We start from the raw sequence: 72089 nt of genomic DNA on the forward strand, positions 1-72089 counted from the left end.
GACACTATTCTACTTATGCATATTTCACAATTTCAAATTCTTATCATTATCTAAGATGTAGTGGGATTTCATCTTTACATGTAGTGTCTTTCTGTGATGTCAAGTATCTTAAGTCACTGAGCCCTCGACAATTACAAAATGTTCCATTGGAACTTGTTACTAAAACAGTTGCATGGTTATGAAGTCTCAAATTCAAGATACACTCCTTGAACACTTATCTTGCATTAAAGGTTCCAACTCACATGTAGATTCTATAAGCATCTCCCATAATGGAAATATTCCCATATTTCCATATGACCATCTTTTCTGACCAAGAATCATCTCAATCCAAAATGTGTCACTATAGTCCTTTCTAAAGAATATAATACTTCCAACTGTTCACAAGCAACCAATCTTTGGTAACCTCAAAATGTTCTTGGCAGATTGTTTAACAACTTTAGTCACATGAAATTCTAATCCTTATCACACAATCCTAAAAACATTTGAAAAATAGAATAATCAAACATTATAGCATATGTGATCGATCCTATATTCGAAGCATATGGGACTCGACTCATTCTGTCCTATACAAGGATTTAATATATGTTCAATTCCTTGCAATAATTTTTCTATATATGGAATCTCCTATGTTGAAACATTTCAACATGATATCCATATATGTATTTGACTAAGTTATATCAAACCATAAGATCTAAACATTTATACTTGAAATGAAGTATGGGTGCCATCTCCCTTAAGTACACTATAGCAAAACAATTTCCACACTTTGCAACTTGTAAAAACAGAGACATTGTTTCTTGCGAGCAATATTGTCAACATGCAATATCAACTTAACAATTATGCTCCCACTAACTTTCACATGTACCCAGAAATCAATTGGACTTCTACAAATCAATATCCTTTGACTTTCTTAAGGAAGTGTAGATTTCTGTTATGCGATGCTTCGATAAGTCTCCAACTACACTTCTTAAGCTTATACACCTTAGTTGGATAATGTGTGTGTGTGTGTGTTTAAACCCTTAAGACATACAAATATATCCCTCTAAAGTTCAAACAATTCCTTACCATTCCTCACAATTCAAAATATTAAGAGGGGTATTGTAATCATATCGTAAATTTGAGAATGCAATTTACACAACCAATATCCATATACATCAGATCTTCAAAATCTATTAGAGAAGTGATTTCTCATAACCATTTTCATGAATTAAAACGAAACATTTGCCACTTAAATTTTAACGGGCATATGTTTCCATACATGTGAATTTTACAGTCATAAGACTAGATTTAGGACAAAACCAAATTCAAATTTAGCTTTTCTTCATGGAATGAACTTCGCTATTCTAAATTTCTTGCCCTCTGGTAGCACAAGGGCATACCAATGCTTCCATGTTGTTACTAACTCACCCATATCGATCGATGTAATTTCATTGACCAATGCGCTTTTTCTTTTCCAGTTTAATGAAAGCATATAACTCATAAGCATTGCCAACTCAACTGGAAGTCCATAGAAAATGGTGTATGTCAATTATACACAATAGCTTATAAACCTCATGTCCCATGCTAGTGATTACTAAAAGGATCATTGTCGGTTGACTATTGTATGTTCTCAAGATCAATCCCACTGACTTCTTTACCTATGAGATTTCTCTCAAGAAACATTCCTTGTTGAGGTAAATCAAATATTCAATGTTCATGCGAATCCCCAACAAGAAAACACTTCATATAATTGATCTCAACTTATCTTTTGTTTCTTGATTAATGAAAAACACCAAAACTCCAGTTATAAACGTGTTAGAGTAAGGAAAGCATTCTTTACTCCGTTTATTATGAGGTGTATTCATCCTTCTTAGTTTGAAATGAGTTTCAAGATGTAATTTGCAGTTACTAGAGCATGTATCTAAAAATTCATTGGAACAACGTATGACCCATCTATGATCGAACCATTTCCAACAACATTTGATTCCTCTTCTTAGTTATACAATTGCACTAAGATTTTCTTGGAGGATTAATTGTGATACAACTCCACAATTACGAAGATGATCATAAATCATGATCTTAAAGCACTCTCCTTTCTTTTCAGATTGGATAATCTTTTATCTTTCTGCCTAATAGATTCTTTTATTCGTTTTGTTACTCTTTGAATCTTTTCAAAAGTATCAGAAGTATGCTTAATCTTCTAAACATAATCATATTTGTTGAAACATCAATAAATCATGACGAAAAAGTTATCATACCTTGTGGTGGATCAGAAAAGCCAATGTCAACATGTACTTGATCCATTAGTCTTTCACTTGTCTCACATAAATATGTGAACAATGAATTAGTCGTCATTTTCCAATGAGCAAGAATCTCATGCATCATGAAATTCAAATTGTATGACTCCAAGTTTTTGTCCAATTGAGACTTGGTGATTAGATTCCTTTCACTCTGTCAATTATGATGATACCACAAAAACGTTCTAGAAGAATCAATATCCACTATTAATATTGCTATTATTAGAAGCATAACCAACACATTTCATTAATGTCATTACAACGAAATATAATATAAGGAAATTTTATAAACCAAAAACCTCATTTTATTTCTAAATGGTAAATTAGAACTTGTCCTTACAATGCATAATATGAAAAACTATATTTCTAGACATATCCAAAGATTAATAGCAATCTATTAAAACTATCCTAACTCCTTAGTGGTAGCTCCAAATTCTGACCATCGAACCATGTGACAAATATCCATCTCTCACGATCAGATTTAGTTCACTTTGCTCAAGCTTCCTTCTTTCTTTTAGATACTGCAATACCATCAAAATGTTATCATCACATTATATATCAAGAGTCAATGAATAAGAACTTAAAATTAGAGCTACATAGTGGATCTACTTGAAGTAAAGTCACATGAATTGACTTCCCATTCTTTAAGATCCTCTAGGTATTATGGGTAGCTTTGCAACCAATGTCCTTTCAGTTGGTAATAGAAACAAATGGACACTTTGGGTTTAGGGTATGGAATGATCTTAGAATTGAACTTTCTCTTTACCATACGATCAAATGGTTTGATATTGGATGGCCCCTTTTTATTGGGAAGGGAAATCTTTTCTAGATCACTAATGGTACCATCATCAACATCCATGGAACTCTTGGAATTAGACCATCTAAGCAACTCCACCTCAGATGTGTTCTTAAGCATTTCTACTTCAGTAATTATCAATATCTCGGTCAAATCAATTAGGGTAACATCAGGATTCCTCATGTAAAAGTTCTCTATGAATTAACTATATGATTTTGGAAGCAAGATAAGAACCAACTCAATGGCTTTCTCCTTCGAAAATAATGACAACCATTCTACCCAATTTGTCAATGTATGATTTCATTTTCAGAACATGTGCGCATATAGAGTTTCCATCCTTATGTTTACATGCCAATAAGGCTAAAGTAGTCTCATATATTTCAACTTGAGGAAAACATGATGTTGGGAGACTTATAGGAGGAGGAGGAGGATGAAGAGTCGAAGAGAGATGATGTCCAGTTCCACCATTAACAAAAGAAGGGAAAACGTTTTTTCCTTTAATCGAATGTGGAAGACCATCTCTATAAGAACGAAGAAAAACATTTCCAGAAGAATAAGACCATTTCTATCTTCATAAGACATATTTGATTTGGGAGAAAAGAGAATTCAAGTTAGTTGATTTTAATCCTTTATTATTAACCCATAAATTAAATTAAGGCTAGGATCCATAGTTTTTATTCGACCTTTGAAGAGGGATGTTGTAATCTGTCACACCCCCAAACCAAGGATGGCGGAAACGTCTGGGGGTGGAGGACTTCATGTACAGTATCACAACAACGTGTATAATAGTGCTCAAAGTAAAAACAACCACCATATATATAATTGCAAAAGTTACACCAAAGTATATGTTTACATGTTTCAAAAGCAATTACATTATGATGACAAAATAATTTGTTGACGGTTTAGCGTCCCATCCTCAAAGCGATGAAGTTTTCCTGTTTCACTGATTTCCTGAGAATACAAGTAGTTTTAAAGAGTGTCAACACAAAGGTTGGTGAGTTCATAAGAGTTTTGTTTGAAGTAGAAACCGTTTTTCCTTGTAAAATCGATTTAGTTTGATTTCCAGAAAATCCAATATTTTCTTAGTTAAGTATGAATAGAAATAATCCTACATGATGCTGTAATGAACCCTAGAGTAATCCGTAGAGTTCCTCTATAATCGTCCAACATATAAAGTTATATAAGGCTTAACTTAGATAAAACGTTGAATATAGTGGGTCTGCCCTAGGTCCACAACCCAACGAGGAACAGGAGATGAGGCGGGCACCACCAATTCTAGGCCAATCAAGACTAAATTCTTATATGACTCAACATATACGCTCAGCGACTATAGTTGAAGTCTAACAATTTTAGAGGAAGTGTAGTTTTAATATCATAAAAGCTTTGTATAGAGACCCGACACTTTGTATTTGTACCCCTTTTTGTATAGAGACCCGGTACTTTGTATTTGTACCCCTTTTTGTATAGAGACCCGGTACTTTGTATTTGTACCCATAGAGATAAAAGGTGATTTTAAATCGACATAAAACTCATTTAGGTTTTAAAAATAAAATCCCGTAAACTTATGGATTGTTCCCTATGTGAGCCGTTATAATCATACTATGACTATGTGAACCTGCCACGACGTTCTCAGTGTCGCGAAAAATGAAATGACATTTGTCACCCGTAGACCTGCAGGTCCAACTGTAGCTAGCAGCAAGGTGTGGGGTGTCAATCCCAATATAGATCTATATACAAGTATCACGTTCTCCCTCAAGGAGATTCTGATTATAACTACCAGGAATTATATCCCGCACTCGGACGTACGGGGAGAGAGAGAGAGAGAGAAAAAAAAATAGAGAAACTCACAATATAGGATAACAAGTTTACGTGAAATGTGTGTGAATATAAATATTTCTTGTATGAATGTACCCTTCTTGTACGAGTGCGTAGAGTGATGTATCATAAACTATACCTATTATAGTTTATCTAAAATGTATGTACTATGTATGAACTCTTTTATGGAAAAGTATTTGTGTTGTGAATTTATTGACTATACTTTTTATAGTTTAATAGCACGTGTTCCAAAATGAATGAATAATATTTAATATGAATGTTTTAGTTTCAGTTCATAATGATAAACTAGCAAGGAAACACATTCAAATATTAGAACTTATGATTATACACTTTGCTCAACATAATACAAAGTGTTATGATATTTACATGCTGTTGGCAAAATTTAGCAATTCTGCCATGTTTTGGAAAAATCATAGAAAAATCATACGAAGTCGAAAACTAGATCCGTAATTTCTGAGAGTTCACAAAATGTGTCTAGTTTGCTCATAATTTTTATCACAATTTATAATGACCTCTAACTTGGGTGAATAAGTCCATAATCACAGACTGGTCCGGATTGTTGTTTGAAATGATAGGCAGTTTTGTAAAAATCACCATAAATTGTAGAAAAATCGTATGGAGATGTGCAAGTAGCCATTTTAAAGCTAAAAACTTGAACTATTTGCACCTTGTACAGTTTTGAAAACAAAAGTGTTTAAGATGCCCAAAACAGTCCGTGAATGGAGTTGAACTTTTCTGATGAAGGCTGTTAGAAAAATTTAGATATGTTCTTAGTGTTTTAACTTGTATTCCCCCCCTGAAAACTTGAGAAAACATGAAAATGTAGGGGTATGAACTCACCTTAAGTGATTCCAGTAGGTAAGTGTTGAAGAAGGAAAGTGTTCAACCCAAGAACACTTGAAGAATCACTTGAAGATTCGAAGATCTAACACAATTATGAGAGAGTTTGTCTAAGATATCCATGATTTGAGTGGAAATAAATGAGATAATCATAAAGAGAATGGATTATGCTTACCAAATGTGGAGGAAAAACTCAAGATCAGCCCTTGAATCTCGAATTTCTAGAGAGAGAAAGTGAGAGAGGAAAGAGTTTGATCTTCTTGTGAAATGAGAGCAAATGAGAGAAGTGAGGAGAGAGGATGAATAATCAGCCCTCAAAAACGTGGGAAGAGGGATAATTGAGTGGAAAAGACATTGATGTGACCTAGGTAAGGTGGAGAGGTGTGGTTAGTCAAAGAGTGGGTGTGGGGTGGTTGCTTGTGACTTTGGATAAGGCAAAGTCAACACTCCACCTTTAATAATTCATCCATTTGATTTTTATTATTTAAATAATGATTTTCATCAAAATATGTTTAAATTATGAATATTTAGAGTTTATTATGTTAAAATATAATTTCTGGAGAAAATACCGCTTTAAAATCACGAAAAACGGGCTTAAAATGTTAAAAATATCAAAAATGGGCTAAAAATGACACATGCGAATTTCTGGCCGAGGCTCGGCCTCTTATGCTGAACCGAGAGAGAGAGGGAGGCGGAAACCGAGAGAAGAAGAAGAGAGAAGGAAGGAGCCGAGAGGGGAGAAGGGAGAGGGTAGGAACCGAGAGGTGGGAGGGGACAGAGAGGCGCGCGAGACAGAGAGTGAGAAGGAGAACAGAGAGGCGAAGCGGAGCAGAGAGTGGGACGCGGACAGGGAGTGGGACGCGAACAGAGAGCGAGTAGCGAACAGAGAGCGAGACAGCGAACAGAGAGCGAGACAGCGAACAGAGAGCGAGACAGCGAACAGAGCGTGTAGCGAACAGAGAGCGAGACAGCGAACAGAGCGTGGGACGGACCGAGAGGGACCGACCGCTCGGTTGTGAACAGTACTCTCGGTTCCGGTTCTTGCTTCTTGGGTTCGGTCTCGTTTCTCTTAGCCACCAGAGGCTCGGTTGGTGAATAGTAGCTTCGGTTCTCTTAGCCACCAGAGGCTCGGTTGGTCCTAAGAAGCCTCTCATTCCGGTTTCGGTTCCTAAAGCCTATTTTTCTCGTTTTCGCCCCGTTTTAAGCCGTTTTTGACCCGGTTAAGGGCCGGAATGACCCGACTGATTCCAAAAAGTTACGGGAAACTTTTGAGAGAGATTTGGGAGAGATTTCTCACACTTGGAGAGATTTGGGAGAGATTTGACATTCTTGGAGAGATTTCTCATACAAAGAGATATTTGAGAGAGATTTCACATACTTAGAGGGATTTGGGAGAGATTTGACATTCTTGGAGAGATTTCTCATACAGAGAGATATTTGAGAGAGATTTTACATACTTAGAGGGATTTGGGAGAGATTTGACATTCTTGGAGAGATTTCTCATACAGAGAGATATTTGGGAGAGATTTCACACACTTGGAGCGATTAGGGAGAGATTTGACATAGTCAGAGATAGAGTGAAAACGATTGAGAGGGGATCCATGTGTGACAATTGTGAGTGTCCGGCATCGCAATGCATGGTTCGTAAACCCTGTTAAGCCTTGTTTAAGGATCTTACACACTCCCGATGAGTATGCATCATTGTTTTATCAGTTTGGCTCGCCACGTAGTACAGTTTTTAGGTTAAAGAGATCTAGTTGTACGTACTTTTCGATTCATGTTTTCTTATTAGAGTAGCGACTTGTTTAGTAAATACTGAGCGTAAGTCCAAGCACACACGGGTTAGTGGAGCTGACCGGTTTGACTTGTTGACTTTATTTGACTTTGAATTGACCGGAATTTGACGGTTGTCACATCATCCCCCCGTTAAAGGGAATTTCGTCCCGAAATTTGCACTTCGAATGGGGATCCAGGAATTTAGAGGAAAGATGGGGATGACTTTTCGTAGTACAAGAATTTGATTATGGCGAGGAATAACTCGCCCGATGTCACATGATTACTACTATGCATGCTTTAATCGATGCTAGACTTATCATATAAAGAAATTCGGGATTTAAATGTCGATGTTAGAAACACGTACTGATATTTGCGGGCAGTTCCGGAGTGGTTTCTCCCTCGGTGATTGCAAACACCCTCCTGCCACCACCAGCATCTCTTGTCCTTGGGCATTCCCTTTTAAAGTGTCCCGTTTCTCCACACTCGTAACAGGTTGGGCTTGCTCCAGAGCCGGGTACCTGGTTGATGGGTCGTGCTGGTGCCTTACAGAAACGAGCAGTGTGCCCCTCTCTGTCGCAGTTTTTGCAATGCAACTTTCGGCAAGCCCCAGTGTGATGGAAGTTACACTTGTTGCACTTTGGAAGTGTTCCTGCGTATGGTTTCATGGGAGTTGGTGTGGTGAGGGTTGTGGCAACATGAACAGCAAGGATCTGTTGCTTCTTAGCGAGGCCTTGGGTTGATTGGTCTTTCTTGTTGTCCCAAAAATTTCTTTCGTTGTTCCCTCCTCTTGCTTGGGTAAGGGTGGTTGCCATAGTGTCATGGTGGGCATGATGGTCAATGAGTTGTTGTGCTAACTCCTTGGCGCTGTCGAAGGTAGTTGGTCTTGAGGCGAGCACGCTATCTTGAATTTCGGGGGACAATCCCCAGAGGTAACGCTCCAACTTTTTGTCTTCCGGGGTGACCATAGCGGGACAAAGGAGTGCTAGATCACAAAATCGGTTGGTGTAAGTTGTAAGGTCGGAGCCTGCCATTCGGAGATTCCATAGTTCTTGCTCCAGTTTTTGCAAGCACTCTACCCAAGGAGGCGTCGGGCCTTGAAAGCCGGTCAAGGGTTGGGATTCGGAACAAGAGTCACCGGGGTTAAGTTCTCCACTTCAGGGTCGGAGTCAGAACCATCAGCATAGCCTTCAGCTTGGTGACCATCTACAGGGGTTGGGTAATCATTCTCTGGCTCCTCTCCGAGCCATTTGGTATTGTAGTGGTTAGGGTAGTACGGGTCGTCGTGTGGGTGGAATCCAGCCATGATATCTTCGCGAGAAATGGGGATATAAGAAATGATTAAGCAAACGTACTAATTTGCTAATTATACGAGGATCTTTATCAGGTACTTCAACAAATTGTTTAGTGCATACTAATTATATGTATTCGGGACAGGATAGACCTTCGAATAAGCGACCCTAACTCTAAATCCCCAATCCAACGAGAACAGGAAGTAGAGCAAAGATCCACAGATTCTAAGTCTATGACGTCCTGGATACATAAAATTTTAATGTATCCACTAAGCAACTATTGACCTATTGATAAAGATCTATTTAGTTCTTGCAGATGTAATTTTTAATAATGCCAAAATACCCCTATGGTATTTCATTGTGGTAGTGTTGGTAAGTTTTTAGACTTGTTGCCACATCACAACCATTCTTGGGCATATGCTAATCACTCCTCGGACCAGCATAGTTGATCAGGCTATGCTATTCCCAAGACTGATCATACATCCCCAGGCTTACCTGTGATATCCAACAATCATTACTTTTGTTTTGTCCTAAAATAATGCTGACCTTAGTATGTATGCATGCATGTATACTTTTAACAAGAGTTATTTATTCTTAAAGGTATAGTGGTTTTGAAATCTTAAAATCAGAGACCTTAGTCCCAATGCATTTATAGTTTGTATATCTTATGTGGTTCGATATACTTAGTTCACTATAAACAATGCTCTGATACCAATCTGTCACACCCCCAAACCAAGGATGGCGGAAACGTCTGGGGGTGGAGGACTTCATGTACAGTATCACAACAACGTGTATAATAGTGCTCAAAGTAAAAACAACCACCATATATATAATTGCAAAAGTTACACCAAAGTATATGTTTACATGTTTCAAAAGCAATTACATTATGATGACAAAATAATTTGTTGACGGTTTAGCGTCCCATCCTCAAAGCGATGAAGTTTTCCTGTTTCACTGATTTCCTGAGAATACAAGTAGTTTTAAAGAGTGTCAACACAAAGGTTGGTGAGTTCATAAGAGTTTTGTTTGAAATAGAAACCGTTTTTCCTTGTAAAATCGATTTAGTTTGATTTCCAGAAAATCCAATATTTTCTTAGTTAAGTATGAATAGAAATAATCCTACATGATGCTGTAATGAACCCTAGAGTAATCCGTAGAGTTCCTCTATAATCGTCCAACATATAAAGTTATATAAGGCTTAACTTAGATAAAACGTTGAATATAGTGGGTCTGCCCTAGGTCCACAACCCAACGAGGAACAGGAGATGAGGCGGGCACCACCAATTCTAGGCCAATCAAGACTAAATTCTTATATGACTCAACATATACGCTCAGCGACTATAGTTGAAGTCTAACAATTTTAGAGGAAGTGTAGTTTTAATATCATAAAAGCTTTGTATAGAGACCCGGCACTTTGTATTTGTACCCCTTTTTGTATAGAGACCCGGTACTTTGTATTTGTACCCCTTTTTGTATAGAGACCCGGTACTTTGTATTTGTACCCATAGAGATAAAAGGTGATTTTAAATCGACATAAAACTCATTTAGGTTTTAAAAATAAAATCCCGTAAACTTATGGATTGTTCCCTATGTGAGCCGTTATAATCATACTATGACTATGTGAACCTGCCACGACGTTCTCAGTGTCGCGAAAAATGAAATGACATTTGTCACCCGTAGACCTGCAGGTCCAACTGTAGCTAGCAGCAAGGTGTGGGGTGTCAATCCCAATATAGATCTATATACAAGTATCACGTTCTCCCTCAAGGAGATTCTGATTATAACTACCAGGAATTATATCCCGCACTCGGACGTACGGGGAGAGAGAGAGAGAGAAAAAAAAAATAGAGAAACTCACAATATAGGATAACAAGTTTACGTGAAATGTGTGTGAATATAAATATTTCTTGTATGAATGTACCCTTCTTGTACGAGTGCGTAGAGTGATGTATCATAAACTATACCTATTATAGTTTATCTAAAATGTATGTACTATGTATGAACTCTTTTATGGAAAAGTATTAGTGTTGTGAATTTATTGACTATACTTTTTATAGTTTAATAGCACGTGTTCCAAAATGAATGAATAATATTTAATATGAATGTTTTAGTTTCAGTTCATAATGATAAACTAGCAAGGAAACACATTCAAATATTAGAACTTATGATTATACACTTTGCTCAACATAATACAAAGTGTTATGATATTTACATGCTGTTGGCAAAATTTAGCAATTCTGCCATGTTTTGGAAAAATCATAGAAAAATCATACGAAGTCGAAAACTAGATCCGTAATTTCTGAGAGTTCACAAAATGTGTCTAGTTTGCTCATAATTTTTATCACAATTTATAATGACCTCTAACTTGGGTGAATAAGTCCATAATCACAGACTGGTCCGGATTGTTGTTTGAAATGATAGGCAGTTTTGTAAAAATCACCATAAATTGTAGAAAAATCGTATGGAGATGTGCAAGTAGCCATTTTAAAGCTAAAAACTTGAACTATTTGCACCTTGTACAGTTTTGAAAACAAAAGTGTTTAAGATGCCCAAAACAGTCCGTGAATGGAGTTGAACTTTTCTGATGAAGGCTGTTAGAAAAATTTAGATATGTTCTTAGTGTTTTAACTTGTATTCCCCCCCTGAAAACTTGAGAAAACATGAAAATGTAGGGGTATGAACTCACCTTAAGTGATTCCAGTAGGTAAGTGTTGAAGAAGGAAAGTGTTCAACCCAAGAACACTTGAAGAATCACTTGAAGATTCGAAGATCTAACACAATTATGAGAGAGTTTGTCTAAGATATCCATGATTTGAGTGGAAATAAATGAGATAATCATAAAGAGAATGGATTATGCTTACCAAATGTGGAGGAAAAACTCAAGATCAGCCCTTGAATCTCGAATTTCTAGAGAGAGAAAGTGAGAGAGGAAAGAGTTTGATCTTCTTGTGAAATGAGAGCAAATGAGAGAAGTGAGGAGAGAGGATGAATAATCAGCCCTCAAAAACGTGGGAAGAGGGATAATTGAGTGGAAAAGACATTGATGTGACCTAGGTAAGGTGGAGAGGTGTGGTTAGTCAAAGAGTGGGTGTGGGGTGGTTGCTTGTGACTTTGGATAAGGCAAAGTCAACACTCCACCTTTAATAATTCATCCATTTGATTTTTATTATTTAAATAATGATTTTCATCAAAATATGTTTAAATTATGAATATTTAGAGTTTATTATGTTAAAATATAATTTCTGGAGAAAATACCGCTTTAAAATCACGAAAAACGGGCTTAAAATGTTAAAAATATCAAAAATGGGCTAAAAATGACACATGCGAATTTCTGGCCGAGGCTCGGCCTCTTATGCTGAACCGAGAGAGAGAGGGAGGCGGAAACCGAGAGAAGAAGAAGAGAGAAGGAAGGAGCCGAGAGGGGAGAAGGGAGAGGGTAGGAACCGAGAGGTGGGAGGGGACAGAGAGGCGCGCGAGACAGAGAGTGAGAAGGAGAACAGAGAGGCGAAGCGGAGCAGAGAGTGGGACGCGGACAGGGAGTGGGACGCGAACAGAGAGCGAGTAGCGAACAGAGAGCGAGACAACGAACAGAGAGCGAGACAGCGAACAGAGAGCGAGACAGCGAACAGAGCGTGTAGCGAACAGAGAGCGAGACAGCGAACAGAGCGTGGGACGGACCGAGAGGGACCGACCGCTCGGTTGTGAACAGTACTCTCGGTTCCGGTTCTTGCTTCTTGGGTTCGGTCTCGTTTCTCTTAGCCACCAGAGGCTCGGTTGGTGAATAGTAGCTTCGGTTCTCTTAGCCACCAGAGGCTCGGTTGGTCCTAAGAAGCCTCTCATTCCGGTTTCGGTTCCTAAAGCCTATTTTTCTCGTTTTCGCCCCGTTTTAAGCCGTTTTTGACCCGGTTAAGGGCCGGAATGACCCGACTGATTCCAAAAAGTTACGGGAAACTTTTGAGAGAGATTTGGGAGAGATTTCTCACACTTGGAGAGATTTGGGAGAGATTTGACATTCTTGGAGAGATTTCTCATACAAAGAGATATTTGAGAGAGATTTCACATACTTAGAGGGATTTGGGAGAGATTTGACATTCTTGGAGAGATTTCTCATACAGAGAGATATTTGAGAGAGATTTTACATACTTAGAGGGATTTGGGAGAGATTTGACATTCTTGGAGAGATTTCTCATACAGAGAGATATTTGGGAGAGATTTCACACACTTGGAGCGATTAGGGAGAGATTTGACATAGTCAGAGATAGAGTGAAAACGATTGAGAGGGGATCCATGTGTGACAATTGTGAGTGTCCGGCATCGCAATGCATGGTTCGTAAACCCTGTTAAGCCTTGTTTAAGGATCTTACACACTCCCGATGAGTATGCATCATTGTTTTATCAGTTTGGCTCGCCACGTAGTACAGTTTTTAGGTTAAAGAGATCTAGTTGTACGTACTTTTCGATTCATGTTTTCTTATTAGAGTAGCGACTTGTTTAGTAAATACTGAGCGTAAGTCCAAGCACACACGGGTTAGTGGAGCTGACCGGTTTGACTTGTTGACTTTATTTGACTTTGAATTGACCGGAATTTGACGGTTGTCACATAATCAAATTCAAATCTATTTTAGGTAGGTAGAGTCATGTCACCAATTTTAATCACATGAAACTCCTAGATCTTTGAGATTCATTGAATCTTATCAATGGCATGTTTAATCTTGATTATACTCTTACTAATTGTGACTGGGGTGTCGAGGATCACAAATAAGATGCGAATACCATGCAAAATCTCTTAACAACCTCGCGGACAATTATCATCTAGAATTGATATGTCGGTAAACCACACACGCCCCATCAATAATTATAATTTTTTATTTGTCCATCACCTCAACTTTATAGTCCCAATTTAGTGTGTCGGTTATCCACGTAGGTTCTACTAATGACATATAAAGAGTGATGTGTGTTTTCATGGATTAGCATACACTTCACATTTTTCCTAAAGTAACTGTAATATCCCGACTTCTAGATATAAGAATTATCTTTTGTATGATTTTCCAGTGGAACTCTGTGAGTTGGGTAGCCTCTACTCGGCATGTTGAGGAATGTTTTGGCCGCAAAATTTAATGAAGCAACTCGGCGAGTTGGAAGCTGGGAATGAAAACATAATTTTTAGGGTGTTGCACCCTTTTTAAAGGCCTTAAGTTCGTTGGCTGGCCTCCTTAATAGCCTCATTTGTCCACAAACCCTGAATTCAAGTATCATCTTCCATAGTTGAGTGTGTGAGCTTGTGGAGAGCTTTGAGTCTTGATTTTTGGTACTCTTTTGAAGGATCCTTGAAGTGAAAGTGTCTAGCTTGGTGGAAAGGCTTTAGATCCAGAACTTCCCCACTTATTACAGTCTCTTTGAGGTATAAATCTTGTACCTTGCTTATTTATTGATTAGATCTCTTATTTTGGGGTTTTATCTTGATTATTGGATTCTTTGAGAGATTGTCCAGGGATTTGAGTATTTCATGGGTTCTCATTCTAGAACTAGCCATTTTGTGACCTAATTTGGCTTAAAGTTGAAAGCTTTATGAGGATTTTGGTGTCATGCATGCATTAGGTCAATTCTTAAGTCCATTTTAAGCTTAAGAGCTTCATTTAGACATGCATGAATGTAAAGTTGGCAACTTTACATGGTTTTCCTGCTCAAGAAAGTCAGATCTAGGTTTTGGGGTCATGTTCTTATGGATTAAGTGTTTATTGTATTAAGTTGTTGGGTTTTGATCGGGCTCAGCAAGTTTATTGATAAACTTGGCGAGTTGGATCGATTTTTCCTGGCTTTGTAGTTAAATGGAAAAACACGGCGAGTTGAAGGAACAACTCGGTGAGTTGGGTTTACTCGGGCTGTTGACCTTGACTTTTTGACTTTTGTATTTGACCAAGTTGTCCTAAAGGGGTACTTGAGGAAACCTGAATTGTAATAAAGGAAATTATGGGCTTAGGGTAAGACTCATATGAGGTTGGGCCCAATTTAGTTAAGTGGGCCACTAGTGGGCCTTTGTGGATCTTTTGGTTTTGGACCTTCTGGTTAACGGAATTGGGCCTCAGTTTTGGTTCATGTTGGGTTAGGGGTAAAATGTTTATTTTACCTAAGTTTGGATGGTGGGCCTTAGAATGAAACCCTATTGCTAATTGGATGTTATTTTGATCTGATAGTTCGAAGGTGTCATCGGGGCAATAACTAAGGATTGTTGCAGTGAACTTCAGTATTCGAGGTGAGTTTTCCTCACTGTACTTTTAGGACAAAGGCACCAAGGTCGTCCCATTGGTTAGATAACCCGATATTGTTGATATGCTGAGTATGGAATATATATGCATGAGTGTGCTAGTTATTGATATGCTAGTCTAGTAGATTTTGTAGGACTTCCTGTGATATTTGTCTTTTTATCTGTATGTGATATTATCTGGTATATGTCGACATATTGTATGGGTTGGGTTGAGGTTGTACTGCTTTGTGATGTAGCCAAAAAAACCTTGGAGTATGCCAGATATGAGCTGATGGCCAAGAAGGGCATGCTAGACTCATACTGAGGACTCATGAGCATTCCAAATATGAGCTGAGGGCCGGGAAGGGCATGCCAAACTCATACTGAGGGCCCAGTAGCATTCCAGATATGATCTGAGGACATGGTTGGTGTTCTAGACTTGTACTTAGGGCTTGAGAGTATTCGAGCAATCCAGATATGAGTTGAGGGCTGGGTAGGGCATGCCAGACTCATTGTGGGCTCATGGGTAATCCAATCTTTTAGCCGTGGACCCAGTATATGGTATTATTTGTATATGTTATCCGTTTGTGTGTTAGTACTTTGGAGAAACTCACTAAGATTTATGCTTACATATTTTGGTTATGGTTTTAGGTACTTTAGCGGATCTTGTCAGGGTAAAGGCGTGATCATACACATCCTCGTGTTTTTAGACTTATGATTTATGGGATACTCTTATAATAACATAGTTTTGAAAACTATGTTGAGAACGACTCTGATTTTAAATAATGTTTTGGAAATAATGGGTTTTGTAAACACTTCTATAGAAAAAGGGTTGTTTTGAAAAGTTTAAAGTTTATGAAATTTTATTAATGTTACAAGTTGGTATCAGAGCCTTGGTTTGAGTGAATTGGAGGGAACCTCATGTGAATCCAGTCTCGAATTAATCAAAAAGGTTTTTAGAACAATTTTCAAATGGCTTTCAAAATAATCAAGGAAGATGTGATGTGTACAATCTGTTGCAGCTAGTAAGTTGATCCCAAATTACCACACAATTACTCGATATTATGTTATGATATGTTAGAACAACATGCTAGTGATAGGCTAGGGATCTTTAGGAATTGCATGATAGCATTGCCTAATTATGTGATGCCTTAGTTCCTAAAGAGTTCCCTTGTTTGGCTGTTATGTGACTCTTTCGCGTGTGAACTGGATATTGAGTGGATACGCTAAGTCAAAAACTACATGGTTTAAAGGATCTTAAGCTGATAGGTTGGGTTCTACTGCGCAGCTCTTGTCTGAGTCTAACCATTGTGGGATCGAATATTTTAGCCTAATATTGTTTAAATTGTGGGGCATGTGATTGTATTCATGCGATAGTCATCTGGAACCAATGGAGGGTTATGTGGCAAATAGTGGTATAGTGAGTTGTATGGGGTCAGCCGACCAATCACATATTTGAATGAAGAGGCGGTGGTTTCTTAAAATGGGTTTAGTTCTTAGTAGGTCTGTGCGAGGAATGATCAAACACTCTTGAGAGAGTGAGAGTAGGGTGAAGGTACACCCATGGTGTTGGGAATTGAGATCGAGGATTTCATTGGAGGATCTGTCAGATTTTGTTGCATTTTAGTGCTAGTCGGCTCCTTTACACGAATGTTAATTGCTTTTTGCTTTGTGGAACTCATTAGTGATGTGAGTTACCCATTAATTGAATATATCAAGTCGCATGTGAAAAGGTTGAATAATCTTGTAGTGAAGGATTTGACCCTACTGCGCACCTCTCGTCTGAGTCCAACCATCGTAAGAATGAGTCTATTACTCGAAGTATTATCTGAGCTTTGTTGCATGTGATTGTATTCATGGAATGGATAATTAACATTGTGAGGAGTTCTTCAGCAGTTGATGGCAGAGAAGTGTTGAAACCTAGGATAGCCTGGGAAGTATTTTAGTGTAGTTATTCTGCTGTGGGCAGGTTTCAAGGGTATTTGTGACTAGGTCTTAGAGGACCCGAGATAATTCTTGAGGAAAGCACAGATAAGTGTGGAAGGTAGTATTGGTCCCATAATACTGGAAGCACAAGATCCATACTCGAATCAAGGGAGGTTTCCGAAATTCTAAGGACTGGTTGGGGAAGATAGCATGGTCGGATACCATGGTTCGAGGGAGTTATTCTGTATCTGTCGATCTTTTGGATTGGGTTGCTCAAGCGAGGTTGAGTTTTGTTTTGTTCAGGCCCCAATGGAAATGATGATGTGGGTTGAGTGGTTCAGACCTGGATGAGTATGTTGGTTGGAGGTCTCGAAAGTTTGGCTAGAGGTCGTGCCTCGGGCCTCGAGACACAGGGAGGTAGCGGTTGAAATGATCGGTTTGGAAATTGCATCTGGGATTTAAGTGGCAGATTGTTGGATTAGATTGTTGTTATCTGTGGCAAGGATCCTGCCCTTCAGATTTCTGAGTTCAAAGGTGTGGTCATGCTTGTGACCTCCCGAGTTAGGTTGGATTCTGTAACATCCCAAAATTCAAGACCAAAAATTCCATTTTCGATATAACGATTCATAAATCAATTTATAAGAAAACATCATCAAGTTAATTCATTTTATTAAAACCATAGATCACATGTATCAAAACCATATCATGAAATAGTAATAATGTCAGAGTACAAATCCCAAGAATCTCATGTGCAGAAAATCATGTATGTGATGTGTTGCTACCGTACCGGCTCCTTTCCCTTGGAAGAAGAAGGACCTGAAACAAAATTTGCAAATAGTAAGCACAAAGCTTAGTGAGTTCCCCCATCATACCACGTACCATGTAATCACATAACGCCTAGCATATATGGGTGCTGGCCTCCCCTTCGGTATCTTTCAACCGTTAACTGCCTAGCAGATCTGGGTGCTGGCCTCCCCTTCGGTCTCTTTAAACCGGTAACCGAGGACTATTTCACCCCTACCACTACCACATAATAACATAGCATACTAGAACATAAAGCATATTGGATAGTGGCATACTAGACAATTATCACAAATACAATCATCTCCTCTATAATTACCTACTAGTGGGTCGGCATTGGTGCCTTAGACCCACTCCTACTGGAAGGTAACTCACCTCAATGTTGTGAAGTAGGTGAACTGTCCTCGTTGATGGATCAACTCCTCTCAAACTCCTATACATAACAATATCCTTTAATTACCCTCTCATACGCATAAACCCTATAAGGTTCATCTCTGGACAAAGTCAAAATCAAGTCAACACCTTGGTCAAAGTCAAGCTTTGGTCAAAGTCAAAGTCAACCTTTGGTCAAAGTCAACTGCTAGTTGACTCAACTCACCGAGTTGTTCCATCAACTCGTCGAGTTCCATGATTCATAGAATCTCGAACTCGCGATCTAACTCGTCGAGTTACCGTTTAACTTGTCAAGTTCTTCCTTATGATAGTATCGGGACTTTTCATTTGAACTTGGTGAGTTCTCCATCATACAGATTCATGATAATTCACTCACAACTCGTTGAGTTCATCCTTGAACTCATCGAGTTCCCTTTCATATTAGTTGGTACATTTTGCTCTCAACTCGCCGAGTTCATCCTTGGACTCGTCGAGTTCTTGGATCCTTAAGTCCATAAACACGTCCAACTAGCCGAGTCCTCTTCCAGACTCAACAAGTTTTTTCAGTAACAAAAAAGGGTGGGGAACCACGACCTAACTCGTCGAGTCCTATGAACGACTTGTCGAGTCCCCAAAATTCTAATTCCATACAGTCAACTTTAGTCGGGCTTAATGCATCCAAAACATAGATCTGGCCTCCTAGGGTCTATATAACACGTAAAGTTACGAACTTTACTTTCATGCATGGGCTATTTAGCTAAAATATCCCTAAAAGTGGTTCATATGATGCATGGGACTCCCATGGCCATAAAGTTGGCACCTTTATGCCATGGAGTCCCTCAAAGGCTCTGGATCTGAAGTCTTAGCCCCAAACATGCTTGCATCCATGAATGGTTTCGAAAATGGTTCCTTAAAGCGTTAAACTACTCCATGAAGGGATCTAATAGATGAATAGACAAGGTATAGACTTTATACCTTATATGAGATGGATATGCATCACAAACTCTAGATCTACTTGCCTCCTCTTGAATCCCCAAGCTTTCCTCTTCCTTCTCAAGTTTCAAATCACCAAGAACACACAGTAAATGGTCAAGAACACTCAAAATGGATTAGGGTTTTGTCAATAAGGCTTGGAGGTGATGGAGGCTATAGTTGAGGCTAGTTAAGGTGTTTAAGTAGGGTGTAAACCCTGAAAATCATGGTTTCACCCTAACATCCCTACTCTTCAAGTCGAGGCCTCTCGACTCATCGAGTAGACTTCAAGTCCCGTGTCCAATCATTCGTTCCTACTCGTCGAGTCTGGGGCCTCCAACTCGTCGAGTCCATTTGCAAAAATGAATAAGTCTTTATTAAAATACCTACCAGGAACTGGGTGTTATAGATTCTCAGCTTGAGGTTTGTTGGTCGGGGTGGTTGGCGACAATATGTTAGCACGGGTGTGCGCAAATGGTTTGATGTGGCACAAGTACCTTAGCGATGTGAGCAAGGGCCATATTCTTGGGAGATGGGAAAGCCAGGTGTCAGATTGTCGTTTGGGTTGCAAGAAAGGGGTGTATGTTTGGATCGTAAATCGGTAGTTGCCTATGCTTTGTAAGTGGTTATTATTGAAAATTCAGAGGTTTTCATGTTGAAATTCAGGTTTTCTTGGCGTTCATTTGATCCATATCTGGATGACCATTTTGCAGATAATATTCTTTCCATGGTCAGGTATGGTTGTACTTGGCTAGACTGGTTTGGTTATGTTTTTCATCACCAGTGGGTAGTGGTTCGAGTTCTAAGTGGGGGAGAATTGGGATTCGCAGTTTGAGTGTCAGTCATTTAGGAAATTCCAGTTCACTGTTCGGATTACTGCTATCAAATTTTTTGGGCAGATGTTGATTAGTGAACCCTTTCTAGAAGCGGGTATGTTCAGCTCCAGGTAGGTTTGTGGTCTTCTGGTTAAGGTGTCAAGGTGTTCTAGACCATTTGTCATTGAGTTCATCATTCAGCAGGAATTCTCCAAAGGATTCAAGTGGTGACAGTTAAAGATCAAGGAATGCGTCTCCTACACTCCAGTGCAGTATGTTATGTTCCCTTGGTCCCTGGGTATGTTTAACCTTAACGGTGAAGTGGAATTCTTATTCATAGCAGACTCAGGTTTTGGTAACTTACAGGATCATCTTGGAGGTCTTCTTAAGCTAGTGGTGTAGTGATGGAATCCATTCAGTCTCTAACAAGTATGGGGTCTTGTTTGACCGGTCATGAGGATGTTTTCTGTTTTGATTAAGGTGGCCTTTTGATTATCTATGGTGTTTCTTTTCTCTTTGGATGAGATTATGGGTTTCTTAAGTATATGTGTGGGGGTTCTCCTTGTGAGCTGGGCAAGAGGGTGTTGGAGCACTTGGCTCAAATTATTGTGCATGGTCCTTTTGGGTTATAATCTTCGAATTGGACCAAGAGTGTGACCGTTATCTTATTCTCGGGTCGTGTGAGACTATATTCCGTAAGGTATTGCTTGGTAGCTGTTTTGTGGTGCTAAGTTGGCGTTGTAAGGGACTTGACTAGGTCCCTTCAAGTTAATGGAATGAGGTGGGTATCTTCAGGCCCAGAGTGTTGGGCGAATAATGTGATGATGACAGTGTCAATAGGTTATCGGGACCATTCCAGACATGGGCTGGGGGACAGGGAGGGCATACAAGACTCATGATGTCGGATCATAGGCAATCCAAACCTATGTTGAGTACCTTGTAGGGGTATTCCAGCCATAGGTTGTGGGCTTAATGATCATGATGGTTCATTTCTTCTGCTTGTAGTGCTTTCGGTGTTGACACGTTGATGGGGATCAGGCAAGTTGTAAATATGTTGGCTTGATAAGGAAAGTAGTAAGGATTGAGGGAAGTATGAGTCAGGTATTAGAAAGTCTCGGTAGGTTTTGTGCATTATACTTCCAGTTTTTCTCTAGGTGTTGTTAGATTTGTGATTCTTAAGTTGGAAATTGCTTATGCAGACGTAAGTCATAAAGTTCTTGGTGATTGTCTCGATGGATGCCCAGGTGGGGGTGCATCGGAGTCGATAAGGGTTGCATGTATCGCAAAAGTTCATGGTTTGATCGCCGTTGCTCATCGAAGCAGTGGTTGGTAACGACATAGCAGAGAGTCAAGGGTTGTTAAGATTTTGGTTCATCATATGGTTTGGTTTTGGTTTAACTTTGCGGTCAGTGTGTTTTGAGGATCATTTTTCATGGTTCTGGTAGTGCCCCAGTTAGGGACTGGGGTAAGATTCAAATGGATATTCATCAGTTTTAGGGAAGGTTCCGTGAGAAGGTATCATGGGTAGCCATTTTCGAGTAGGCTTTTGGTGGAAACCGCAAGTGGGTCCATGCAAAGTCTGTATCCAGAACGGAGGGGTTAAGAAATCTGCATGTAAAGGGATTAGTTGGAGGGTTCATAATTTAGCTTATGTGTATGAGCTCCGAGATGGTTCCACCTTGTGAATGAAAGGAAAGTGATGAGGATTTAGGATCTTAGCAGCAGTGTATCGGCCCGACGGTTGAGGAAGTCTGTATCTTGTACCTCATTATTTTATGGAATTGTTATCATCAAAGGTTGAATAGATTGTTCAATGGATAAGTTTGATGGTTTTAGCAATTGGTTCACTTTGGTAGGTCTGCCAGGGAGTCAGACTAATTTGATACCCAAGTTCGGATATATAAGGTTGGATCTTTGTGTGGGATTATGGGTTGTTCTTCTTCGGGTTGGCAATTTCTTTTTGGGTATGATTGTTTTGGGAAGGTCATTGTATGTGCAGAATTTACAGTTGCGTTCCTCGTGATGTTGGTATGATCTAAGTGTTTGAAAGGAACGATTTTGAGGACGAAATCTAATTTAAGTGGGGGATAATTGTAACATCTCGACTTCTAGGTATAAGAATTATCTTTTGAATAATTTTCCAGTCGAACTTGACGAGTTGGGTAGCCTTAATCTTGGCGTGTTGAGGAATGTTTTGGCCACGGGATTTAATGAAGCAACTCGGTGAGTTTGCAGCTAGGAAAGAAACCCTAATTTTTAGGGTGGTGCACCCTTTTTAAAGGACTTAAGTCCCTTGGTTGGCCTCCTAAGCAGCCTCCTCTATCCATAAACACTAAATTCGAGTATTATCTTCCATATTTGAGTGTGTGAGCTTGTGGAGAGCTTTGATTGTTGATTTTTGTTACTCTTTTGAAGCAGCCTTGAAGTGAAGGTATCTATCTTGGTGGAGAGGCTTTAGATCCAGAACTTCCCCACATATTGCAGTCTCTTTGAGGTATAAAGCTTGTACCTTGCTTCTTTATTGATTAGATCTCTTATTTTGGGGTTTTATCTTGATTATTGGATTCTTTGACGGATTGTCCAAGGATTTGAGCATTTCATGGGTTCTCATTCTAGAATTGGACATTTTGTGGCCTCATTTGGCTTAAAGTTGAAAGCTTTATGAGGATTTTGGTTTCATGCATGCATTAAGTCAATTCTTAAGTCCATTTTATGCTTACGAGCTTCATTTAGACATGCAGGAATGTAAAGTTGGCAATTTTACGTGGTTTTCCAGCTCAAGGAAGTCAGATATATGTTTTGCGGTCATGTTATTATGGATTAAGTATTTATTGTATCAAGCTGTTGGGTTTTGATTGGGCTCAGCCCAAGAAGGGCATGCCAGACTCATACTGAGGACTCATGAGCATTGCAGATATGAGCTGAGTGCTTAGTAGCATTCCAGATATGAGCTGAGGACCCGGTTGGTATCCCAGACTCGTACTGAGGGCTTGAGAGTATTCGAGCAGTCCAGATATGAGCTAAAGGTTGGGTAGGTCATGGTAGACTCATATTTAGGGATCATGGGCAATCCAATATTTTATCTGTGCACCCAGTGTAACGATCGTCTTCCGTGGTATAAATTTATTTTAATTCTCAAGTTTTATTTTGGGCTATAATAGAATTGTATATGAGAGTGGGCCTTTTGTTTTGGGCCAAGTTATAGCCTGCCCATAAGCTGTACGCGGGGCGTAGCCCGTTGTACGCTGGGCGTAATGGCTAAATGAAGCGCGGTGAGGAGAAGCGTACGCGCAGCGTACCATACGGTACGCCCAACGTACGCGGCCAGAGGAAAAACCCTAATTTTAGGGTTTGAGATGTATTTAAACCCCATTATAGCCTCCCATTTGGCCTCCTCACTTATCCTTCACCCCCAGAAAATCCTAGTTCGTCCCTTTCTCCTTGTTATGTGTGTGTTTGATCTTTTGGGCTCATTTTTGTGAAGAAAAGTTGGGAAGAAGAAGAAGAGAAGTGGAAGAAGGAGAACTTGAGTACCTTGAGCTCAAAGATTTGTGATCATTCCTTCATTTGGCATTCAAAAGAGGTATAAAGCTTCCAACTTTCCTCTTGTAAGTTTAGATTTAGGAGGTTTTGGAAGTTTGGACCTTTTAGGTCCAAAGGAAGGACCTTTATCATGCAACTTCATTTTTGGAGCTTGGGATTGCTTTCCTTGAAGCTCAAGTGTCCCCATAGCAGTAAAGTTTCGATTTTTGAGGCTTTCATGAAGCCATGCACGAGATCTAGCCACCTTCTTGGTTATAAATGGTTGTTTTTAGAAGTTTGAACTTAAGGGAGTCTTGTAAACCATCAAGTAAGCAACGTTTAGGTTTAAGATGTGGGATAAGACCTGGATCTAAGATTTTTGCTTCTGACTCGGATTATTAAGCACTTAATGAGACTTTTGGCTTAACATGGTTGTACGATGGGCGTATAAGGAGGTACGTGCCGCGTACAAGCCAGCAGCCAGTACGCTCAGCGTACCTTGGCGTACGTCCCGCTTACGCTTCCAGTTTGGGCTTCGAGCGTTTGGGCCTCGGTGTGGGCTGAATTTTTTGACTTAGGGTCTTTGGGCCTTAGTGGCCTTCAGAATAAAGGGCTTTGGGCCCAATTGAGCAAATTGGGCCATTAGTGGGCCTTTAATGGGGCCATGGATGGGCTTAGAAGGAATTGAGGGTTTTGGGCCATGTTGTGACCCATGCCATAACAGGGGTAAAATGGTCATTTTACCCATAAGAGAATCCCTATTCTGATTTAGTATTTTATTTCCCATGATAGCTGGGAAGCAGCCAGAGCAGCAGTCAGGGATTTCTCATTCAGGAGTTCAGCAGTCAGCATCACGAGGTGAGTTTCCTTCCAGCAGGAACAGGTATAAGGCCATAATGCCGGCCCGTTTAACTAGTAGTAGTTTCCGGACTTCGGTCTGATGCAGTAGTTAGAATGGTTGATGCCTTCGTGGCTCATACAGGGTTTATGTGTTATGTGTTCCGGGCTACGGCCCGATGCAGTATGCAGCTTGTGTGTTTATGATAGTTGATATGTTTATGCTATGTTATCTTATGCTCAGTTAGTTTTCCGAACTTCGGTCCGATGCAGGGGATAAGGTCCCAGCAAGTTTCGGATTTCGGTCTGATGTAGTTAGTTCTGGACTTCGGTCCGATGCAGGGGACAAGATCCCAGTCAGTTCCGAACTTCGGTCCGATGCAGTTTTCGGACTTCGGTCCGATGCATAGGGTAAGGTCCTGGTTAGTTCCGAACTTTGATCCGATACAGTTTCCGGACTTCGGTCCGATGCAGTGGGCAAGGCCCAGTATATGTTTATATGTTATTGTATGGTATGTGGTAGTTTGGGGGAATTCACTAAGCTTCGTGCTTACAGTTTCAGTTTGGTTTCAGGTACTTCCGCAAGTAAACGGAAGAGCTCGGGATGATGGCATCGCACACACCACAGTTTCAGTTTGTCCTAGGATATTGACGAATGGGTTTTATTTTATGCTATTGAAGTGATGATTCTAGTAATGATTAAACAAAAAATTTTGGGTTGTATTTTGGGATGTTACAAGTTGGTATCAGAGCCTTGGTTTGAGGGATTCGGATACACTTTCGGGTGTGTCTGAATTCAAACTAAGGAAAGGCTAAAAGATTTTCAAAGGAAAAACATTTTCGAAAAAGGATTTTTTTTTAAAAGAACTTAGAAAGAAAAAGAGTTTTGATAAAGAGTAAAAGTGTGGTGAATGCGATCAGCCGAGCTCAAGTAAGTACTCCCAAATTACCCATACAAGTTTATATTATTAGTTTCAGTTTCAGTTCTAGATTAGTTCAGTTTCAGTTTCAGTAGAACAACATGCTAGTATAGGACAAAGGATCTAGGAGGATGCCTTATGTGCCTGCTTTATGTGTTTCAGCTTGATAAGAATTGCATGCTAGTAGTGAATAGACAGTAGTAGGATAGCCTGTGTAGGTTATGTCTGATAGTATGAGCTTAGCATTATATGTTAGTACAGATTCTTGCTCTTAGAATAGTTTGCATGAGTATGTTTCCTTTATCCGAATGATGCTTAATTTGTGCTTTGTGGGGCTCTGAGTAATGGGAGTTAGCCATTAGGTGAATACGTCACGTCACAGGTGGTCAGGATTGAATAATCTCAGAGTGCCGGATATGAACCTATTGCGTAACTCTCGTTTGAGTCTGACCGTTGTAGAGATGAGTCTTTTACTCGAAGGATTATCTGAGCCTCATTGCATGTGATGGTATTCAGGTGGTGGCTAATTGGCAATACAAGGAGGCGTTCAGCAGCTGAGGATTGGTTTGGGTGAAGTCAAAGGTTTCCATAGGGCAAGCCTAGGATGTGAGTAGCAGAAATCAGTAGCAGTAGCGTGACTTGGTGGAGTCAAGGCAATCCTTGAGGAAAGTACGGATAGATGTGGAAGGTAGTATGGGCCCGTACTACTGAAATCAGAGGATCCGTACTCGAATCAAGGAAGGATGAGACGAGGCCGGGAAGCTTGTAGTAGCAGCGATCCCTTTAGATATTTCAGTGTACTAATGTCACACCCCAAAACCAAGAACGGCAGAAACGTTCCGGGGTGGAGGACGTCATGTGAAGTATCATAACAGTGTAAAGTAGTAAACAAGCAACAACATCATCCATTGCATTAAAAGTAAAGTTTTAATACATGTGTGTTCTTTCATAATGTACAACAATAAAATAAATAATCAAAATAAGATGAGTCTTGACTGTGCTCCGTCTTCTCAAAAACCTAGCCATCGCACCTGTCTAACTGATGACCTGAGAATACAAGTTATTTTGAAAGCGAGTATCAGCTTTAAAGCTGGTGAATTCATAAGTATTTAGGTGTTATTTTCCTATTTTGGAATGCTATTAAGAATGTCGTATAAATATTTAAATAGAACAGTTGATATACGTATGAAATGTGGTCTTCTACCAAGACCCGAATGTTTTGTAAGTAAAATGATGGCTTTTCCTTTCTTATGACTAGTACTAAAAGTACTTAGTCTAACTCTTTGTTTATGTGAATGTATCACAAAATAAAGTAAAATAGGAAAATGATATGATAGTCTTCTACCAAGACCTAAATGTTCTGTAAGTAAAATGATAGTTTTTCCTTTCTATTGACTAGTACTAAAAGTATGTAGTCTAACTCATCGTTTATGTGAATATATCACAAAATAAAGTAAAATAGGAAAATAATATGATAGTTTTCTACCAAGACCTATATGTTCTGTAAGTAAAATGATATTTTTTCCTTTCTATTGACTAGTACTAAAAGTACGTAGTCTAACTCATCGTTTATGTGAATATATCACAAAATAAAGTAAAATAGGAAAATAATATGATAGTCTTCTACCAAGACCTAAATGTTCTGTAAGTAAAATGATAGTTTTTACTTTCTATTGACTAGTACTAAAAGTACGTAGTCTAACTCATTGTTTATGTGAATATATCACAAAATAAAGTAAAATAGGAAAATGATATGGTAGTCTTCTACCAAGACCTAAATGTTGTGTAAGTAAAATGATAGTTTTTCCTTTCTATTGACTAGTACTAAAAGTACGTAGTCTAACTCATCGTTATGTGAATATATCACAAAATAAAGTAAATAGGAAAAATATAATCATGTAAGTGTTATCCCTGGTTACCAGGACTAACACGCCATCGCAGTAAGCGACATGTATAACCTAATGAACATCCGAAGATTGTCCAATTGTCCTCTATAGCAGCAACAGGTTGGAGGAAGGGTTAGTCCCGTAGCCGACTCCTAATATAATCATTAACCTAATAATCATCCGAAGATTTTCATCTCATCCTCTGTTGCAACAGTAGAATGGAGAAATGGTTAGTTCCGATATCGATCCACCTATTATAAGTGATACCCTTAGACATCCGTAGATGTTCATCACCTAGTGTTGCTAACAGTTGGGTTCCGGAATGATTAGTCCCGTCTAGACATCCCATCGAACAGGGATAGGCAGGTAAATTTACACAGAAGGTACGAATAAATCTTCCTAATAACTCTAGGTACAATTTTCCAGGTAAGTGAATACAGGATAATGTATCTAAGTAACAGTACTCATGTATGGTATTCATGTAAGCGTATTCAGATAAATGTAGCTATGTAAACGTACTCATGTATCATGTAATCCTAGGTATTTGTACTCATGTATCATGTAAGGTACTGGTATAGACTCATGAATGAACTGACTCTTGTGTGATTCCTTGTAATAGAAATAATGTTTTGTTTCTTCTAACTATCCCTATGATAATTAATTGGAAAGTAATTGGTTGTTCAAGTAGATTTATGCACCCTCGATACACCAGGGTGTGGGAAACCGAACGAAGGATGGAAACTATAACATCAATACATATATAAGATCATATGCGTATAAGTGTAGTTTTGCTCAAGAAGGTAAAAATAATGGTTTTGCAAGACATCTAGGAGTTTTGAACAATAATTAAGAGTGACTTGATGTCATTTTAATAAACATTTCAAAACTAATACTTTTCTTATCAAGGTATTTTAAGATAGAAAACCATTTCATGTGTCACCTTTTGAAGTATGTGAAATCTACTGAGTGAAAACACAGTTATAAAATACATAAGATTGATTTAATAACATACTGTTTTCTACTTGTATCCCCCCTAATTAAAGCATTTAAAATCATTTAAAACATTGATTAAGGGTTATGAACTCACCTGTAGGTGGTGGTTTGGATGCACTGAATGGTGTCGGATTGTTAGGTGTCAAGTGAGGACTTGTACACAAACTATGATCCTAATGAACATATAATCATACATATATGCACCCAATTAGTATTAAATTACTAATTGTAAATGTTAAGACATCCTAGAACATAAAAACATTTTATATAAGTGTTATAGGCCCTAAGGATTGCATCTAAGTTGTTGTGGGACAAGGCAAATGGGTTTAGGGTTCCAAAGGACCTCATACTTGAGTTTACTCTCCATATAATCCCACATATGGAGTTTACGGTCGTAAACTCTTGAGTTTATGGCCGTGAACTCCTAAACTTGGTGTTATTTTGTGTTTTGAGGTTCTAAATGATCCCTAGAAGTATTCCAACTTGGTGGTTTAAATCTTGGAAGATTTTAGGGCATAGATACACTCCTTTGAGGAGTTTACGGCCCAAAGGCCAAATCCCTTTGAGTTTACTGACGTAAACTCTTATGGAAGGGTGTTTTTGATGCTTTCAAGTCTCATACACATGTAGGATAGGTTCTACACTTTTACCTAAAGCAAATGAAGGCCTTATGCACACGTTGGTGCCTTAATTTGATGTTCAAGGCCCAAGCACAATCATAGGGTCGTAAACTCTCAAACGAGGGGTTTTTGGATGTGTTTAAGTCCTTAATTTATGTAGGAGTAAACCTAGGTAATTGTCCAAAGCTTTAGGAGTGTTAAAATCACACTTTGGTCCAAGATCTTCTTGGGTTGTGAACACCCAATCTTTGGTGTTTCTTTTTTGTTTTCTTGTCCCAATTACACCTATATACAAGCCTAAGGTAGTAGCATATGATGGGGAAGGGCTAGGCATCGTTTTCGGGAGTTTACCGCCCAAGAACACCTTGGGGGTAAACTCCTAAATCTAGTTGTTTAGCTATCTAATCTATGTTATAAACACATTAAGAGCTATATAACACTACTAGAGAGAGGTACTCACGATTTGGGATGAAAACTCGAAGATCCGTGAGAGAGAAAATGGCTTTTCTCTAGTTGTAAAAGTGAATAATGAATGAAATTGGTTCAAAATTCTATTTATAATAGATTGTTGGAATAACAGAGTTGCACAAAACCCTAGTGCATCCACTCTCCTGATATCTCCTAAAGTGTTAACCCTGAATTATTCAAACTTATACTAAAAAGTCTGAAAATTTGCTGTGACTGCTATAACTTTTATTGAAGTGATATTGTTTGTTCAAAATGGAAATTTCGGGTTGTCACATCATCCCTCTGTTAAAGGGAATTTCGTCCCGAAATTAGAATTTAGGCAAGGAAGTAGGTAGAAGTGTTCGAGTCGTTATGTGAACTTCCTAATCGATTGGTTCTCGTGCTCCTAAGTGAAATCGGGTTCTCGGGTGGTATCCCAACGAACCTTCACTAACGGGCGACAGCGCTGCTTCATCTGCTTGACCTCTCGGTCAAGGTTCGTTACGTTTCTAATACAAAGGCGAGGATCTCGTTAATCCCGATCTCGTCGAGAGGGCTTACGAGAGTTCTAACGGAAAGGTATTGTTTCTAGTTCGAGACACGAAGGGTAAAATGTACGTTACTGAGTTCGCGGAGTAGATCTAGTCGGTGAGATGCAGGATCGATTTTGGTAGGAATCTCGGAGGTCCTAACTATATTGGATTTAGCTTTCCACGCTTTACGAAGCGTATTTAAGCCATTCCCAGAGTGAGGTTTCTTAAAGAATTTGGTCTCTCACTTGGTATTCCAAAGGTTCTTTCTATTTCTTGACTTCCCAGTCGAGGGTCACCCCTCGCTGGGTCAAAGTTAAAAGGGTTTCTGAAATTTGCGAGGAGTTCTAAATGGACTATGATAGTAGGTCTGTAAGACCTAGAATTTGGCGAATTTTTCGTCGGTGACTACGGTGCCGACAAATTCCCAACGGTTTTGGATAACTTGCCAGAGTACTTAAGAATTTCCACATCACTAATAGTGTGTCTCAGGAAATTTGACTCTTAATTCCAAAACGCATGTTGAGAGACTTTGTGAAAAGTATCTCTGAGGGTAATGTTTCTATGGGTTCTTCCTTATTACGAGTGTAGATAAGTAAGTCATTTCATGGAGAAATTACGAACTGATCCCAGTAAGAAAGACGTACTCCACTCATCTAGCTCCTGAATACCGTGGGCGTATTGGTCCTATCCGAGGGGTATCACTACGGACTCGAAGTGTCCGTATCGAGTTCGGAGGGTAGTCTTTAGAACAACCTTCCCTAACACTCGAACTGGTGATATTCGGATATCAGGTCCGTTTCTGAAAGTAACACTTTCCCTGTGGTTGCTCAATCAACTCGTCTATGCGAGGCAGAGACAACGATTTCTAAAGGAAATCTTAATGAAGTCTCCGGTCGTCGAGGTACATAAGATGCACTCCGTCGAATTCTGGTAATAATAAGACCAGAGCTCTCAAGGGTGAGAAGCCTGGTCTTCTAATTCTATTGTTGAGTAGTTCGTTGTGTTATCCGGACTGTTCTTGTATCTTCCGTAGGTGTTTAGACTGAAGGCGATCTGGTTATAAGAGTCATACTGGGTTCTAAGTTTGTTCCTATGCCAAGGCAATTACTCGTACTCCTGTACAGTCTCCGTCCTGAAGTTCATATTAGAATTCATACGTGATTCAATGATCACAATTTTGTGTATACGAGTCGTATATAATTAAGACTGAAAAGGTAGTCGAATAAATGATTCTTCCTTAATCTCACATCCCATCGAGGGAAAAGAATTTAAAGTGGAATCATCAATTCTAAACCAGTAGAACATTGATTATATATCACTCTCATGTATACATTCTTCTGTGATAGATCAACTGTATGAATCCTGGAATTGAACTTGACGTACTGCACGAGTAATACTGTGGGGATTCCTTCGGAAAGGAAAAGAGCTATAAGGTACTCCTTGTATGAGTACTTCGGTGTTCTGATATGACGGCTTCGCTAAAAGACAATTTCTCAGAAAGAGATATACTTATGAGGCTGGTATTGCAAGGATCAAATTTACTCGAGTCGTATGATAAAGTCGGAAACATATGGAAACTAAATACATTAGATTTGAACATAAGGCATTACAGACAAAAACACAATAGTGCAACCATTAACAGAGTTACTGTACTTTTAGATTTACTACAAGACTATTGTTGCGAACAAGGTATACTGCAAAAGACAAGAACACGCAGCACGAGCATCCCTAAACGGACAGGATCCCGCAAAAGATAAGACTCTGGTTGTACTAGTTTTAAACATGTTTTTGAACATACAAAATAGTGACAATTTTAGAGGGAACCTATACTATATTAGGGTCCTTAACTGCCTCTTCCCATTCTGAGGTCAAACTCCTCCGGATTCGTCGTTGCCCTTCCCTGCTGGACAGTCCCTCTTGAAGCGTCCCATGACGCCACATAGATGACATATCTGAGAGGTTTGGACATGGTGGTTGAAGAAACGTGTTGGATCTAGATCCTGCAGTAACTGGCAGTATGTCCATTCCTGTTGCACTTATAACAGTGTAACGGTCGGCAACTACCCAGATGATGAAAGCTACACTCATAGCATTTTGGTAGGTTTCCGGCATATTGTCTGGCTGGTGTAGGGACAATTGGGACACAAGAAGGAATGGTAGTAGGAGGTGCAGATGTCGTAGTTGTGAAGGTCGTTACCGGTGATTGTTTTTTATTCGCCCCTCGAAGCTATTTCTCCTGCCTTTTGGCCCAAAACTTCCGTTTGTTACTCTTGGCCTCGGCACTCGGGGTATCGTGGTAGTTTGTTGCTCGTTGAGGTGCTTGATTGTTACTCGGATTGGAATTGTTGTTAACAATCCCGCTAAGACTTGCGTTGTTAGCGTTCATGTGGGTCAGAATAGCTGACACGGCAGCCAAGACTGCAGCTTGAAAAGTAGCCACATCAATCTGAAGGGTCGGTGCTTGGTTGTTGGGTTGATCGTTTTTCTTTGGCGACATGATTTTGTTTCACGGAAAGAAAATGAATTTGTGAGCGAAAATGGTTGAACATAGACGTAGTTCGATCGCTCATGAAAAGAATAGAAGTATGTTTTCTAAGGTTCTACCTACATCCCTACGATACAGTCCTAGTACAGAATGGAAGTATGTTCACGAAGGTTTGACCTACATCCCTATGATGTAGTCCTAGCAAAGATCGGAAGTAAGTTCATACAATGGTCTCAAGATGTTTGTCGTTCTAGCCGAGGTATCGTTAGTTGGCGAGTAACGTGATCCAACCATTAAAAGAGACTCGGAGATGTCTCCAGAGTTAAATTGCTATAGTCCAATGACTTGACTAGAGCATGTTTCAAATAGATTCTAATGAAAGTATGATAAGAGTATTTGAATAAAGAATGACACAGAAGTTATTGGACTATCAATATATTTGATATTCATGACGTACAGGTTCGGGAAAATGACCTTGTAAAAGGTCTTACATCATAGCTAGAGAAGATAGTTCTTGACAGCATAAAGACCTAACTAAAGTACTTACAGTACAAGATATTTTCATAGAAAATGCCACATCGGGCATAGACAGGAACACGATTCCTTTCTAACAAGGAATATAAGGTAAAGTATCTACTACTAGCGACGGTCATCCCTCTGGTGAACTCTCAGTTCAGCCAGTTGGCGTTCCACATCAAGTAGGTGTCTTTCGTACACTCTCTGACGTACTCGAAGTTTTATGACTTCGGCTCGTGATTTAGCCAGTGCTTGCAGCAGGGTTTCATGGTCTCTCTCAGAACTCTAACGAGCATGTTCAAGGTGACTGGTGCGAAACATATGCATTCCTCCATTTGTATCAACTTCTGCGATACGTGGTAGAGCTGTCCTGCCCTGAATTTCATTTTGTGCAATTCTTCGGATCAGAATTGGCATGATTCTGTCTGCTGAGCCCCCATTGCTCAGGTCATAGAAGCTTCGGTCACCATTAAATGGCATGGGCTGATCTTTTCCTTGGCTCCATGTTTCCAAATATTCAACCCACTCAGGCGTCGGGCCATGAAAAGCCGGACGAGGGTTAGGAATCGGAAAGGGAGCTGCCTGGGGTAGGTTCTCAACCTCGGGTTCGGAGATGGCATCGTCTGAAAGGTCGTCAGCATGATGATTATTCAAAGGGATTGGATAATCATCATCTGGTTCTTCTCCAAACCATCCAGCAATCACTTCGTTCGGAAGGAACAGGTTGCCGTGGGGATGGAATCCAGCCATGTTATCTACGCGAGAATTGGGGTAAGAAAATAATTATTAGATGAACTATCTAGATAATTATTTAGGAAATCTTCATTAGTTCCATCGCTATTTGTAAAGTGCATACCAGTTATATGTAATCAACACTGGATAGGCCTTCGAATAAGTGACCTCAACTCCAAATTCACAAGGAATAGGGGTAAAGCAAAAATTTCACCGATTCTAAGTCTATAACATCCTAGTTACATATAACTTTAGCGTATCCACTTAGCAATTATCAACTTAGGAATGAAGATTCCATTTTAGTTCTCAAGTATAAAGTACTTATAGTAACACAAAACACCCCTATGGTATTTTAGACTTAGGTTCTATTATAATGTTCTCATTGTGGTAATGTTGGTAAGTTTTTAGACTTGTTGCCATATCACAATCATTCTTGGGCATGTGCTAATCACTCCTCAGAATAGCATAGTTGATCAGGCTATGTCACTCCCAAGACTGACCATACATCCCCGAGCTTACCTGTGATATTCAACAATCTCAATACTTTTGTTCTTGTCATTGTGACACGGATTTTAGTATGAATGCAGGCACGTATACTTTGTTAAATGTTTTATTATTTAAAAGTATAAACTCTTAGACATAGTGTTTTAATGCCAATGTGTTTATAGTTAGTATATGTTTTATGGGTTGATATACTTAATTCACTATAAATAATGCTCTGATACCAATCTGTCACACCCCAAAACCAAGAACGGCGGAAACGTTCCGGGGTGGAGGACGTCATGGGAAGTATCATAACAGTGTAAAGTAGTAAACAAGCAACAACATCATCCATTGCATTAAAAGTAAAGTTTTAATACATGTGTGTTCTTTCATAATGTACAACAATAAAATAAATAATCAAAATAAGATGAGTCTTGACTGTGCTCCGTCTTCTCAAAAAACTGGCCATCGCACCTGTCTAACTAATGACCTAAGAATACAAGTTATTTTGAAAGCGAGTATCAGCTTTAAAGCTGGTGAATTCATAAGTATTTAGGTGTTATTTTCCTGTTTTGGAATGCTATTAAGAATGTCATATAAATATTTAAATAGAACAGTTGATATACGTATGAAATGTGGTCTTCTACCAAGACCCGAATGTTTTGTAAGTAAAATGATGGCTTTTCCTTTCTTATGACTAGTACTAAAAGTACTTAGTCTAACTCTTTGTTTATGTGAATGTATCACAAAATAAAGTAAAATAGGAAAATGATATGATAGTCTTCTACCAAGACCTAAATGTTCTGTAAGTAAAATGATAGTTTTTCCTTTCTATTGACTAGTACTAAAAGTACGTAGTCTAACTCATCGTTTATGTGAATATATCACAAAATAAAGTAAAATAGGAAAATAATATGATAGCCTTCTACCAAGACCTATATGTTATGTATGTAAAATGATAGTTTTTCCTTTCAATTGACTAGTACTAAAAGTACGTAGTCTGATTCATCGTTTATGTGAATATATCACAAAATAAAGTAAAATAGGAAAATAATATGATAGTCTTCTACCAAGACCTAAATGTTTTGTAAGTAAAATGATAATTTTTCCTTTCTATTGAATAGTACTAAAAGTACGTAGTCTAACTCATCGTTTAAGAAAATAAAGTAAAATAGGAAAATGATATGATAGTCTTCTACCAAGACCTAAATGTTCTGTAAGTAAAATGACAGTTTTTCCTTTCTATTGACTAGTACTAAAAGTACGTAGTCTAAAATAGGAAAATAATATGATAGTCTTCTACCAAGACCTAAATGTTTTGTAAGTAAAATGATAATTTTTCCTTTCTATTGAATAGTACTAAAAGTACATAGTCTAACTCATCGTTTATGTGAATATATCACAAAATAAAGTAAAATAGGAAAATGATATGATAGTCTTCTACCAAGACCTAAATGTTTTGTAAGTAAAATGACAGTTTTTCCTTTCTATTGACTAGTACTAAAAGTACGTAGTCTAACTCATCGTTTATGTGAATATATCACAAAAGAAAGTATATAGGAAAAATATAATCATGTAAGTGTTATCCCTAGTTACCAGGACTAACATGCCATCGCAGTAAGCGACATGTATAACCTAATGAACATCCGAAGATTGTCCAATTGTCCTCCGTAGCAGCAGCAGGTTGGAGGAAGGGTTAGTCCCGTGGCTGACTCCTAATATAATCGTTAACCTAATAATCATCCGAAGATTTTCATCTCATCCTCTGTTGCAACAGTAGGATGGAGAAATGGTTAGTTCCGATATTGATCCACCTATTATATGTGATAATCTTAGACACCCGTAGATGTTCATCACCTAGTGTTGCTAACCGTTGGGTTCCAGAATGATTAGTCCCATCTAGACATCCCATCGAACAGGGATAGGCAGGAAAATTTACACAGAAGGTACGAATAAATTTTCCTAATAACTCTAGGTACAAGTATCCAGGTAAGTGAATACAGGATAATGTATCTAAGTAACAGTACTCATGTATGGTATTCATGTAAGCGTATTCAGATAAATGTAGCTATGTAAACGTACTCATGTATCATGTAATCCTAGGTATTTGTACTCATGTATCATGTAAGCTACTGGTATAGACTCATGAATGAACTGACTCTTGTGTGATTCCTTGTAATAGAAATAATGTTTTGTTTCTTCTAACTATCCCTATGATAATTAACTGGAAAGTAATTGGTTGTTCAAGTAGATTTATGCACCCTCGATACACCACGGTGTGGGAAACTGAACGAAGGATGGAAACTATAACATCAATACATATATAAGATCATATGCGTATAAGTGTAGTTCTGCTCAAGAATGTAAAAATAATGGTTTTGCAAAATATCTAGGAGTTTTGAACAATAATTAAGAGTGACTTGATGTCATTTTAATAAACATTTCAAAACTAATACTTTTGTTATCAAGGTATTTTAAGATAGAAAACCATTTCATGTGTCACCTTTTGAAGTATGTGAAATCTACTAAGTGAAAACATAGTTATAAAATACATAAGAGTGTTAAAATCACACTTTGGTCCAAGATATTCTTGGGCTGTGAACACCCAATCTTTGGTGTTTCTTTGTTGTTTTGTTGTCCCAATTACACCTATATACAAGCCTAAGGTAGTAACATATGACGGGGAAGGGCTAGGCATCGTTTTCGGGAGTTTACCACCCAAGAACACCTTGGGGGTAAACTGCTAAATCTAGTTGTTTAGCTATCTAATCTATGTTATAAACACATTAAGAGCTATATAACACTACTAGAGAGAGGTACTCACGATTTGGGATGAAAACCCGAAGATCCATGAGAGAGAAAATGGCTTTTCTCTAGTTGTAAAACTGAATAATGAATGAAATTGGTTCAGAATTCTATTTATAGTCCTGAAATTTTTAGCAGAAAATATTTTATTCCTGGAATGAACTCTAATATAATAGAGTGTTGGAATAACAGAGTTGCACAAAACTCTAGTGCATCGACTCTCCTGATATCTCCTGAAGTGTAAACCCTGAATTATTCAAACTTATACGGAAAAGTCTGAAAATTTGTTGTGACTGCTATAACTTCTATTGAAGTGATATTGTTTGTTAAGAATGGAAATTTTGGGTTGTCACAACTAATGTTTGCCATGATATGTTTTCAGAATGGTGGTTTTGCGACCTAGGCCAGCAGCCGGCAGTTCAGGTGCCGGGGAGGGATCCGGATCACGCTCGGGAGCCGAGCAACTAGATGAGCAGACTAGAGAGTTTTTCACTTCTGAGGTGACCCGTATCATTCTTGAGCAGACTCCAGTGATCTTTGGTTCGATCAAGGAGGATATACTAGAGTTGATGGAGGAGAGACTAGGCACATTTCGTGCTGAGGTGGTGGCCATGATGGGGTCGCGCGCGCTTATGTTTAGGGAGTTCCAGGAATGTGGAGCTCTAGATTATCACGGGGAACGGGACCCCATAGCGAGTACTAGATGGTTGACGGATGTGGCCATCGCTTTCCGCATGAGTAGATGTCCTGACGGGGACAAGGTCAGATTGGCATCATGTCTTCTGAAGGACAGGGCACAAGATTGGTGGCAGGAGGTCGGACATGTCATTGGAGATGACACAGCTGTGGATGCTATGACCTGGGCTGAATTTACTACCTAGTTCAGGGCTGGGTTTGCACCGGTTATTGAGGTGCAGCAGTTGGCCAGAGAGTTTCAAGACCTCACCCAAACGATAGAGACGGTGGCGGAGATCACCGCCAAGTTCAGGGAGAGGGCACTTCTCGTTCCTTAGTACGCAGTTGATGAGGAAATGAAGAAGGCTCGGTATCACGAGATGCCGCGGAGTGATATCCGCTAGTTTGTGAGCTGGGCCAGCGGTAAAATGCTGGATGAAATGATTGCTAGGGTGAGAGAGAGAGAGAGAGAGAGAGAGATTGACCTTGAAATGGAGAGAAAGAAGAAGCCGGAGTAGGCTCCAGGTACAGGGAGTTCAGGCAAAAAGGCCAAGAGTTCAGACCACAGAGCTAGGAGTCAGCAGAGCCACGGTCGGCGTGGCAAGTGTAGGAGATTGCATGATGGGGCGTGCAAGGCAGGGAGTGTCGGCTGCTACAAGTGCAGCCGGACTGGGCATATGAGCAGAGATTGTACAGCCACTACTACATCCATTGCGGCATCAGATCTGATTTGCTTCTAGTGCAATCAGAGGGGGCATAAAAAGTCCCAGTGTCCAAGTTTAGCTGCTGCGGGGAAGGTGTCAGCACCTGCTCCTGCTACTTTGCGGATTACAGATGGACGTCAGGGCCGAGTCGAGACGCCGGTGGTGAAGAGTATGGCTTTTCAGCTGATAGCAGAAGAAGCGCGAGCGACTCCTAATGTGGTGACGGGTATGTATTTTTCCCTTATCTTTGCCTTTATTATTGATTATTTCTTATGGTTATATGTTTTGTATAGGGTCGTTCTCAGTGAACGCCATTTCAGCCACAGTATTGATTGATTTGGGGGCTACCCGATCATTTGTCTCTCTTGCGATTAGCAAGAGGTTTAGCAGAGCTCTAGGGGAGCTAGATTTTCCACTTGAGGTTGAGATAGCAGCTGACAGGACCGTTAGCAGTTTTCGGTGGACTTGGTCCCCATTCCCCTCTGAGGGAATAAGATCATAGTAGGCATGGATTGGCTGAGCCCCAATGGGGTAGTGATAGATTGTGAGTTGCCGTTAGCGAGGGTTCGCACTCCCAGTGGAGGAGAGTTAGCGATTCGGGGCGAGAGGCCACAGCGCGGACCAGTTCTGTGTTCAGCAGCGAAAGCGAGGCGCTATTTCTAGCAGGGTTGTGCCGGTTATATTGCTTATGTTTACGCTTGGGAGAAGGGCAAGACGATGGTTGACGATGTTCCTGTAGTACGAGACTACCCGGATGTATTTCCAGAGGATTTGTCTGGAATACCTCCCGAAAGACAGGTTGAGTTCAGGATTGACCTGATCCATGATGTGGCTCCGATTGCTAAGGCACCGTATCAGTTGGCTCCCCCAGAGATGCAGAAGTTGTCTATGCAGTTGCATGAGCTGCTAGACAAGGGTTTTATCAGGCCGAGCAGTTCGCTTTGGGTAGCACCAATTTTTTTCGTGAAGAAGGAGGACGGGTCGCACTGTATGTGTATTGATTATTGGGAGTTGAATAAGGTAACGGTGAAGAACCGTTACCCACTCCCAAGGATAGATGATTTGTTTGATCAACTGCAGGGAGCATCTTGGTTTTCCAAGATCGATTTACGCTCCGGGTATCATCAGATGCGATTCAGGGATGAGGATGTGCAGAAGATTGCTTTCAGGGCCCGGTATGGTCATTATGAGTTCGTGTTGATGCCGTTTGGGCTCACCAACGCTCTAGCTGCGTTCATGGATCTCATGAACCGCGTATGTAGGCTGTTGTTGGATCGATCGGTGATAGTATTCATTGATGACATCTTGGTTTATTCCAAGACTCAGGAGCAGCACGAGGAGCACCTGAGGGAGGTGCTAGAGATTTTGAGGAGGGAGAGACTTTTCGCGAAGTTCTCCAAGTGCAAGTTCTAGTTGCGCGAGGTGCAATTCCTTGGACACCTTGTCAACCAAAAGGGTATTTTGGTAGATCCGGCCAAGATAGAGGCCGTGATGCAGTGGGAAGTCCCGAGATCTCCATCTGAGATTAGGAGCTTCCTAGGTTTAGCAGGGTACTACAAGAGATTCATCCAGGATTTCTCCAAGATAGTTGTACCGCTCACCCGACTGACTAAGAAGTCGGTGGTCTTTTGTTGGGGGCCTGAGCAGCAGGCAACATTTAAGACCCTCAGGCAGAGATTGTGCGAGGCACCGATTCTTACCCTGCTAGAGGGAGTAGAGGATTTTGTAGTCTACTATGATGCTTCAATCGCAGGTATGGGAGCAGTGTTGATGCAGCGAGGCCGTGTGATAGCTTACACCTCGAGATAGTTGAAGCCTCACGAGGCTAACTATCCTATGCATGATTTACAGTTGGGGGCAGTGGTGTTTGCCCTTAATATTTGGAGACATTACCTCTATGGGGTCCGTTGTACCATTTACACGGATCACAAGAGCTTGAGGTACCTCATGGATCAGCCGAATCTGAACATGAGGCAGAGGCGATGGTTAGATGTATTGAAGGATTATGATTGTGAGATCCTTTATCACCCAGGGAAGGCCAACGTAGTGGCCGACGCCCTGAGCCGCAAGGCGACAGCAACCTCGATTAGGGACATATGTTTGAGGATGATAATAATTACTCTGTTGTTAGAGCAGATCAAAGAGGCTAAGGTTGAGGGCGTCAAGGAGGAGAGGCAGAAGTGTGAGAGGATTGTGGGCCGAGTAGCTTCCTTCGACTATAACAGTCGAGGATTATTGACCCTTCGTGGGAGAGTTTGGGTACCGTATTGGGGCGGAGTACGGAAAGTGTTGATGGACGAGGCTCATAAGTCTCGATTTTCCATCCACCTAGGGGAAACGAAGATGTATAGAAATTTTCGATCCGACTATTGGTGGCCCTGCATGAAGCGGGATGTCGCCTGGTATGTGGAGAGGTGCCTGACCTACAGGAAGGTCAAGGCAGAGCACCAGAGGCCTCACAAAAAGATGCAGCCGTTAGATATTCCAGTGTGGAAATAGGAAGACATCACCATGGATTTCATCACTAAGCTTCCTAGGACCACACGTGGAGTGGATTCGATTTGGGTTATTGTGGATCGACTGACGAAGAGTGCTCAATTTATACCGATCCAGGAGAGCATATCGGTAGAGAAACTAGCCGATATTTATGTGCGAGAGGTTGTGGCACGACATGGAGTGCCTGTTTCAGTAGTGTCAGACCGCGACATCCGTTTTACTTCCAGATTCTGGAAGCGGTTTCACAACGAGATAGGAACTTGTCTCCATTTCAGCACCGTTTTCCACCCCCAGACGGATGGACAGAGCAAGAGGACGATTAAGACTCTTAAGGACATGCTCTGGGCATGTGTCCTAGATTTTGGTGGCAGTTAAGATACGTATCTTCCGTTAGCGGAATTTTCGTATAACAACAGTTATCATGTGAGTACTGACCGCCCTACCTTCGAGATGATCTATGGGAGAAAGTTTAGGACCGTGATTTCCTGTGGCAAGGTCGGTTAGCGTGTCATTGGGAGCACCGAAGTGGTGCCTAAGACGACCGAGTTGATCCAGCAGGTTCACAGTAGATTGCAGACTACAAAGAGTCGGCAGAAGAGTTACACTGACAGGAGACGATCAGACTTGGAGTTTCATGTAGGCGACATGGTCCTCCTTAAGGTATCAACCTGGAAGGGTGTCATCAGGTTTCGGAAGAGGGGCAAGCTGGGCCGTAGGTTCATCGGTGCTTTTAGGGTTTTGGCCCGGTTGGGTCGGGTCGCTTATCGGTTGGATCTTCCAGCAGAGCTTGGCCAGATCCAAAACACTTTCCATGTTTCCCAGTTGAGGAAGTGTTTGGTGGACGAGTCAGCAGTTGTTCCCTTATAGGACTTTTAGGTTGATAGCAGCCTGAATTATATTGAGAGACCGATCGCGATTTTGGACCGGAAGACAAAAACCTTGAGGAACAAGGTAGTTCAGCTAGTGAAGGTGCAGTGGCAGCACCGGAAGGGTTCAGAGTGGACATGGGAATCAGAGGAGGAGATGTAGGAGCATTATTCGAAATTGTTTTCAGATTCAGTAGCAGCGGACTTCGAAGACGAAGTCTGATTCAAGTGGGGGAGATTTGTAACGATTGTCTTCCGAGGTATAAATTTATTTAAATTCTCAAGTTTTATTTTGGGCTATAATAGAATTGTATATGAGAGTGGGCCTTTTGTTTTGGGCCAAGTTATAGCCTGCCCATAAGCTGTACGCAGGGCGTAACCCGTTGTACGCTGGGCGTAATGGCTAAATGAAGCGCGGGGAGGAGAAGCGTACGCGCAGCGTACCATACGGTACGCCCAGCGTACGCGGCCAGAGGAAAAACCCTAATTTTAGGGTTTGAGACGTATTTAAACCCCATTATAGCCTCCCATTTGGCCTCCTCACTTATCCTTCACCCCCAGAAAATCCTAGTTCGTCCCTTTCTCCTTGTTATGTGTGTGTTTGATCTTTTGGGCTCATTTTTGTGAAGAAAAGTTGGGAAGAAGAAGAAGAGAAGTGGAAGAAGGAGAACTTGAGTACCTTGAGCTCAAAGATTTGTGATCATTCCTTCATTTGGCATTTAAAAGAGGTATAAAGCTTCCAACTTTCCTCTTGTAAGTTTAGATTTAGGAGGTTTTGGAAGTTTGGACCTTTTAGGTCCAAAGGAAGGACCTTTATCATGAAACTTCATTTTTGGAGCTTGGGATTGCTTTCCTTGAAGCTCAAGTGTCCCCATAGCAGTAAAGTTTCGATTTTTGAGGCTTTCATGAAGCCATGCATGAGATCTAGCCACCTTTTTGGTTATAAATGGTTGTTTTTGAAGTTTGAAAGTAAGCAACTTTATGGTTTAAGATGTGGGATAAGACCTGGATCTAAGATTTTAGCTTCTGACTCGGATTATTAAGCACTTAATGAGACTTTTGGCTTAACAGGGTTGTACGCTGGGTGTACAAGGAGGTACGTGCCGCGTATAAACCAGCAGCAAGTACGCTCAGCGTACCTTGGTGTACGTCCCGCGTACGCTGCCAGTTTGGGCTTCGAGTGTTTGGGCCTCGGTGTGGGCTGAGTTTTTGGACTTAGGGTCTTTGGGCCTTAATGGCTTTCAGAATTCAGTTATTATGGGCCAAAGATTAGTATTAGGCTTGAGTAAGGCCCAATAAAGGGCTTTGAGCCCAATGGAGCAAATTAAGCCATTAGTGCGCCTTTAGTGGGGCCATGGATGGACTTAGAAGGAATTGAGGGTTTTGGGCCATGTTGTGACCCATGCCATAACAGGGGTAAAATTGTTATTTTACCCATAGGAGAATCCATATTCTGATTTAGTATTTTATTTCCCATGATAGCTGGGAAGCAGCCGAAGTAGTAGTCAGGGATTTCTCATTTAGGAGTTCAGCAGTCAGCATCATGAGGTGAGTGTCCTTCTAGCAGGAATGGGTCTAAGGCCACAATGCCGACCAGTTTAACTAGTAGTAGTTTCTGGACTTTGGTCCGATGCAGTAGTTAGAATGTTTGATGCCTTCGTGGCTTAGACAGGGTTTATGTGTTATGTGTTCCGGGCTACGGCCCGATGCAGTATGCAGCTTGTGTGTTTATGATAGTTGATATGTTTATGCTATGTTATCATATGCTCAGTTAGTTTTCCGGACTTCATTCCGATGCAGGGGATAAGGTCCCAGCCAGTTTCGGATTTTGGTTCGATACAGTTAGTTCCGGACATCGGTCCGATGCAGGGGACAAGGTCCCAGTCAGTTCCGGACTTCGGTCCGATGCAGTTTTCGGACTTCGGTCCGATGTAGAGGGCAAGGTCCTGGTTAGTTCCAAACTTCGGTCCGATGCAGTGGGCAAGGCCCAGTATGTGTTTATATGTTATTGTATGGTATGTGATAGTTTGGGGGAATTCACTAAGCTTCATGCTTACAGTTTCAGTTTGGTTTCAGGTACTTCCGCAAGTAAAGGGAAGAGCTCGGGATGATGGCATCGCACACACCACAACTTCAGTTTGTCCTGGGAGTTGATTTAGTTTTTCATTGATATGTTTTGATTCAGTCTACAGTTTTCTTGTGATACGTGTTATGGTTTTGAGATATTGACATATGGGTTTTATTTTACGGTATTGAAATGATGAATCTTGTAATGATTAAACAAAAAATTTTGGGTCGTATTTTGGAATGTTACAAGTTGGTATCAAAGCCTTGGTTTGAGGGACTCGGATACACTTTCGGGTGTGTCTGAACTCAAACTAAGGAAACGGTAAAAGATTTTCTAAGGAAAAACATTTTCGAAAAAGGAATTTTTTTTAAAAGAACTTAGAAAGAAAAAGAGTTTTGATAAAGAGTAAAAGGTGTGGTGCATGCGATCAGCCGAGCTCAAGTAAGTACTCCCAAATTACCCATACAAGTTTATATTATTAGTTTCAGTTTTAGTTCTAGATGAGTTCAGTTTTAGTTTCAGTAGAACAACAAGCTAGTATAGGGCTAAGGATCTTGGAGGATGCCTTATGTGCCTGCTTTATGTGTTTCAGCTTGAGAAGAATTGCATGATAGTAGTGAATAGACAGTAGTAGGATAGCCTGTGTAGGTTATGCCTGATAGTATGAGCTTAGCATTATATGTTAGTACAGTTTCTTGCTATGAGAATAGTTTGCATGAGTATGTTTCCTTTATCTGAATGATGCTTAATTTGTGCTTTGTGGGGCTCTGAGTATTGGGAGTTAGCCATTAGGTGAATACGTCACGTCACAAGTGATCAGGATTGAATAATCTCAGAGTGCCGGATTTGACCCTATTGCGCAGCTCTCGTTTGAGTCTAACCGTTGTAAGGACGACTGTTTTACTCGAAGGATTATCCGAGCCTCATTGCATGTGATGGTATTCAGGTGGTGGCTAATTGGCATTACAAGGAGGCCTTCAGCATTTGATGATTGGTTTGGTGAAGTCAAAGGTTTCCGAAGGGCAAGCCTAGGACGTGAGTAGCAGTAGAGTAACTTAGTGGAGTCATGGCAGTCCTTGAGGAAAGTACGGATAGATGTGGAAGGTAGTTTGGGCCCATACTACTTAAAGCTGAGGATTCGTACTCGAATCAAGGAAGGATGAGACGAGGCAGGGAAGCTTGTAGTAGCAGCAATCCCTTGAGATATTTCAGTGTACTAATGTTTGACATGATATGTTTTCAGAATGGTAGTTTTGCGACCTAGGCCAGCAGTCGGCAGTTCAGGTGCCGGAGAGGGATCCGGATCAAGCTCCGGATCCGAGCATCTAGATGAGCAGACTAGAGAGTTTTTTACTTCTAAAGTGACCCGTATCATTCTTGAGCAGAATCCAGTGATCTTTGGTTAGATCAAGGAGGGTATACTAGAGTTGATGAAGGAGAGACTAGGCACATTTCATGCTGAGGTGGCGGCCATGATGGGGTCGCGCACGCTTACGTTTAGGGAGTTCTGGGCATGTGGAGCTCTAGATTATCACGGGGCATGGGACCCCATAGCGAGTAATAGATGGTTGGCGGATGTGGCCATCGCTTTCCGCACGAGCAGATGTCCCGATGGGGACAAGGTCAGATTGGCATCCTGTCTTCTGAAGGACAGGGCACGGGATTGGTGGGAGGAGGTCGGACATGTCATTGGAGATGATACAACTTTGGATGCTATGACATGGGTTGTCTTTACTACCAGATTGAGGGCTGAGTTTGCACCGATTATTGAGGTGCAGTAGTTGGCCAGAGAGTTTCAGGACCTCACCCAGACGACAGAGACAGTGGCGGAGATCACCGCCAAGTTCAGGGAGAGGGCACTTCTCATTCCTCAGTACGCAGCTAATGAGGAAATGAAGAAGGCTCGGTATCATGAGATGATGCAAAGTGATATCCGCCAGTTTGTGAGCCGGTCCAGCTGTAAAACGCTGGATGACATGATTGCTAGGGTGAGAGAGAGAGAGAGAGAGAGAGAGAGAGAGATTGACCTTGATATGGAGAGAAAGAGGAAGCCGGAGGCGGCTCCAGGTATAGGGAGTTCGGGCAAAAAGCCCAAGGGTTTAGACCATAGAGCTAGGAGTCAGCAGAGCCATGGTCGGTGTGGCAAGTGTGGGAGATTGCATGATGGGGTGTGCAAGGCAGGGAGTGCCGGCTGCTACAAGTGTGGCCGGATTGGGCATATGAGCAGAGATTGTACAACCACTACTACCGCCATTCCGGCATAAGATCTGATTTGCTTCCAGTGCAATCAGAGGGGGCATAAAAAGTCCCAGTGTCCGAGTTTAGCTGCTATGGGGAAGGTGTCTGATGCAGAAGGAAAGGCCCTGGTTAGTTCCGGACTTCGGTTCGATGCAGTTTCCGGATGTAGTGGGCAAGGCCCAGTATGTGTTTATATATTATTGTATGGTATGTGGTAGTTTGGGGGGATTCACTAAGCTTCGTGCTTATAGTTTCAGTTTGGTTTCAGGTACTTCCGCAAGTAAAGGGAAGAGCTCAAGATGATGACATCGCACACACCACAGCTTCAGTTTGTCCTGGGAGTTGATTTAGTTTTTCATTGATATGTTTTGATTCAGTCTTGATACAGTTTCTTGTGATACGTGTTATGGTTTTGAGATATTAATGTATGCGTTTTATTTTATGGTATTGAAATGATGATTCTAGTAATGATTAAACAAAAAATTTAGGGTCGTATTTTGGGATGTTACACCCAATATATGATGTTGTTTATATATGTTATCCTTTTATCTGTTGGTACTTTGGGGAAACTCACTAAGCTTTGTTCTTATGATTTTTGGTTATGGTTTTAGGTACTTCAGCGAATCTTGTCAGGGTGAAGGCATGTCCGTACACATCCTCGCGTTTTTGGACTTAAGATTTCTGTGATATTCTGATAATAACAAAGTTTTGAAAACCGAACGATTCTGATTTTTAATAATGTTTTGGAAATAATGGGTTTTGTAAACACTTCTATAGAAAAAGGGTGTTTTGAAAAGTGTGAATTTCATTAATTTTTATTGATGTTACACTAACTAAATTGGGATTTATAAAAGGTTTAGTTACTTTATAGTATCATAGTTCTGGAGGTTATGTACTATCAAACCCATTCAGTTAACGACCCAAGGGATCGGTGGGTGAGAGTGGACACTCATTCAACAATCATTTTATAGGTCGTTATCCTTATACCCCCTTGAAAGTATGGTTTCGTGAATGAGGCATACTATTTATTTGACTGACTTGTCTTATCCATATAACATACTAAACATTTAATCATATATACTATAAGGTGTATTTTAAAACCTTTCAAAAAATACAAGGTTTAAATATTAATAATCTAAAATAATCATATAATTAATTAATCATTTTAAACTTATTTATAATTATATTTTAATTAATCTTATAATTAAATTTATTACTAAATCCATAGGGGATAATTCAATTCTAATTAATCAAATTATCGAGCAATGATATCTCCTAATATTTAGTGATTTTATTTAATCATCTAAAGCATGAAAAATCAGATTGTAACTAATTTCTAAGCAGCTAATTACCAAATAACAATGACATAAATTAAATTAGGCAATAAATCTCGATATTCTGAATTTGCACTGAGTTCACATCGTGACAGATACATGTCACGTCATGAGCTCAGTCTGACAGAAAAAGTTTTTTTTTTTTTGTTCAATTCAATTATTGAGCAATCAATGTTAGATAAGCATAAGCTATGATATCACTGATGGGTTTATTAGGTTATAACAAAAAATGTCCAAGCGGAAAATCACTTAACAATTAAGATTGGACACATGCAACCTAATAAGCATCTATATCTTCACGATAAGGCAACATACTATGAACTAACAAATCTAGCATAAACCCTAGAAAATTTCAAAATCTAAAAATTAAGGTTAAGAGTTTACCTACCTCAAATTTGTTATAGCAAACAATTTTACTTTTTTTTTAACCGGCAAATAGATAGAGGGTAACCCAACCCGATGGATCAGGAATGTCTGGCGGGCCACCAAGAGGGGCACCACTCACCACCAAAGGGAACAAAGAATCGAACCCACGCCAATCCAAAGAAAATCTCCCAAATGTGCTTAGTCAAGAATCGAACTCTTGACCTCACCCACTGAGGCCTATAACCCATGATGTATCACAACCAACTAGGCTGGTGATCACATCCTTTGTTAAGCTCGGATAGCTAGCACGAAAAGGATGGCGCCTCTAATGGCTCACACCCAGCCCTAGAACTAGAAGACATGAGGAGAAAGGAGAAAGGTGCATGATTTTGTTCACCCCTTCAAGGGAGTAGGAACCACGAAAATAATGACCCAATGGGTCATATTTATAGTTGTTAAGAAACCCTAGAAGACCTAAATTTAAATATATAATAATATATTTCAAATTAGGCAATTATCTAGTTTCTTAGTTATCACTAGGAGGCTTCTAAAAACCCTCATAGGGTCCTCAAAACCATCCATATGATGGAGGTTTCTATATCCTCTCATTTGCTCAACTATTGAACAATTATAATTTTGCCTGTGCACCTTTAATTAATTCTAGTTAACCGAAAATTAATTTCAGAGTAATAATTAATCATTTGCTATTTATTTTACATTAATTTATTAATCACCTAAATTAACAAATCAGTTATTTAACAATTGATCTCATATTAATTTATTAATCACATAATAAATTAAGAAATAAATTATATATTTATAATTAATAAAATAATCATAATATATTAACAGATCATTTATTACAGTTTATTAATCATATAATAAACTAATAAACATATCATCTCTCTCTAAATATCATTTTTACAAAGTTCTAGTTATCAAGGCAACCCAAAAAGGACTTTGATAATCTCTCTCTCTCTCTCTCTCTATATATATATATATATATATATATATATATATATATATATATATATATATATATATATATATATATATATATATATATATATATATATATATATATATGATCAAACTTTTAAATTTATAAAAATGATTTTATCGCAGCTGTAACACACTAGGAAGAGTGTATCTAATCGTATAGCAGTATAGTTAAGGTAAAACCAGGTGTCCAACACAAGTGGAACATGAATGATTTAGATCAAAATTTTTAATCATTAATTAAACTATGAAGAGTAAAGTAAAAGAGATTCTTTTTTAAATTTAATTAAACTAAACTAGATGCAAATAATAATAATAATAATAATACCATAAAATAAAATAAATCCGAAAATTAGATTTAGAGACAAAGAATATGTTTTCACATAGATTCGATTATACATTTCAGTTATGGTGGATTTCGTTAGAGTGCAATGGATATTAGTAATATTCACTTATTCCTATCTTAGTTAGTTATTTTGGTGTGATTAACTAACATTATAATTATTAAAACAACTAACACAATGCTCGTACAATCAACTATCCAAACAGTTATTATTAAGTTCGTAATTTGAGAGAGTTAATCTAATAATTTACTCCAATGGTCATGAAAGTTAACTATTTGCTTAGAAATGGCAATCTGTAGTCTTACATGTTTGTTTATAATTCTATCACGTAACTTTAGGATTTGATTCATCATTAGTCCTAACAATTTATTGTTCTTAAATTAGTTAAGATTCAAGTTCATGGTCATCTAGATTTCACCAACTCAACTATAGGTAATAACAATTAAAACTCAAATTCATAACGATTTACAATCAAAAAACATGATAAATTAAATAAAAAAATAATATAATTAAAGTAATCATGCCAAATCTATAAGATTACATCTACTCTAGTGAAAGCAAAAAAGGTTTTACCCCTTAACCAGTTGATAAAAATAGAAAGAATAAATTAAAAAAAAAAAAGGAATTGCTAAAAACGATCATATAACAACCTGAAGTAAGGTCCTAATGCTCCTACCTTTAGATTCTTCGTATTTGCTCCAATATGCTTATCCAACCTTCAAAATCGAACCAAAAGGATATTTGAACATTTAGAATAACTTCTAACTCCTTAGGCAAAGAACCTTCGTTGTTAGAGAATTGTGGCAAAAAATCTGTGTATTTATAGAAACACCGAATTCGCATCGTGCAAAGTGTATTGTCGCGTTGCAAGTCGCATGTGTACCAGTTGTTTTATCGAATTCTCCAGTCGGCTATCGTCACGAATGTAAAATGTCAGCGACACAAAGGTCATATATTTGGTAATTTTTGAATCTTATCCTTATCAACTTCATTCTTATCCCAATCTTTTCTTCTTGCTCAAGAGATACGAATTAATCGGTATTTATCCAATATAAAGCATTTTAAATATATTTGTTTCTATAAATATACCATTTAAGCTCATATATATATATATATATATATATATATATATATATATATATATATATATATATATATATATATATATATATATATATATATATATATATATATATATATATATATATATATATATAGGGTTAGGTTCATTTGAGACAATCTATATTTTGTGAGACCGTGAGACGCATTTTTTGATTTTTTTTTATTTCTTTTTTAGTTAATTAATGTTCCGAAAATAATATTTAAAAAAAGAATTTTTTAATTTTTTCATTTATTTTGCATTTTAAAATTATTTTTAGAATATGTACAGTATAATATTCTATTTAGAATATTTCACGTATTTTTCAAAAAAAAATATTTTTTTTATTTTTATTTTTATTTTTAATTTTTTTTAGTTAATTCAAGTTCCGAAAATAATATTTAAAAAAAGAATTTTTATATTTTTTCCATTTATTTTGCATTTTAAAATTATTTTTTAGAATATGTCAGTGTAATATTCTATTTAGAATATTTCACGTATTTTTTCAAAAAAAAAACGGAATTTTTTTTATTTATTTTTTATTTTTTTTATATTTTTTTTAGTTAATTCAAGTTCCGAAAATAATATTTTAAAAAAGAATTTTTGGATTTTTTCATTTATTTTGCATTTTAAAATTATTTTCAGATTTTGTCTCATGGTCTCACAAAATTAGAATGGTCTCAAATGAACCTAAACATATATATATATATATATATATATATATATATATATATATATATATATATATATATATATATATATATATATATATATATATATATATATATATATATATATATATATAGGTTTAGGTTCATTTGAGACCATTCTAATTTTGTGAGACCGTGAGACCAAATCTGAAAATAATTTTAAAATGCAAAATAAATGGAAAAATCCAAAAATTCTTTTTTTAAATATTATTTTCGGAACTTGAATTAACTAAAAAAAATATAAAAAAAAAAAATTCCGTTTTTTTTTTTTGAAAAATATGTGAAATATTCTAAATAGAATATTACACTGACATATTCTAAAAAATAATTTTAAAATGCAAAATAAATGGAAAAATCTAAAAATTCTTTTTTTAAATATTATTTTCGGAACTTGAATTAAATAAAAAAAATAAAAAAATAAATAAATAATCTATTTTTTTTGAAAAATACGTGAAAATATTCTAAATAGAATATTACACTGTACATATTCTAAAATGCAAAATAAATGGAAAAATCCAAAAAATCCAAAATAAAATGCAAAAAAAAAATAAAAAAATAAAAAAAATTCTATTTTTTTTTGAAAAATACGTAAAATATTCTAAATAGAATATTACACTGTACATATTCTAAAATGCAAAATAAATGGAAAAATCCAAAAAATCTTTTTTTAAATATTATTTTCGGAACTTGAGTTAACTAAAAAAAATAAAAAATAAAATAAAAAAAATCCCGTTTTTTTTTTTGAAAAATACGTGGAATATTCTAAATAGAATATTACACTGACATATTCTAAAAAATAATTTTAAAATGTAAAATAAATAGAAAAATTTAAATATTATTTTCGGAACTTGAATTAACTAAAAATAAAAAAAATTCTTTTTTTTTGAAAAATACATCAAATATTCTAAATAGAATATTTCATTGTACATATTCTAAAAATAATTTTAAAATGCAAAATAAATGGAAAAATCAAAAAATTCTTTTTTTAAATATTATTTTCGGAACTTGAATTAATTAAAAAAAAATTTAAAAATAAATAAAAAATAAATAAAAAATGCACCTCACGGTCTCACAAAATTGAACCGTCTAACATGAACCTAACCCTATATATATATATATATATATATATATATATATATATATATATATATATATATATATATATATATATATATATATATATATATATATATATATATATATATATATATATATATATATGAGAGAGAGAGAGAGAGAGGTGCATAACATGCAATATGATCAACTTCCCACTCAGATATGCCATGTTAATGCATTTTGTATATATAATCAAATATATGATATTGGTGGTTGTAAGTTTTAAAATTTAATTATATACTATTTGTTTTTAATGTTAAAAAGAACATATAATATTTAGCCGGGCATATATTAATTAACCAATTGAGCCGAGTGATAATTTATTTTAAACCAACTCAATTATTTAGCTAGGAAAAAATTATGAAACGAAAAATTTACATGGCGAAGCGAGAACTAAATTTGTGACCGAAAAAACCATTTGATTAATTCTTGGAATTTAAAAGCAAACAAATTAAAAGAATTGTTCGCGATATATACAAAAATGAAACTCTTTTAATTGTATTTGAATCAAAAAAATGAAACTCTTCTAATTTTATTCGAATCAAAACTCATGAATTACAGGAAAGATTGATGGTTTCAATTTTTCTCAACAAAATGCACATAAGACCGGTAATATTGTACCACATCTTACCACCACACTACTGCACTGGCAACGTCACCATATCATTTTCTCTTCACCCTACAAAATTAGTAGTTGCCATACCACACTTTACCATATTTTTATTTTTATTTTCTTTTTTTAATTGAATATAATGTAATTTAATAAAATTTAATTATATAAAATTAATAAAAAGAAAAATGTTTCATTAATTTAATTTAAAACAATTACATAGCTAATAAACAACAATTAAATATAAACACTACATATAAAATAAAACAACAATTAAATTAAAACACTATTTATAATATATATTTTTCATGATGTCCGTTCTAGCCTCAAAACCATATCGAGCTCGGTTCCGGTGAGAAGATTGAAGGGTCTTGTTAAAAATTTCATATCACATCTTTGCTTCTTCTCTCGTGCTCGGGTATCGGTTTGGGATCGGATTGAATTTCCTGTACAAATTCGACTTTCGATCAGGAATGTATTCCGGCAGGGAGGAACTTTTTTGAAACATGGTTGAGCTATGAGGTTGCATCGTGTAATATTGTTGTGATATTTGTTGGTAATAAAATTGTTGAGGTCGAGACGAAATCATTGACGAATCAATTGGTGGTCGATACACCAACGGATCCAATAGACACACATTTGCACGCGACTTTCTACGAGTGTTAAATTGATGATTGTTTCGATTCATTTTTGAAGAGGTTTTAGAGTTTTAATAGTTGAAAGTGGAATATATATATATATATATATATATATATATATATATATATATATATATATATATATATATAAAGTAATTATCAGTTCTAAACGGTCACACACACCAAACACACGTCCACAAACACATAATTAAACGACCATTCTTCCGTGGTGAAAATGCACCGTGCAGCAAACCCACTACACTAAATTCTCTTGGTCGGAGTTTATGTTTACCGCAACACCAAGATAACACGTCACCACCGCAAGGTGCGGCAGTTGGGTGTACTAATCGATCTAACTCATCTTTTCCAATCTACTTGTCATCTCACTGTTTTTAAAGTAATTAAATTATAAAAAATGTAAAATAAAACGAATCATAACATTTTTTAATTAAAAACTAACTAGTACAAATAAAAAAAATATACACTATGATTTAAAAAAAATAAACACAATTGGTTTTAGAAAGTAGAATCTCATTGCTCTTATGTGTTGAGAATCGTTGGGCTAGTAGCGATCATGACAAATGGTATTAGAGCTACAGTCATAGCCCGGATTATGTGGTCGGGTGCAAGTGGTGCAATCCCTGGTAATTTCTGGTCCAATGTAGTTGATCATGAAGTCTTGTATCGAAAGTATTCCTGATGGCCCATGTCAGGTGAGCTTGTCCTGAGAGTATCGATAATATGAAAAAAGATTGGATCTGATAAACAGTCGTTGAAGGGGAAGTCAAGGGCGAAACTTGGGGAGGATTTTTGGGATGCAAACCCAACCCTACATCGGTAAAAAGATAAACCATATTCTAACATATAAGGCAATGAGTAATACCTTCTATCACCGATTGGTTTTAGAAGATAGAAACTCGTTGTTCTTCTATGTTGAGCATGGTTTGGCTAGTAGCGATCATGATAGTTGATGATTTTAATATGTCCCATCGTGATTTAAGGACCCTAAAATCATGTTCTACTTCCTTTCTTGTTGATTCTTATGTCGTCTTGAAATGTTTCTTCTTTTAGGTTGTTGGATGTAGATATGACTTCACAAATACAACCCATGTTAGATATATTCCATCCATATGATAGTAACCATGCTTGTAGTGTTCGTCTTTCAGATAAAATAAACACTCGAGTGATGTTCCTTGATATTTCTCCTCAAACAGTAGTGATTGGTAAAGGACATTAAGATCATTGTTCGAACATGATACACCATAGAATGCCTGCCAAAACCATAAATCTTATGACGTCACCTCTTCTAGTATCATTGTTGGATACTCATGATCACCCTTCATGTATTGTTCTCTCAATTCTGTTGGATAATTCCTCCCATTCCAGTGTGTGCAATCAATGTTACCAAGCATGCCTGGGAATCCATGTCTGGCTTCGTCTGCTTCGTATAAAAGTTGAATGGAATTCGATGTTGGATGACATAAATATTTTGCACTGTATAGTTAGACCACTCCATGGTAGAAGTTTTGAATACTTTCACATGAAGTTATTTTTGACATATTTAGATACTCATCTAACGAGTCTGGGCTGCTTATGTACGCTATTCGACATATTGTTGTTATGTGTTTTTGTAGTGCACTAAAGCTTATCTAATTTCTTGCATCCCATGTTGTTTGAAAAAATAGATAATTCTTTACCAACAAGATGCATAAACAAACCTTTGCTAATTTGAAACATTATACGAAATTGCTCGTTAGCAAAGGTTGAATCATTAGCAAAATATTGTCGAATTAGTAGTAGGTCAGCCTCTATACGATCTATGTGGATTGTGTTTCTCGTACGGATGTTACTTGAATTTGCGTTATTCTGAAACAGAACTTGTGTAGTACGAGATTATGTGCCTAACAAATTAGAGTCGCTAGGTTCATCATCAGATGAAGATAAAGTATAGGGATTATGTTCCATTACTATTTTCTAGATGTTTGGATTCATTTTGTTAAAAGTTTATAGATAAAAAATGAATAGAACTGAAGACGTTTGGAATGGAACTAAGAGAAAATAGAACCAAAATGAGATAGAATGGAATGAAACTGAATTAAGGTCTAATGATATATATATATATATATATATATATATATATATATATATATATATATATATATATATATATATATATATATATATATATATATATATATTTATATATGTAAAAAGTAAAAATAACAAGGAAAATTATAATTGATCAACGATCAAAGGGTGGGGAAAGAAAAAACCAACCAAAGTCGCTGGTTCAATAGAATAGCCTGCCAAATGCTTCATTTACAGAACCGATTTTTCGCTAGTATCGAACCACCAACCTAAACCTTGAAGCCATTTTCGACACCCTCCATCCTAATTCCAAATGGTCCAATACATAGTCAATATTATAACTTTTATTGTCATCCTTTTTATCCTGAAACTATAAAAAATCCAACTAAATGAACACATCTCTAACTGAAGGCAAAATCGAAACCACCACATCACACCACTTACGATGTAAGACATCATCTCAAAAGAGATGAACACATGATACACATCTTCCAAAATTTGACATATTATGTTGGGATGATATGTATTATTATTCTCCAGGTTCACTCTCATAGGTATATGGTTCAGTAATACTCTCAAAGTTAAAATAGAAACTTTCTTAGGAACATACATACACCATCTCCTATCAAAATCTCCATCATCAAAAGTCATATCATCAATATGAATTCTCACCGAACCAGTTGAAAAGAATAATTTGCCTTAGATTCTCATAAGAGTATTATCTTATATCTATAGATATTAGATATAACGGATAGATCCAAGTGTTTAGGATCCATATGAATACAACACATTAAGAGATAAGTACAAATAATGTGACATCCCCATTTTCATGGCCAGAAAAGACCGATTTGTTTATGCTTTGTTTTATAAAATCAGAGTAATCCTTTGATTAAAAGACTTGCGGAATTTGTTCCCAAAACAAAATATGATAAGAATTTATCAAAGCATTTCTTTAAACAAATGTATTTTCATTAAATAACAAAATCTCGGGATGTCATGTTCTGATATAGACCAAAAGCATAAACAATATAAAATAGACCTTACTGATGGGTTTTGAGCAATACATCAATCCTATGGTGTACATGCAAACCCTAATAGCAATGGATCTAGTTTGTCTAATGAACATGAAATTGATTATCCAAAGCCATAAACCCTAGATCTAGCATACAATTAATCATATTAACATAAAATAGGGTTTAAATCTAACCTTTTATTGTTATGTAGCAATAACAATCAATCCTTGGCTTCAGAAAGCTTAGTGCCTCAAGTGTTGCACATCTAATGGAGTCACAAACACCACTAAGCAACAAGAATGAAGAGGGAAAAGATGGGAGGCACCAAAAACGGATGGAAACCCTAATCCAAGTGTTAGCCACGTTTTTGGTGCCTAAGGACTCCTTATATACTTAGGCAATTAAGGTTATCTAACAAGGAAACCCTAATTTGACTGCTTAAGCCATAAGTAGCCCATGGATTCCTTCTTTAGAAGCCTTGGACGATTTCTAATGGGTTTCCCCATATAATTCGTCCACTCCACTTCTATGGAGTCCATAAGCCCATCTATGTAATTATCTTATAATTACACAATAAGTCTCATAAGTTTAATTAATCTCTTTTAGCTACAAAATTAATTCTTAATTAATTCTTGACTAAAATTAATTAAACAATATGATTTCTCCTTTAATATATCATTCTTATCATATATTAATAAATCATAAGTAAACCTTTATCTCCTTAATTCATCCTACATATTGCTATGGTGAAGGCAACCCAAAAGGACCATGCTCATAATCGGGTCAAGTACATACCAAAATAGTTATGGACTTAGACACTAATCCAACACTTACAACAATTATTTATAACTACTAATATATAATCCAAAATCTCTCGTCAAGTCCACCAAATTATACTCTTGTGCCATTACCTGTAATGCAAAGAAAACTGAGTGGGTCAGGCTTGGGAGCATGGTGAACATATAGGGTTTTCAATACACAATAATATAATTATTAAATTTAATCATTAAACAATCAACCCAATTACCCATTCCCCATAATCTTTTTTACTCTTAAGGATCTACCCTAAGAATCATCTATCCTTCATTTATTCATTCCTAAGGATTGACCTAAGGAATAGGCACAAAGTCCATTGCTGCCGGAGGTTCTTATAACAAACACTTAATCCATAGCTGCCAAGGTTCATCTATACAGTTCTAAATCCATTTCTACCAAGTTTCATCTACACTGTACTAAATCTATAGCTACCATCGTATTATTATAAGGCACTAAATTTATAGTTTTCAGGGTCAATACGTGTCCAGTAAGGGCTAGTGTATCATCGCATGAATACATAGTTACACCATCACCTGAACTCGTAATTCATAGTAAGGGATAAGAGTATCATCACATGAATACGTAGTTACAACATCGCCTGAACTCGTAATTGATCACCTACAGGTTATGAGCCCACTGGTGTTTCCACATGACTGTCTAGAATAGTCAGTGCTTGCCATCTATACTCTGGTAGATGACTATATTGCCACATCGCCGGTCGAGGATATGGTACCTCCTCTCATCTCAAATCACCTATTTCTCATTACCTTTCTATCATCACCTAACTCATCTTTCATCACACACCAACTATTTCATCTACCCATGTTCTACCCAATATATTTGTAGATATAAATTACATATGTAGTTTAAATCATTTAAAAACCTGTATAAAACATTCATTCAACATCCATTTCAAGTAAACAAACAACGTATAAACACATAGCACATATTTCATAGAAAATACTTCATATCTATGCGGTAGAAGAAAGTAACTACACACTCACTTGATAAGACGATTAGCGGACAGCTCTACGGCTCTTAAAATATTATTCTGTGAAGAAACCGGGAGATCTTCACAAAAACCGGGCTTCTCGCGGGCAGAGTTTCGGCTCGACAACTCTATTTCTCGGGATCTTCGAGGCTTTGGGACTTGCTTCAGGTCTCGGGATGACACCGGGGCTTCGGGGGTATAACTTGCCAAGAAAAAGGAAGAATGAGGGAATGAAAGGAAAGAAATGAGCAACCAATTCGACTGGACTCGCATCCTATTTATAGGAGGGGTCTAGCCTCCGAACACAGCGCGTTCCATCGTGCGTCATGGCTTACGAACTTCAGACTTGACATGCGATGGGACAAGCTCTAGGCTTCGAATGCGGGGTGTTCCCTCTTTAAACGCGGGGTGTTCACCCTTTAGTAAGCGTGCCTCAAATTTCAGAAATTCATATCTTTCGCATACGAGCTCCGTTTTCGACGTTCTTTATATCCACGAAAAGGTGAGATTATGCTCTACAACTCTAGTTTAGACTCCATTGGCAAATTTTGACTTTATTTTTATTATATTACTTTGAGTAGGCCGAGACAGGAAAACTCCGTTATAAGCTCATAACTTCTTCATCTGACATCCGTTTTCATCTGACTCTTTACCGTTGGACTCCTATCGATGATACCTTCGATTCTCGTTTAGATTGTTTCAGCTAGAAATCACTCGATCTCATATTCGAACTACGGGTTGCATACAGCTAAGCTGAAACTTAGAAAAATCATAACTTTCTCATACGAAGTCAGATATGGATGTTCTTTTTATGCACGTTCTCGGTTGAACGTATTCTATGACTTTCGTTTAGATCGCTAAGGCCAAATATTGCTCTATTGTAAATTCACTATTTACGGCGCGCTGTGTCATGCTGGTTTTGTCTATCTTCGTAAGGGATCTGATGGGTTCTCTTCTGAAGATACCTTCTTTACCACGAGGAGTCCTTCTTCTATCTTGTGTCTTATGAAGTGATATTTTCTGTCAATGTGTCTGGATCTACCATGGTCTCTCGGTTCCTTGGCTAAGGCAACCGCATTATTGTTGTCACAGAAAATCTCTCGCCTCCTTCGCCGCTTCACTTGCTGCTATGTACTCTGATTCACATGTCGAATCAGCTACTGTTTCCTACTTGGAACTTTTCCAAGTAATTTCTCCTCCATTCATGGTAAAGACCGAGCCCGACTGAGAGCGGAAATTATCCCTATTATTCTGAAAGCTAGCGTCACTATTTTTGGATAAGGTGTCTAAGTCCATAACTTATTTGGTATATACTTGACCCGACCCGACATGGTCCATTTGGGTTGCACTTCACCCAAACTATTTATGGATAATTTTATGAGAATTGTATACTACGATTTATTAATATATTATAAGTTATAATATATTAATATAAAGTCATGATATTTAATTAGTTTTAATCTTGAATTAACTATGAAGTAATTTAGTGATTAAAAGGAAGACTAATTAAATTATGGGCTATTACATTTATATGGTGTGGGCTAATACTCATTTGTTAATGGGCTAAGCTTATATAGAAATCCATGGAGCTTTAACCCATGGATCCTTGGAAGAGGAAAAGACATGGGTTATTAGGGTTTTACTCTAACCATGCACACTATATAAACAAGCTTATGTTGCATGAAAAACCACCCTAGTGTGTGTGTAATAGTGGTGGCCGAATTCTAAGAGTTAGTATACTCTCTCATATATTTTCCAAGTTTCTGGTGATTTGTGATTTCCACTTGAGGCATTCACATTATTGGTGCTTGGCTCTCAAACTCCAAGGAATCAACAATCAACAAAAGGTATGTAATTCATCTAGTTCTTTTATATTTAAAAGTACCCCATGCCATGCTAGATAGGTTATAAACCTTGGAAAATAATATTTTTCATGTACCTTAGACAAACATAGATCCAAAGTTTATTAGGGTTGCATGTACACTTAGGAAGTGTTAGAATGCTCAAAATCCAACAGTGGTATAAGAGACTAGGCTTGTTTGTTTGATACTCGATGCAAAATACTGAAAAAAGTCGATATTCTTGTTGTCTGCATGATCAACTCACCGAGTCCATGGGGGACTCGCCGAGTTCATGACCAAATTCATCCTACTCAACGAGTAGGATCATGCACTTGGCGAGTAGAAGCCTCAGAATGCAGATTTTCAACTTTAGCTGCTGGAAATGGACTAGAAACATTACTCTAAACTGTTTTGGTGTTTTAAAACTTGTTTTAGTTGGTGTAATGGTTGTTCTAATCCATTTACAATAGCTTATATCAAAATTTCATGCTTTGTATGTGTTCATATAATTCTTGAAACTTTGATGATCATGTTCATGTTCTTATGAATTTAGAAGATGATAGGAATTATTTGCTAAATTGTTTAGGATTAATTCTTTATCATTTATATGCTTTAATGGAGTCCATAATTTGTCCTCAAGTTATGGTTATCCAAAGGTCACCTCTTTTAAACTCACATTTAAAACACATAAGTTACATAAAATGAAGAGTCTTCATTTTTATGAACCCTTAATTCATAAGTTATGAAATGAAAAGTTGTGGATGGTTACAAAACTTGTCCTCAAGTTTTGGAATTTGTAAAGTTTCACACACTTTAATAAACTTTAATTCCAACCCTTAGAGTTTTAATAGTTAAAATTCAACACTTATACTATTTATAACATTAATGGTTAATTATTATATATATGTATATGAATAAGTCGTTTTACCGTTAGTAGGCCTCATTCACGAAGCTGGTCTATAAGGGTGGTACAAGGTTGTTGCCAATAAAATGGAAGCTTAATGGGTGTCCACTCTCACCCACCGCTTCCTTGATCAGTGGAGGGTCGTTAGCCGAATGGGTAGGACAATGACATTAAATTCTCATTAAAAGTATAATGATTATTATAAAGTGACCAAACATTTCTTTTAATTCCCAATCTTAGTTACTTTAGAAAAAATGTGAACATGGTGCTAGTCCATGGAATTCACACTTTCTACCTTACCAAGTCGTTGGTGGAGTGTGTGTGGTTAACCGGCACACCAAATTGGACTAGTAAGGACCACGAAGGGTGACTTAATGTTTTTCATAGATCAATGGAGCGTGTGTGGTTAACCAGCACATTGATTAGGTGATAATATTAAGGGTACAGAGTGAATTAGCATGGTTATTCACACCTTGTTTTGTGATCCTCGGCATCCCAGTTACAAAACTTGAAGGGCACAATCGAGATTGAAACATGCCATTGAAAAGTTCAATGAATCTCAAAAGAATCTAGGAATTTCAAATCCAATTAAAACCTAAGAATTCATTTCGTTTTTCATGGTGGAAATCGGTGAATCGTCATTCACCTACCTTTCAAATATGTTATTACTTAGATTACGACATCCCTCTTCTAAGTATAATACATTGTGATTGGATCCTAGCCTTAGTATTACATTTGGGTGTCTTATTAAGGACTCTATATATCTAATCTAAACTTGCTTTCTTCTTTCAAATGTCTTCCAACGCTAATGCTCCGGGCTCTAACCCAACTGGCTCTTTCTCTCTCATGAATCTTTGTGGGAGAGTCATCTTTTATGTTCCAACTTCATGGACTGGATTAGGAACATCAGGATGGTTACTCGTTATGAGGACAAAGAATACATCCTCGATAAGGAGTTAAAGGAGCTTGATGAGTCCACTGCAACTCCTAAGGAGATAGCTGAATTCAGGAAACATGAGAGAGATGATACTAAGGTGGCATGCATCATGATGGCCACGATGACAGCCGAACTCCAAAAGTCCTATGAGGACTTCTACCCTTTTGAGATGCACCAAGACTTGATGGAAAGGTACCATCAGAGTGCTCGTCAAGAGCAGTATGAGATAATCTCCTCCATGATAAAAACCCTCATGAAGGATGGTGAATCCGTCACAGGCCACATGCAAAAGATGCAAAGGTATGTGGACCGTCTGCTCAAGCTAAACATGAACTTCCCTGAGGAGTTGGAAATTAACATCATTTTGCACTCCTTACCTTCTTGCTATGACTAATTTCATCTGACATATCATATGAAAAATGAGGAAGTTACTCTTAGCAAGCTTCAAGGACTCTTGAAGACCACTGAAACCGGTCTTAAGGGAAATTCGGTTGTTACCTCTACTACTCCTACTCCAACATCTACCCCTGTTTTGGCTATCGGGAAAGGCAAAGGGAAAAAGAGGAAGTCCCCTTCGAAGGGTACCAAGGGAAAGTCTCTTGAAGGCTCCTCATCAAGGAGCAAGAGTGGTTCTGTCACTCCTTCTGCCATTCCCAAGGATGCTGATTGCTACTATTGCCAAGACAAGGGGCTTTGGAAGCAAAACTGCCCTAAATACTTGCAGGATCTGAAGGATGGGAAAGTGAAACCCACCCACGCAGGTATTTACACAATATTGTCTAATAACTCACCATATTCTAACTCTTGGGTGATTGATACAGGATGTGGTATTCACATATGTTCTGATTTGGAGGGCCTAAGAAGAAGTGAGGATGTGGAGCACGGGAAGATAAACTTGATCATGGGGAATAGGAAGGCTTCACCTGTTTCCAAGATTGGAGTTTATACTTTGTTGTTGAATAATGGGTTAAAATTAGATTTGAATAAATGTGTGTACTCGTCTGAAATAGCGAGGAATATTATTTCCTTTCATGGTTTGTACAAACAAGGTTTTACCTTTTCGTTTGATAATGAATGTGGCGGTATTGATGCTTTCTTTAATAATGTGTTTTATTTTAAAGCATTACTTTGTGATGGTGTGTATGAAACTGTGTCGATTGTAGACAACTTAGGAAATAATGTGTTGTATATTGATTCTTCTACTAGCCTAGATAAAGCATCATTGTGGCATTGTCATCTTGGACATGTAAACAAGAAACGCATAGGCCAACTCTAAAAGGATAGAGTCTTGGAATCATTTGACCTTAAATCGGATGATAGTTGTGAATCTTGTCTACTTGGATAGATGTCAAAATCACCCTTCACTGGTACTTGTGAACGGGTTGGGGGTTTGTTGGACCTAATACATAATGATGTATGTGGACCATTCAAAACCGCCACAAGGGATGCTAATCGGTATTATATGACTTTTATTGATGATTTTAGTAGATATGGTTATGTCTACTTAATCAAACATAAGTCAGAAACCTTTGAAAGGTTTAAGGAATTTAAATAGGAAGTAGAAAATCAATTGGGCAGGAACATTAAGATGCTTCAATCCGATCGAGGTGGTGAGTATCTTAGTACCGAGTGCCTTGACTATCTTAAGGAGTGTGGGATTGTCTCGCAATTGACCCCTCCCATGACACCACAGCTAAATGGTGTAGCTGAGAGGCGTAATCGAGCCTTGATAGACATGGTTCGCTCTATGATGAGTCGATCTTTGCTACCAATTAGGGGTGTTAACGGGGCGGTTCGGTTCGGATAGTAATAAAATGGTGAACCGTCATCACGGGGCGGGTACTTCATGTGCACTAACCGAAACCAAACCAAATTAGAAAAAAAACCGAACCGAAATGAACCGTATAAAGGCGGGTAATCACGGTTCGGTTCATGGGTACCCGCTAAATATAAAAATTTAAATACAATTAAAATTACAAATTTCATTCCAACGATTTTTTTCCAAAAATTATTAAGTCCAAAGAATTATAAAAACATAATAAAGGTCAAATAACATACAATATAATTGGTATAATAAATATAAAAATAAAAATAGAAGAAAACATAACGTAGAAGTGTAAAATTGGAATAGCCGATCATGATTTTTGTTTGGGATATGACTATAAGTTCAATGAAAATTAATAATATAAATATATATATATATATATATATATATATATATATATATATATATATATATATATATATATATATATATATATATATATATATATATATATATATATCAAGCGGTTCGGTTCGGTTATCCGCGGATACCTAAGTATCCAAACCAAAATCGACCCGTTGATATCTGGTTTTTTCGGTTTCGGTTTTTTTATGTTTCGGTTTTTTTCGGTTTCGGATCGGCCGGTTCGGCTCGGTTTTACGGTTTTGCGGTTTTTTTTCACACCAGTACCAATCTCTTTTTGGGGGTATGCCTTAGAGACTGTCGCCCATATCCTTAATCTAGTCCCTACAAAGAAGGTTACCAAAACACCTCATGAGATGTGGACTGGGAAGGTTCCCAATTTGTACCACATCAAGATTTGGGGTTGCGAGGCTTTCGTGAGGCGAGAAACTCTTGATAAGATTGAACCCCTAAGTGAAAGGTGTATTTTCATCGGCTACCCACAGAAATCCTTTGGTTACCTCTTCTACAGACCTAATGAGAATGTGGTATTTGTAGCAAGAAGAGGGGTCTTTCGTGAGAGAGAGTTTATAAACAAAGGAGACAGTGGGAGGCAAATTGACCTCAAAGAAATTCAAGAATCAATTGGTGAAGGAACCTCAGACACTAGCAATCAACCTGAGGAGGAAACTCATGTTGAGCCAGCTGACGAGTTTATACCTCTGAGGCGTTCCACACGGGTTAGGAACACACCTGCGTTTTATTATGGTTTTCATATTACTATGGAAGGTGATACATTTATCAGCGATAGTGCACTTGTAAATTTGGATGAACCTAGCAATGTTAAGGAAGCCATGGCAGGCCCGGAGTCTGCTAAATGGAAGGAGGCTATGGACAGCAAGATACAGTCCATGTATGACAGTCAAGTTTGGAACTTGATTGACAATGTACCATGCCGTAAAACAGTCGGGTGCAAATGGATCTTCAAGAAGAAGACCGACATGGAAGGAAAAGTGCACACTTATAAGGCTCGGCTGGTTACGAAGGGTTTTACTCAGACTTGGGGTATTGATTATGATGAAACCTTCTCACCGGTAGAAAAGATTAAGTCTATTAGGGTTATGCTAGCCATTGTTGCATTTCATAATTATGAAATATGGAAAATGGATGTCAAAACCGCTTTTCTTAATGGAAAGTTGGATGAGGATGTGTACATGAATCAGCCAGAGGGTTTTGTCAGTGAAAAATACCCTAATAGAGTATGTAAGCTTGAGAAATCCATTTATGGATTTAAACAAGCATCTCGTAGCTGGAATCTTTGTTTCGATGAGAAGGTCAAAGAGTTTGGCTTCTCGAGAAGTGAAGATGAGTCTTGCGTGTATGTCAGAGCTAGTGGGAGTATAGTTAGTTTCTTGGTACTGTATGTAGATGACATACTACTTATAGGAAATGACATCCCAACCTTGCAGGAGGTTAAGTCCTGGCTTGGGAAGTGCTTTGCTATGAAAGACCTAAGGGAAGCTGCATGTATCCTAGGGATAAGGATATTAAGAGAAAGGAGTAAAAGACTAATTGGACTTAGTCAGAGTACCTATTTGGATAAGGTGTTGAATAGGTTCAACATGCAAAATTCCAAGAAAGGAGATTTACCGATCCAATGCAACGCCAAACTGAGTAAGACTCAGAGTCCGAGTACAGAGGTTGAGATAGCATAAATGAGTCGACTACCGTATGCTTCTTTTGTAGGCTCGATCATGTATGCTATGACTTGTACCCGCCCTGATGTGGCCTTTGCTTTGAGCATGGTCAACAGATATCAGGGGAACCCTGGAAAGGCTCATTGGACCGCGATAAAGAACATTCTCAAGTACTTACGGAGGACTAAGGATCGGATCCTTACCCTTGGTGGGAGTGATGACTTGAGAGTATTAGGGTATAGTGATGCAAGTTTTCAGACTGATAGGGATAACTTCTGCTCTCAGTTGGGCTGGGTCTTTACCCTAAATGGAGGGGCAATCTCTTGGAAGAGTTCCAAGCAGGAGACAGTAGCTGATTCGACTTGTGAATCAGAGTATATAGCAGCGAGTGAAGCGGTGAAGGAGGCGATATGGCTATAGAACTTCATCAGAGACCTTGGAGTTGTACCAACTATTAAGGAGCCAATGGAGATTTTATGTGACAGCAATAGTGTGATTGCCTTAGCCAAGGAACCGAGAGATCATGGCAGATCCCGACACATTGAAAGAAAATATCACTTCACAAGACACAAGATGGAAGAAGGACTCCTCGTGTCAAAGAGGGTATCATCAGATGAGAACCCTGCAGATCCCCTTACGAAGGGATTGACGAGGGTTAAGCATTTGTAGCATGCGAGGCGCATCGGGATGAGGGATGATATTAGTTTTACAGATTAGATATCCTTTTCTGAAACTTGTAAAACGTAATCGATGTTTGATGATGAATAAAATTTGTGATTTATTTATAAGTAAAGTGTTGCTATCATTGTCAATTATTTACTATTATTTCAGTTTTGCATGTTTTGACTTCTAGAATAATTAATTTATTCAAACCTCCACAATCGGTCATACATCGGAAGTAGGTATGAATCAAGATTGTCATGAATTGGGTTTGTAGATGGCTAAAGGTGTTTAGACATAGAAATGGTTGCTACAACGTTCATGAGTGCTCATAAGTTATGAGCATTGGAATAAACCCACGCTCACTTGTATCACTTCATGGAATTTATCTCGAGTGATCGTGAGACGATAATATCATATAAGTCTTCAAACATAGAGATATGAGTTGTTACCTATGAGTTGGTTGTGCATTGATTGCACGTAAACACATCAGTAACTTGATGTCATAAAATGTGCCTTTGTGTACAATTCAACAAGTAGTAGAACAAGCATATGAGTCGAAGTTTATCTGTTCCTTCTAGAAATAGAAGCGATATCTGGGCCCTTCGATGATTTTTGTGTTGACCCATGTACCGGGTTTGTCAAACAAATCGGAAATCGAGAAACAACTGCCAGACAATACGTAAGACATTGTTCCATGTATTTGTTCGGCTGATATCATGAGAACAAAGGACTATATGATCACTTGTCTAAAATGGCGCTTCATAGTTCAACAGAGTTTTCGAGAGCTACGATTGTCGGTTGGTTCCTGAAGTAATATAGGAAAATACAGTTATTAGACTTATCCAAGTGGGAGTCTGTTGGATAAGGTGTCTAAGTCCATAACTTATTTGGTATATACTTGACCCGACCCGGCATGGTCCATTTGGGTTGCACTTCACCCAAACTATTTATGGATAATTTTATGAGAATGGTATACTGCGATTTATTAATATGTTATAAGTTATAATATATTAATATAAAGTCATGATATTTAATTAATTTTAATCTTGAATTAATTATGAACTAATTTAGTGATTAAAAGGAAGACTAATTAAATTATGGGCTATTACATTTATATGGTGTGGGCTAATACTCATTTGTTAATGGGCTAAGCTTATATGGAAGTCCATGGATGATCCATGGAGCTTTAACCCATGTATCCTTAGAAGAGGAAAAGACATGGGTTATTAGGGTTTCACTCTAACCATGCACACTATATTATGTTGCATGAAAAAACCACTCTAGTGTGTGTGTAATAGTGGTGGCCGAATTCTAAGAGTTAGTATACTCTCTCATATATTTTCCAAGTTTTTGGTGATTTGTGATTTCCACTTGAGGCATTCACATTATTGGTTCTAGGCTCTCAAACTCCAAGGAATCAACAATCAACAAAAGGTATGTAATTCATCTAGTTCTTTTATGTTTAAAAGTACCCCATGCCATGCTAGATAGGTTATAAACCATGGAAAATAATATTTTGCATGTACCTTAGACAAACATAGACCCAAGGTTTATTAGGGTTGCATGTACACTTAGGAAGTGTTAGAATGCTCAAAACCCAACAACTATACCCCACTACTCTCAATTCATCACTCCCACCAAGGGTAAGGACCCAATCCTTTATCCTCCGCAGGTACTTGAGAATGTTCTTCATTGAATTCCATTGAGTCTTGCCAGGATTCCCCTGATATTTGTTGACCATTCTTAAAGCAAAGGCCACATCGGGGCGGGTACAAGTTATAGCATACATGATCGAGCCAACAGCAGAAGCATATGGTAATCGACTCATCCTAACTATCTCAGCCTCTGTACTCGGACTCTGAGCCTTGCTCAGTTTGGCATTGCTTTGGATCAGTAAATCACCTTTCTTGGAATTTTTCATGTTGAACCTTTTCAACACCTTGTCCAAGTATGTGATCTGACTAAGTCCAAATAGTCTTTTAGTCATATCTCTCGATATCCTTATCCCTAGGATAGAGGCAGCTTCTCCAAGGTCCTTCATAGGGAAACATTTCCCAAGCCAGGACTTAATCTCCTGCAAAGTTGGGATGTCATTTCCTATGAGCAGTATGTTATCCACATACAGTACCAAAAAGCTAACTATACTCCCACTAGCTCTGACATATACACATGACTCATCTTTGCTTCTCGAAAAGCCAAACTCTTTGACTTTCTCATCAAAACAAAGATTCCAGTTGCGAGATGCTTGTTTCAATCCTTAAATGGATTTCTCAAGCTTGCACACTCTATCAAGGTACTCTTCATTGACAAAACCCTCTGGCTGACTCATGTAAACATCCTCAACCAAATTTCCATTAAGGAAAGCGGTTTTGACATCCATTTCCCATATTTCATAATCATGAAATGCAGCAATGGCTAGCATAACCCTAATATACTTAATCTTCTCCACTAGTGAGAAGGTTTCATCGTAGTCAACTCCCTGAGTTTGAGTGAAGCCCTTCTCAACCAATCACACCTTATAAGTGTGCACTTTACCATCAATGTCGGTGTTCTTCTTGAAGATCCATTTGCACCCAGCTGTCTTACAACCCGATACATTGTGAACCAAGTTCCAAACTTGATTGTCATACATGGACTGTGTCTTACTGTCCATAGCCTCTTTCCATTTAGCAGACTTAAGGCATGTCATGGCTTCCCTATAGTTGTTAGGCTCATGTAGATTTACCAGTGTACTATCACTTATAAATGTATCACCTTCTGCGGTAATATGGAAACCATAATAATGCTCAGGCAGATTTCTATCTCTAGTTGAATACCTTAGAGGTGCAGACTCATTAGTTTGTTCAACAGGAGTTTCCTCTTCAGGTTGATTGCTAGGGTTTGAGGTTCCTTCACCACTTGAATCTTGAACCTCTTCAAGGTCAATTTGCCTCCCACTATTTCCTTGGCTTATAAATTCTCTCTCTTTCTCTCTATCTATCTATCTATCTATCTATCTATCTATCTATCTATCTATCTATCTATCTATCTATCTCTCTCTCTCTCTCTCTCTCTCTCTCTCTCTCTCTCTCTCTCTCTCTCTCTCTTTCTCTCTCTCGAATGACTCCTCTCCTGGCCACAAAGACCCCATTATCATTGGGTGTGTAGAAGAGGTAAACAAAGGATTTATGTGGGTAGCCGATGAAAATACATTGCTCACTTTGAGGTTCGAGCTTGTTGTGAGTCCCGCTCCTCATGAAATCCTCACAACCCCAAATCTTGATGTGGTTTAAAGTGGGAACTTTCCCAGTACACATCTCGTGAGGTGTTTTGGCAACCTTTTTGGTAGGGACTAGATTAAGGATATGGGCAACAGTCTCTAAGGCATACCCCCAGAATGAGATAGGTAATGAAGCTCGACTCATCATGGAACGAACCATGTCCAACAAGGTTCGATTGCGCCTCTCAGTCACACCATTAAGCTGTGGTGTCCTGGGAGGTGTCAATAGTGAAACAATTCCACATTCCTTAAGATAGTCAAGGAACTATGTACTAAGATACTCTCCACCTCGATCAGATTAAAGCATCTTAATGTTCCTACCCAGCTGATTCTCCACTTCCTGTTTAAACTCTTTGAACCTTTCAAAGGTTTTTGACTTATGCTTGATTAAGTAGACATAGCCATATCTACTGTAATCATCAGTAAAAGTCACGTAAAAGCATTTAGCATCCTTTGTGGTGGTTCTGAAGGTTCCACACACATCTATGTGTATGAGGTCCAACAATCCTTCACCCCTAGCACAAGTACCAATGAAGGGTGACTTAGTCATTTTTCCAAGTAAACAAGATTCACAACTATCATCTGACCTTAAGTCAAATGACTCCAAGACTCCAGCCTTTTGGAGTTGTCCTAGGCTCTTCTTGTTGACATGTCCAAGATGACAATGCCACAAGGATGCCTTATCCAAACTAGTGGAAAAATCGATATGCAATACATTATTTCCTCAGTTGTCTACAATTAACATAGTTTCATAAACACCATCTTATAAAAAGCATTAATACCACCACATTCATTATCAAATGAAAAACTAAATCCTTGTTTGTACAAACCGTGAAAACAAATAACATTTCTTGCCATTTCAGACGAGTAACAACACTTATTCAAATATAATATTAACCCACTACTCAACAACAAAGAATAAACTCCAATCTTGGTGATAGGTGAAGCTTTCCTATTCCCCCATGATCAAGTGTATCTTTTCGTGCTCCACATCCTCACTTCTTCTTAGGCCCTGCAAATCAGGACATATATGAATACCACAACCTGTATCAAGGACCCAATAATTAGTATGCGGTGAGTTGTTAGATAATATAGTGTAAATACCTACATGGGTAGGCTTCAACTTCCCATCCTTAACATCTTACATGTACTTGGGTCAGTTTCGTTTCCAGTGCCCCTTATCATGACAATAGAAGCATTCAGCGTCTCTTGGGTTGGAAGAGGGAGTGACAGGACCACCTTTGGTTCCACTCGAAGAGGATCCATCAAGAGACTTTCCCTTGGTACCCTTTGAAGGGGCCTTCCTATTTTTCCCTTTACCTTGCCCAATTGCCAGAACAGGGGCGGTGTTAGGAGTAGGAGTAGTAACAATCGATTTACCTTTGAGACCACTTTCGGAGGTCTTCAAAAGTCCTTGAATCTTTTTGAGTGTGACCTCTTCCTTGTTCATATGATAGGTTATTCGGAACTAATCGTAACATGGAGGTAAGAAGTGCAGTATGATGTTAATAGCCAACTCCTCAAGAAAGTTCACATTCAACTTCATCAAACGGTCCACAAACCTTTACATTTTCTACATGTGGCCTATGATGGGTTCACCATCCTTCATTCGGGTTGTTATCATGGAAGAGATGATTTCATACCTCTCTTGATGAGCACTATGATGGTATCTTTCCATCAGGTCCATGTGCATCTCAAAAGGGTAAAAGTCCTCATAGGACTTTTGGAGTTTAGCTGCCATTGTGGCCAACATGATACATGCTACCTTGGTGGCATCTCTCTCATGAGTCCTAAAGTCTGCGATCTCCTATGGAGTAGCAGAAGACTCATCAATTTCCTTCAGATCCTTGTTGATGACATATTCCTTGTCCTCGTACCGTGTGACCATCTTGATGTTCCTGATCCAATCCTTAATGTTGGAACCATCAAATATGACTCTCCTAGAAAGGTTCAAGAGAGAGAAGTAGCCGGTAGGATTTGAGCCAAAAGCATTATTGGAAGACATCTGAAAAGAAGAAAGACAAGTTTACATTAGATAAAGAGTCCTTAATAAGACACCCAAATGTAATATTAAGGCTAGGACCCAACACAATACTTTATAACTTGGAAGAGGAATGTTGTAATCCAAGCTATAAAATATTTGAAGGTAGGCGAATAACGATTCACCAATTTCCACCATGAAAAATGAAATAGGTATTAGGTTTAAATTGGATTGAAGCTCCTAGATATTTTGAGATTCATTGAAATTTTCAATGGCATGTTTAAATCTCGATTGTGCTCTCTCAAGTTTGTGACTGGGATGCCGAGGATCACAAACAAGGTGTGAATAACCATGCAAATTAACTTGGTACCCTTAATTTTTATCACCTAATCGATGTGCCTGTTAACCACACACGCTCCACCGATCTATGATAAACATTAAGTTACCCTTTTCCACTCTTACTAGTCCATGTTAGTGTGTTGGTTAACCATACATGCTCCACCAACGACTTGGTAAGGTACAAAGTATAATTTCATGGGTTAGCACCAAATTCACATTTTCCTAAAGTAACTAAGATTGCGAATTTATAAAAGGTTTAGTTACTTTATCATCATCATCATTATACTTTTAATGAGAATTATAGTCCTTGTCTTACCCATTCGGCTAACAACCCTCCACCAGTCAAGGAAGAGGTGGGTGAGAGTGGACACCCATTAAGTTGCCATTTTATAGGCAACAACCTTACCC

General features: G+C 38.2%; 1 long non-coding RNA gene across 1 annotated transcript; it reads right to left on the bottom strand.

The window, feature by feature from the left end:
* Positions 1-26107: 26107 nt before the first annotated feature.
* On the bottom strand, positions 26108-49810 carry LOC145006041 (uncharacterized). The gene is made up of 2 exons (XR_013662759.1): positions 49463-49810; positions 26108-26269 (listed from the first exon to the last, which is right to left on the bottom strand). It is a non-coding gene; the product is annotated as an uncharacterized LOC145006041 (long non-coding RNA).
* Between the last annotated feature and the right edge of the window lie 22279 nt (positions 49811-72089).

The sequence above is a fragment of the Lactuca saligna genome, chromosome 7 (assembly GCF_052625555.1).
Source record: "Lactuca saligna cultivar CGN05327 chromosome 7, ASM5262555v1, whole genome shotgun sequence".
NCBI classification, from domain to species: domain Eukaryota; kingdom Viridiplantae; phylum Streptophyta; class Magnoliopsida; order Asterales; family Asteraceae; genus Lactuca; species Lactuca saligna.